Source organism: Phragmites australis, chromosome 14 (genome assembly GCF_958298935.1).
Source record: "Phragmites australis chromosome 14, lpPhrAust1.1, whole genome shotgun sequence".
NCBI classification, from domain to species: Eukaryota; Viridiplantae; Streptophyta; class Magnoliopsida; order Poales; family Poaceae; genus Phragmites; species Phragmites australis.
In genome coordinates, this window is record NC_084934.1 from 4,332,571 (window position 1) to 4,404,088 (window position 71,518).

Genomic DNA, 71,518 nt, shown 5'->3' on the forward strand with positions numbered 1-71,518 from the left:
TCATCACCTCGTGGTGAATACTTCGAAGTTCAATTTCCCTTCTATTTTTGCTATTCAAAACAGTGATGTTCTGTTGCTCTAAAAATTTTATACGTGTTTTATAATTTATGTGCAACCTATTTTAATTGAATTCACCTAAAAATCTAGTGTAGAATTTAAACTAAAATTCTTCAAAAAAAAAAAGACTACTTTTATAACTTCTAGCAATTGTTAGGGTTTCAAATAAATTTCTAAAAATCTTATAAAATTCACTAATATTCTTTTTATGTGATGTGATAATTTCTTTGTAATGTAATTTTTTTCACGAGGAATCTATTTATTTAAAATTTTAATCGAAAAAATAAAAAAATAAAAAACTCATCTATTGCTAGGTGCAGTCCATTTAATTAATCGAGCGATAGGAGTAGATTGGGCCGGGCTGGGTCGCCTGCTCAGTTTTGCAATACATGAAACCAAGGAAGAAGTCCGTATATCGACTCTCAACTCTTAGCACAGTCTAATTTTCAATCCTCGACTCTGAAACCTCTGAAATACAAGACCCTAAACTAGGACCCAAAACTGTACATTATTTCTATACTCTTCTCTTCCTAAACGATACAAGGATCCATAGCTAAAAAAGCTAGGACCTGAGTGTACTCCCCGTTGCTGAGGAGGAGACAGATCCAGCAAGCCCTCATCACCTCGTGGTCGTGGACGAACGTGATGCAGCAGAGTGCTGTTCGTTCTAGGATCTTAGTAGCGACGGATCCAGAGTAAAATTTAGGAGAGGCTCGACCTCCTCTGTACCCGGGAGCCGGTGGATCCGCCCATGTACCTTAGTGAAAGTGAAGGCGATGTTCGGTATGTTTTCTGCTCTGATATCATGTGCTATTGTCTATTGACAAAAAACAACATAAAAAGATGTATCGTTTTTGGATACCATGCATTCTGATCTGCGTCCAAATTAGCTATGTTTATTTTGAGACGATACAGATCAACAGTCAGCGAACATCGTGTGTGCGTGTGTGTCTATCTATCTATATATATATATAGAGATGTATTTATATATAACTAGCTATAGAATATCCTATTCTATGGTCGGACTCAACTCACGCATCCGATCCGACCCGAATGATCTGATCCAACCCATCTGCTCAAATTGTGAGTTTTTTTTTTCTATTTTGATCTCCAGTTTTGGGGTTCACGTCATGGACAATGACGTGGATATTGTAGCGCGAACACGATCAACATCCGCGTTATTGTCCATAGCGCGGACTCGCTCCGTCATCTCCAGTTTCGAGCTCTGGGATCCGCGCCATGAATAATGATGCGGATATTGTAGCGCGAACACGGTCAACACCCGCACCATTGTCCATGGCGTGGACCCGCGCCATGACCCGACCCAACCCAACTCATCTATTTTGATCTCCAGTTTCGACTCGTGGGGTCCGCGCCATGGATAATAGCGCGGATATTGTAGCGCGGACACGACCAACATCCGCGCCATTTTCCATGGTGCGGACCCCAGGGGATCATGGGCATATGGGAGGGATCGACTAGGGACGCGAGAAGGGTCGGTCGGGTGCCCTAACTATAGAATAACCTATATTATAGCTAGCTATATATTATACTTTCCTATATATATATATATATCCTTAATTACCATACGCATACTCCCTCCATTTAAAAATAATAGATACGTTTTTTAAAAAAAATTAAATTTTATGTATTTTAACTAATATTTAATTAAATTATAAGAATATCTAATGTATAAAAAATTTATAACTAGGTATACATTTTAAAATGATTTTATATTATATAGATTTTGTAGCTATAAATAATATATTTTGTGAGAGAACTTTAATTAAAATCTAACTTTAAAAATTGAACTAAAAAAATATGTCTATTTCTAAATAGAGGAGGAAGTAGTACTTACAGCCCAAGCTCCAGCCAGCAAGAATGCGATCGAGCTGTCTACACATTCGAGTTTGGCATTACGGCCAGATCAGAGACAATAATGCATGTATAAATGCACACCAAGAAGACGAACAATTAGCTTAGGTTGCCAAATAATCTACGTTAATTATCTCCGATTAACGTCGCAAAGAAAACCGCGCGATCAGCCGTGTTAATTTGCTCTCTCCGCCGCACGAGGGAGGGAAACCAAACCTTATCGATCTCCTCCGTCGCAATGCCGACCCTGGACAGGAGGCTGCTCGCGTGGAGCGACGACTCCGACACGGAGGATGGCGGGCAGACGCCGACGAGCTGGGACCTCGACGACGACGGCTCGTACGACCGGTGCGGCGGCGCGACCACCTTTGTCGACGACGTGCTCGTCCCGGCGGGGGCGAACGGCCGCGCCGGGAGGACGCTCCTCCCCGCAGACGACGACGGCCCCCGTGACAGCGGCGGCGTCTGCGCTAGGCCGCCGTCGTCCGGCACGCGCAAGGTGAGTGAGTACGACGTTGAGCACGTGCTTGTGTGCGTTTTGGAACCAGCTAGCTAGCTGTTGCGCAGAAATTTACACGTGGCAATTTATCGATCCGTCCCTGTAAAATGCATGCAGGCTTGCGCGGCGGCAGGGCTCGTCGCCGTCGGCTGCGTCTGCGCCTATCTGGCCTGGCGGTGTGGCACCGGCAGGCCGCTTGTTTCCTCTTGATTCCATCCACAGGTTTAATTTCCTGGATTATATATTTTACAATGTTTCCTATTTGGACAATTCTATCCATTAAACTAAACATACTATAGAATTTATCTTCTATTGTTTTCTTTATTTCATTCATTCACTTTGGTGAAATTTGGCGGATGGCTTTCTACGAATTATTGCGATGAGCTATTTACTTATTTAGTGATTAGAGAAGATTGCTCTATCTCATTTGGATGGGTGCACGAAGTGTTGGAATAATTTCAGTGAACCATAGCCGAATGGTTTCAGGTAAAGAGAGACGAGTGTAAATAGGAGGATCAATCTCTCGTGCCATTGACTTTTTGCAAAGTGATCGCAGTCGAAGCCCCTATAGTCGAAGTAGACGGGGGCGAAGTTATCGTGGCCAAAACCCCTTTATCGACATCAAAGTCGATGAAGGCGAAGACTGATAGAGTCTCATCGACATAGTTGGAGACAAAGGCGATAATGACCCTCTCCAGGTCAATACCGATGACGAAGGTGATGATGACTCCATCTTGAGAGTCTTGTCAACGTAGTCAAAGCCAAAGGTGATGACGACCCTGTCTGGATCGAAGTTGATAGCGAAGGCGACAACGGCCCTCTCCAGGTCAATGCTGAAGTTGAAGGCGAGGAACGACTCCCTCTGAGTCAATGCCGATGCTGAAGGTGACGACAACTCCATCCTGAATCAATGTCGAAGGTGCCGATGTAGCCGAAGTAGTAGCCATTGCTGACAAAGGTGGTCGGCAATGTACCATGTACGAAGGGACCTTCGGCTCCACGGAGCGCAAAGGGTCATGTCTTTAAGACTTACGGTCCGAGGTATAAGTGGAGCATTGCCTTTACCTGAAGCTGAGTGGCACCTCGGTCCTTTTTGGTGGGCCCGTGTTTGCATTTTAGGTCGATTGGTGCACTTCCTTTACCTAAGGACCAGCAACACCTCAACTTCCTTCCCTGCAGAACAATAGGTGCTTCTCATCCTTTCCTGGAACAAAAACATGTTAACCCTTTGGAACACTGAGTCCATGCTTGAGGATAAACTCTTTGGCATGTGGAAAAAGATTTCTACGTGACAAAGAGTTAATTCTTCGGCATCAATGCCGTGCATATGTGTGAGTAGCCTATACTTTGGAGTATGAGTAAACTTTGTTACATATATAAAGATCAAATATTCTGGCGCTCCATCTATCATAATAGGTGGACATTTTAGCATGATAACCGATGCATGCTTTGGCATATGCACATGAAGAATAAACGCTTTAGTGCATTGATATAATGCATGTGTGCAGGAAGTAAAATGCTTCGACACATGCATATGGAGAATAGTCGTTTTGATGTATTCATGTAATGTAATACATGGAAAGTGCAAGTATTTGACACTTCAATTTGTTCTTTCAGCAGGGGTGCATTGCCTTTGGCGAGGATGAGCAACACCTCGATTTTTTTCCTACGAAGGTGCATTGCCTATGCAAGCTTGAGCAACACTTTGACTTTTTCCTTTTTGAAGGTCTATTTTGATTTTGGTACAGGGTTGTCGCTCTTAGCTCCCGTCTTGTTTATGATCCGAAGAATTGATTAATCTTCAAAGTGAGAGCAAGCACACTTAGCCCTCGTCTTCTGTAATTTGATGGCTGGAACTGCCTTCGGTGCGGGGGAAGACACACTTAGCCTTAGTCTTCTGTAAGTGTGTGAAATAGATGCACACATGGTGCAATCGGAGAGCATATACTTTAGCATAAGAATATATGCGGTAGCAAAAGATAAAAACCTTTGGTACATGAGGGATGAGCCCCCATCCTACGAAGATTATAAATTGCTGAATATGGGAAATAAGAGCTTTCTCATGCGAAGACCCAAAACATGTGTATGAGGAATAAATATTCCCTCGTACGGAGGGTAAGATTCCTGCATATGTAAACAATAGGTGCTTCGATGCATATAAGTAATGCCAACGCAAAGAGTACTTTGGCAATTATGCAAAGAACAAATGCTTTTGATGCATATATCATGTGAGCATATGAATAATGAACATACACGGAGAATAAATATCTTGATGCACTTATGCAATATAAAACATGCGGAGTGTACGGATTTTTGAGTGATAATGCTATGCACATATAAGAAGAGTATGCGCTTCATCGCAAATGAGTAATAATGGTATTCACTCATTCGATGTGTGTATATGTGTGAAGTATGCATCTATGCAAGTGCGCAAAATAAACACTTTGGCATATATATGTGATATATGAGACATATTTGCTTCGGTACAATGATGTAGTTTATGCATGAAAAAATGAGACGCTTCAGCATGCATGTGAGGAGCCAAGTACTTCAGTACATGCATGTAGGTATCCTTCGGCACAAGAATACATAACACTAAAGAATGTTTCGTCACATCGAAGAATAAATACTCCCTTTTGCAAGGGACAAGTACATGCATGTGAGGAATGAACTCTCAAGCGAAGGGCCAAAACCTGCAAGTGAGGAATGAAGTCCCTCAAGCGAAGGGTTAGTCAATACGTGTGGTGAATTAGAATCCCTTAAACGAAGACTTATAAACTGCCTAGGAGTAAGGAATAGATTCATGAGGGATAAAGACTTGCATATAAGTAATAAATACTTTGCGGAAAGCTTCGTATACGTATTCAGAAGGGTAAATGCTTCGACACAAATGCAAGCACACAACAAAATAGCCAATTTAGTAATGAGCAAGAATAAGTAGGACATCACATATGTATTGAAAGTATGCAAAGAGTAAATACTTTAATATGTAATAGTGAGCTATCTTATGTGAAGGGGAAAAAGCTACATGATGGTAGGAACAAATACACCCTCAAGCTGAATATAAAAACCTGCATGTACTTGCAAAGGGTAAAAGCAAGTACTTCAACTCATTTATGCTATACAAACACACATAAGGTAAATACTTCGGCGTTCATGCGAAGAATACGTGCTTCGATGCGCGTGAAAAATAAACACTTCAACATACAAGCGAAGGGTAAATAGTTTGATGCAGTTGTAATGCAGACGCGTGAAGAGCAAATGCTTCGGTGCATGCATGTGATGCACGCATGAGTGGATGCTTTGGCCAACATATGAAAAATAAATACTTTGGCATGCAGATACAACACACACATATATGAATATTTTGACTTGTGATGTGATACATATATAGGTGAATGCATTGGGTGCACATGAAGAATGACTATTTTGGCGTGTTAATGTGATGCACGTGTGCGAGAACTAAACTCTGGCACGCATGAGTACCTCGGTGTATCACAATGATGCATAACTGCAAATATATAACAAATAAAGATGATTAAATAAGAATCAACAAGTATTCATAACATAAATATTTTGTAGCATAGAGAATACGATAAAATGCTATGTGCTACCTGCTGCTTCCACCACGCAAGAGTGGGAAAAATGCTCCCTAGTGCATGTTATGAAAAGAACATCCCCTAACCAAAGAATTCCCACCAACATAAACAAAGGTGATGCGCATATTTAGGCCTCTAATGCATGCCTGCAAGGTCCAACGAGACATCTAAACTAGGAATCGGATGGGGCGCTGCGCCACCAACACATGCACATAAGCATGCTTTTGAAACTAAAGTCAAAATGGAAAAATGTGCCTAGCAAGACACAAAAAGAACAGGGTGACCAGGGTAATGACCAGGGTTTGAATCTCAGCTGACGCGTAGCTTCTTTTTTGTGTGTGCAGATTTAGCATAAAATAGCTGGTGGGATAGGTATGCGGGCTTACCTCATGGGCCATGCCCTTCGCCAGCTGCCGAAGGTGGGCCGCACCCCCTCGCCAGCCGAGGTCCAACCAGGCCTTCGCTCACCGAAGGCCACTCTTCAAAGGTCGGATGGGCCTCCTTCCTAAGGCCATCTGGGCCTTTATGCATTGAAGGCCGAATGGGTCACACCAACGAAGGCCGGATGGGTCTCGCCAGCAGAAAGCCTCCCTTCGCCAGCGGATCTCCTTTACCTTTCTCGTGGCTCAAGCGCCCGATGCGAAGCCCACCTGGTCTGAAGGCTTGGTTCGAAGGTCCATGAGCGTGCTCTAGAGCGAGGTCCGAAGGTCTACGTGCGCTCCACCTGGTCTGAAGGCCTAGCTTAAAGCCTTTCGATCCGCAAAGGTGGGTTACGAAGCCTTGTTGTCTACCGGGTCCGAAGGCCCGCGTACGCGGTGCAAAGCCCACCTGAACCTAAGGCCCTCGAGTGCGCGCTCAAGCGTGCGGTGTGAAGCCTGCTTGGTCCAAAGGCCCGCGTACACGGTGCGAAGTCCATCTGGTCCGAAGGCCCTCGTACGCGCTCAAGCACGAGGTGTGAAGGTCTGCGCATGCTCCGCCTAGTTTGAAGGTCTGGTCTGAAGGCCCTCGCACACGCAGTGCGTAGCCCGCCAGGTCCGATGACCTCCTCACTCTTTGAAATTGGATCCTCATGAACGAAGCTAACTGTTGAAAAAAATTTCGTGAACAATAACCCATTGGACTATAGCCTTTGGTGGGGTATAAATATTATAAGAAGTCCAAACTTTTACATGGGCTAGGGCCTTTCTCCCAACATGAAGATTTGCACTAGCAAGGTGCCTTCCAAGTGTAGGTGGTCTAATTCGATGAAGAAAGAGCGAATCTCATAAAAAAATCAAATTATTTTGACATAATACTCATCGAAACGCAACCTTTTGCCCTATTTCATAGAACTAAAATTATGTGGCTATCCTTCTCACAAAACTACAACTTCCCCCACCAAATGTTACTGACACAACTAGTCACACTCGCATGCACTGTTTGGAGATTTGGAGAGAAAAAAAAAATCCCATTTCCCATAAAACCCTAAATAGTTGCCCTTAGCCTTAAATCCTGCATGTATCGTCGAAAAAATTCTACATAATAATTTCATTCCCTAATCCCGAAAAACATGGTGTGACAAAGAAACATGGTGTGCCAAAGTACAAGGCCATGGTCCATATGAGCATGATTGTTGGGCCCATGAGTCAATAATATGCGACAAAGTTGTAGTTCTATGCTAAGGATTGCAAAATAATTATAATTCTGTCATGATAGGACTTAAAACTTATAGTTCTGTGGGTATTACGTCGAAATAGCTATAGTTTTGTGAAATTTACTCACAAATGTTAGGTTGGCCTACCCGTAGGCTGGCCCTGAGGCAGGGCAACCGTACCTTGCCATCCCGTCATCATCGGTCGCCGCCACTGTTGTGCCACCTCCTTGTCGTCGCGCCGCCCCTCCCCACCTTGTCGTCGATGCTCCTGTGCAGCCGTGTCGTGCCTCCAGTCACGTCATGTTGCCGCCCTCAGCAACGTGCAGCGTCGTGCTTCCTGTCGTGCTGCCGCGCCGCCGTGCTGCCCCTCAGCTATCGTCGTAGCCCTCCATACACACCGTCGTCCTCGGCTATGTGCGCGCCGCCTCACCAGCCCATCGCCGTGCATCCTCACTTCCCTACTGCTCGCCACTGTCCCCCCCCCCCGGCTCGCTGCCGGCCATCACTGACCTCCGTGCCACCCTTATCCACCATGCCTCCTCCCCTGCCTGCTCTCTCTCTCTCTCTCTCTCTCTCTCTCTCTCTCTCTTTGTGCTAACCGAGAGACCGGGGGAGAGACCGAAGGGGCAAGGAGCTTAGGAGCAGAAGAAAGAAATAGAGAAGAAAGGAAAGGAGAGGAAAGAAAAGAAAAGAGAGGAAAGAAAAGAAAGGAAAGAAAGAAAGGAGGAGGAGGAGAAGGAGAAGGAGGGAAGAAAAGGAGAAAAGTTGAAAATTTCCCTAATTTTACTGAATTCCTGGTCAATCCTTCGAAGGTGATTCCTAAGTAATCCCTAGGCATTTGTGAATGAATTGAATCAATCAATTCTTATCGAACATGTGATCGATAATCCAATTCGTTTGCAATAGTCGTTGTTGGGATGAACATGCGACGTCTGAAGTGAAATGTCTTTTTTTTAATTAAGTAAGGTCTAATTAGTAAGAGAAGTCTAATTCGACCTTGAGGTGGAGGCATCACATCAGTTCGTGGTTTATAAGTATTTCTGTTTTGGCATGTTTTGAAGTAACAACGCATATGCGACGTTTTCGGGCGTAGGGAGAACGCTTTCATATTATATGTGTTTCCAATGTGCTTTAGTACTAAAATATTCATGTGTAGGTGGTAGTGCTTCCGAACGTGCCTAAGCGAGGTTCTTTCACCGCCTTCGGTAAAAGACAAGTAACATGGGGGTGTATTTCAATGCTATGCTTATATTCATATCTTACTCCCTTTACAAATGAATTGAAGTATTTGCCATTTTCTAATTATTCAAATCATGTATGATATTACATTTTGATGAATTAAATCCATGTCATTTCTATTGATTTTGACTATGTCATTGGTGCCATGAATCAGTGGTGATGTTATTTATTATAAGTCATCAAAAGAAAATTTTAAGAATTGATGTCAATTCACATGTATACATTTGCATTTATGCACTTCATATGGTGATAAAGGCCGATCACTGCCATCATGTGTGACTTGTACCGGTACATAGAGTTGCATGAGAGGTTGACATCATCCAGCGCAAAACTCTCAAATGGAGTTATATCATAGCATTCATCCATTGATATAATATTTGAAGAATACGGAATCCTGGAGATTAAATGCCATGATATGTGGGAGACCACGTTGGGGATTATCATTTTTGTTCTCTTGACAAATACTTTATCATGTGGAAAGATACTCTCTTTAAACTCATAAGTTCTGGATTTTCATCGTAAGAAAAACAGTTATTTCTAAAATACTCTTTAAATAAGTGAGATATGTCTATATTCATAGTCGTTATTTGCTGAGCTTATCTCACCCCTGGTTACTCTCTTACAGGTACACTTAGGTTGTTGACGTGCATCATAGGTATACGACTTAGTAGCTGCACGCACTTCTTCGCCACAACGTTAATAACCGAACTCGCATTCTGAAACTTTGTTTCTGCTAGTATGTCGTTTGCGTCATAATAAGTTTTGCTTGAAGGAGAATCAATTTTTGTACCTGCTATAAAGAACTGTATAATGTGGTTGTGTCATGAGAAATTTTCATATACTGTTTATATCTTATATCTTTTTGCATGTAATTGTGATGCCAATTGTATCGCAATTACAGAGAAGATGCTGCCCAAAATCTAAATTTTTGGCTGATATATGTTTAGTGGAAAGTAGGGTGCTACACGCGGGGGTCCAATCGAACACCCCCTGCACGTCGGCCAAGCGGCCCGCACAGAGGTATGAGCACATGACAGCGTTCGCAACCCGGGCACCGCCTAAAGCACCGGACTTGACCGCCACCGCATGCACCACGCGGGGGTCACCGTCGGCGGCTGCGACCTCATGGAGGGGGATGGCATGGGTCAGAGGCGAAGAAGGCAGCGGAGTGGGAAGGAGAGGAGGGAAGGGGGAGCGGATGAGGAAGGGAGGGGGATGAGGCGGAGATGGCCATTCATTTCACTCCGAGATGCGCGAAGCTGAGGAGGCATGGTTGAGAATCTTTTTATTTTTATATTTCTTAAATCAAAAATTATAAAAATAGATGTTTATTTTAAAATTTTTATATCTAGACTATTACCGTTCGTCGGAAAGGCTACACTATCGAAATTAAAAAAATTATACGTACTATTACTTTAAAATTCCAAACACTATCAAAATAATTATAAAGAAATCTAAAAAATGTATAGTATAGAAGATGCTATAATCTAGCTCTTAAAAAATGTAACAGCCGTTAGTAGTCTAGATGTTCCATTTTTTTAAAAAAAACACCTATTTTTGAAATTTTCGATTTAAGAAATATATAAAAAAAAATCAGGCGTTGCTCGCTTTGGATTGCCGGTGCTCGCGCAGCCGCCGTGCTCGGATGGACGGCGCTCGAACGAAGCAGACCAGAGCAAGTTCGGCCCGGTGGAGTTGACCCAAGGCCAGGTTAGTCTGGGTCTGGGCCCAATGGACTTTGTTCGGCCCATAAGTCTACTATTTTTATCTTTAGGAAATGTTTTTCTTCCTCTAAATAAAGGAAATGTTTTTTGTTTTCCTTGAATTTTTTTCTTATTTTTCGAAGATTACTTCTGAACTAATGTTCTGTGTATTAGCTCCTGAATTACAGGCATCGTAAAATATCGTCTTACATGTATTTATTACTTTTTGAATGGAAATGTGGGCGCAATATGAAATTATGTACTAGGTCTAGGTGGGAGGAAACTTGTAGTCCTTTCTGAAGAAGGGTTAGGTTCAGGATATCATTCATTGTGTGTGTTAAGAGCATGCCTAAGACCGCTCAAGATAGAGCTTTGAGACAATACTTTATTTGTCTCTCTTTAATTGCCTACGCCTTTACTCTGTCAAGCATAGTACTTAGGGGTCGTTTGGTAGAGCTCTGATTCTGTGGTGAGAGTGATTTTCTGTGGTGCAAGTAGGGTATGAGTGATTCTGTGGTGGAAGTGATTCTGTTTGTAAAATCGTTTGGTATGCTAGTGGTAGAAGTGATTTCTGAGAGGATATTGTGTTGAAATTGAGGAGAATCAGTCGGAAATCAGGTGAAATCTAGTTTTTTTAGCTCCCACCTCGCTATACAAAATGGGAAGTGATTCCCACGCGAAATCACTCCCCGACCAACCCGTTTGGCAGCGCTGGGAGCGATTCCGAGCGATTCTGGAGCGGAATCAGCTCCCAGAGCTCTACCAAACGGGGCCTTACTCCATTGAGCATAGTACTTAGATAATCCTTAAGAGGGTCTCTTCACGAGAATCTTTTTTTGAGGAATTTTTTATTCCTTTAGCATTCTAACAATTTTTTTTCACGGTTCTTATCATGGTATTTCTAAACTTAGTTCTTAGTAGCCTACCTACTTATATGACATACTTCTTCTAAATCTCACGCAGAGTTCTAAACAAGATAGATTATTTTCTATCACAGTTTTATTGGCAAAGCAACAACTAAAAAAAAAGTACCACCAGACAAAATTAAAAATCCTATGTAAACCCAAAGACCTAGGTAGATTATGAATAAATAAACTGGATATCTAAAACACCTCTCTCTTATTCAAGTGACTATACAAGTTACTTACGGAAAAGGGGACTTGGCAAGATCTACTTCAAAACAAACACATAGGGACAAAAATAATTTTACAAGTTGAAGAAAAATCAGGTAACTCGCATTTCTAGGATGGTCTAATGAAAGCGAAATAAAGTCTTGGTAGCTAAGGCAACAGAGTCATTCCCCATGAATCTCTTTCCGACGGGACCTGATTGGCTCGAAATTGGTTGTGTGGAGTGTATTGTAAACCAATCTAGAAGGTTTACGATTAGTTCCCTGTAGAGTGTATTGTAAACCAATCTAGAAGGTTTACGATTAGTTCCCTATACAGAGTTTTGGTGTAAGGAGATGAAATAATCTAGAATAGTCAATTGTGAAAACTAAAAATACCATTAAAGATTAATATTTTTCTTTGGTATATGCGGAAAGGTGTTCTATTAACAAAGGATAACTAAGTAAAAGACAATGGTCGAAAGGTATTATATAACAAAAAGTAACCTAAGTAAAAGACAATGACATGATGATAAGAATTGTTGCTTTTATCACAAACCTAAGACAATTAATCACCTCTTTTTTTATTGCCACTTCGCACGTTCTACATGGCTAATAGTCCAGGTAGCATCAAACCTTTACCAACCACGAAATGTTCAAAACATGTTTGAGAATTGATTTCGAGATCTTAGTAAAAACTTGAAAAGCTACGTACTGACAGCGGATGCCATAATTTATTGGTCTCTATAACTATGTATGAATGACATTATCTTTAACAAGAAATATTTTTCTCTCCTTTACATGTTATTTTTACTTGTACATATCGGCTCCGTACATAGTTGTACTACACCGGTAGAAGCATCGTGAGAAAGTTACCACAACATGTACTCAACTGAAGCGGGCAACTAGGGAGCTTTTTACCTAGTTTTGTTAGCAGTCTAGACTCTGCATACAAGCCTAAGCAGAATAACCTGAGCTAAGGAGATGTAATTACATCTTGTTAGACTTTTGCTTTATGGGTGTTTTATGTACCGAGTTGATGTTTGTTAGATTATGATTGTGTGCATCTTAGTTATGTAGAAATCAGAGGTAAATTTTTATGTGATTGTATTAGCTTGATGTAATGATAAAAGTTAAACCTATTTTCCAAAAAATAAATTATCACCGTCAGCAGGAGATGCCCTTGCCAACAAGTACTGATGTCATTATGTGAGATCATCTACACAACAATGGATGCATCTAGGTAAGATGCATGACAAGCTAACTCCACATGTGATTATGTGGACCACTGTAACCCGATGAGCATGGACTGCGCTGATCCTATTTGAGTATTTGAGTAACGTGAAAACTCCTGCAGAAAGAAATCGGCATGATTCTTGTTGAAAAAAAAATTGAAACTTGATAACACTGGAATTCTTGTCCAGGAGAGGAAGCGCGATCAGGGGGAGAGGGGCAGGATCAGCGGGATTGAGAGACGGAATCCGCGCTGTCGATAGGGAGTCATCGGGAGAGGGAGCGGGATGAAGAGGCGGGCGAAGGATCCGAGAAGGATCAGCCGTTGGATGCAACAGCATGACATCAAATGAATACGATCTGTTATATGTAATCGATCAAAGGGTGTTGGTTGCTGTGTGTAGTGTACAAGTGTTGGTTGCTGTGTGTAGTGTGTACACTAAACGGGCACATGCGACTCCAAAGGTGTCTCTGCTTTCTGGTGTAATCTCGCCGAACACCTGTCTCTGGCTACCTCTCTGGCATCAGACTATAGGGGTTTTAGCGGATCTACGCCAGGCGTAGCCCGTAGGGTAGGAAAAGTTCGTTTAGGTATAGTTGATAGTTTCTAGTGGTGCCTTATTGATCGTTCATAGACCCTGTCCAGCGTATTCTTGCAGGGGTGCGCCATGCATGGGTGGAGCTTGTATACGACACCGTTCTTGCTCGGGTCTTGCAGCCTCAGGCACGGCGGGGTGCAGATGGTCAACTTCTTGCCCGTCACGTCCTCGTGCCCCTCTAGTGCTACAGGCACCGCTGGTGCTGCTGATGGGGCTACTGATGAGGTTAGAGTAAGTCTTTTGCTCTCCCTCACTCTGCTCTTCGTGTTCATCCTCAGTGTTGGTGGCGAGTTCAAAGAGCGTCGCTGTGGGAGGAAAGTGTGGTTTGTATGTAGACTGCTTGCGTTTGGGGGGAGGGGGAGATGCTCTAGGTCCCTCTTGGTGTTTGTTGTCTTTGGCTCACCGGGGGGAGCTCCAGCGAAGGCCGACTTGTTTTTGGGTAGTTGGATCTCACTTCGACGGCGGCCGATTTGTTTTCCTCGACCAATTTCGGCGACGATGCAGTCGTCGATATTCGTTCAGCGTGTCAGATGTGTCCTGACAGTCATTCCGGGGCATTGGCTCTTACGGCATCTTCCAAGGTTTGGGGCTCGTTGCTAAGGTTGGCTGGAGAGTGGAGCTTCTGCGTCGGCGGCTTCTTCGTTGCGTCCGTGAGGCAGATTGTTGTGGCAGTGGACTTGGATGCTCCTTGGAGAAGGTTGCCTTGGGTGTACTCTCTTATTATTTCTTTTTCTTCTAGGGACTTAGTTGTAAGTTGAGGATGTATTGTGCTTCCAATTTTAATATAAATCTCATCCCACACGGAAAAAAAAGGGGAGTGGGTCTAGAAAAGAATGAACACGTGATTTTTATATTAGTATAGATAAGAAGCAAAATAATACTATGTTGTTGCTCCCTGTTGCATCCTAATGAGTATCTCTTGGGAAAAAACTGGTTTGGTGGTGTTAATTCACTAATTCTTCAAGTAAAGTAATTCTAATTGGACAAAAGTTCACTTATATCTTGACTAGACACGAACAGTTCATATTCTAAAAAAACGAAATTAACCTCGAGCTTCTCCAGCGAGAACTTCAAAGTAAACACGTCAGAATGGCCCAGATACTCCCTGGCTAGAACAAAGGTATAGCGTGCAATCAACTTTGGTAGGAGTAGGATGCATGGTGTTCTTCTTTTCTTCAGTGCTTTCTCACTTTCTGATTCTTTATTAGAAGGCAAAAGTATGTGCGGTTTAGTTTAAGGATTGCAAGTCAGCCCCGCATTTAGTCATACTTACCTCGTCCAGGACAAGGGAAAAAAGGGTCGGTCTGTTCTCTTTCTTTTTAAAGTATGAGCAAAGCAACAAGTCATCACTTCCTAAACCAGTAACAAATCATGGGTCAAACAAAGTCCTCGCTATGTAAACATAGTCATACATTCATAATTTCAGATTAGTGTGACTTCATCACTATGTAAACATAGTCATCAAAGTCCTCGCATCTATACTCCATGAAAAAGAAAGATGCATTGCTTCTGCACATGAATTCGACTGCAATTTCGCAGGGGAACATCATAGCTTGGGGGAGGGAGGAGGAAGAAGAAAGAGATAAAGAAGAAGAAGAGGGGTTTGGAGGAGTAAGAAGAGGAGATGAGCCCCTAGTTTTACTTTCTTGGTTCATCACTGATTGTGTAGAACTCAGAACTAACCTCATGGTGCGTTAAGGTCAATAACAACTTGTTTAAAAGAAGGCCAATGACCAACTGGAGGCCGAAATGAGCTGTAGTTGCGCATCTCGAGGCTGAACACAAGGTGCTGAATCTATCGCCACAGTGACGAGGCTGACTACTGACGAGAGCGGAAGAGGAAGCTGTTCACAGGTCTGAGCCTGCGATCGAGGAAATATTAGAAGTAAATTCTATAGAATAAAGATCTTCATAAGATTATGATCTAGTCACATATTTTCTAATCTAACAGTTAGATTAAAAAGAAAATAAAATAAAAAGACATACATCATTACAGAAAAAAATATGTTTCATAGAACCAACCTTAGAATTTACTAAAACATTCGGCCACACGCTGCCGATAAGGCGAAAGAGACAAGTCCGCCCAGCCCAGCCCAGCTTTGGCCTCTGTTTCTGTTCACCATGGGAGCGAGAACCAAGCATCTGATTTTCTGCATCCAGTCTGCTGCCTACCGTACTTTTCCATCGCCATGCCTAGCTTGGAATATCAGGCATGTCCAGGTATTCTCTTGGTACAACAGATTATCCCATTAAAATATGCACAAAGAACTAAAACGTGGTGTGTAAATCGGTTTATGTTTTGGCAAATACGGTGTTGCTGATTTACGATATATAATCTCAGAGAGTCAGTTGTGATGAAGGCTTTGCAAGGTTATTCCGACGTTTACGATATAAAATGTTGGTGGGCGATCTGGTTAGCATATAGGATAGTGATGCTCAAGTATCATGCACCTTATTATACAACTAGCTCAATGTCTATGTGTTATGATAAAATATAAATATAAGATATGTTAACATCAAATATAAATTTAAAATGTAGAAATGTGGATGCATCATAAGCCGTCAATAGAATACGTCGAGAACGATATCGTAGTTTGATTTTAGATGAGATTAAAAAAGATTATATGCTATTTTTTCTCATAATTTTATTTATTTATTTGTATTAATAAAGTAGATCATATATCTGTAGCTGGTAACGATATAGAAATTGAAGAACGAGAGTGGATGATAAAATGGATAAATTGTTATAATTTTTTTAAAAAAATATCATATAAGAGGAAAATAGAGGAAGAAGAGATGTAAGAACTAATTTGTATTTTATATAGTAGAGATTGGAGTAGTGGGTTACTGTCTAGGCCAAAATACCAACAGAATATTTGCTCGTTCAGATAGCCTTCACATCCAATGGCGCAATTCGTTATTGCCAAGGCAATCCACATGGTTCATCTAAATAAATTGAATTCGTATCCTCTTTGATTAGTTCTAAGTCATGCCTAGTTGTTCCGTAGTATCTTTCGACAGGTCTATTTTCATGTAATCGAACGCGGATGCAAAAGAAAATGCTCTAGCGGGTTTTTCTGGCTGAATATAAAACATGTCTTATTTTGCAAAGGCAATGTCAAGCGGGTATAAAAAGAAAAAAAAAATGCTCCGGTAGGTTTCGGAGCTGTCCCTAAAATATGCTTTGTTTTGTAAAGACAATATATGAAAAATGGCAAATTTATAGGACACTAATAAAATATGGCTTTGATTACAGGATAATTTTATAGTTGATATTAGCTCTAGGACGCTACCAACTTATGGTATCGTTTGTAGGACACTAGAGGAGAGAGGAGGAGACGAAAATGTATATTGTTTTAAACTTCTCTACTATTTTCTAAATGTACACTGTTCTAGGACTTGAATGTAACTTTGCTCTATTTGTTCTAGTGTTGCCCTTCATCAATTCCATTGATGTTTGAGTCATTTTCTTGGGAACTCCATAGTCATAAAGCAATACTACTCCTCTATATATTGGTGTAGTGTATGTGAGAAACGAGAGAAATATTTCACAAAATTAATTACACACTTTTACATGAGAGATTGAGGGTAGCACAGTCATTTCACCTACCACAATTCAGGTGCTTAACTCTACGATAACAAATATTTAGAATCAGAGGGAGTAGATTATAATCCATCTGAATTTTTGCAGAGTGGTGCAATGCTCTGTTCTCTATCCGTGTGATTTTTTTAGAACTTTCCACGGAAATTTTGCATGAAACAGAAGGCATAATGGTGTTTTACTCTCCTCCCTCCTCCATTGTCTTACAAACAATACCACAATTTGGTAGTGTCTAGAGCTAAACACTGTGCAAGTATTGTGCTTGCATCTAAGCTATGCCTTGTTTTTGTAAAGATAGTATCAAATCTGGATGCATAAGAAAAACGCTCTGACAAGTGTAGCGTCTTCATCTAAAATATTTCTTGCTTTTCAAAGACAATATCAAATGCGGATAGAAAATAAAACACTGATATGTTTTGTGGTTGTATCTAAAATATGTCTTGTGTTCTGAAGACAATATCAAACGCGGATATAGAAGAAAATGCTTAGGCAAGTATGGCGGCTGCATCTAAAACATGTCTTTTAAAAAAAATCAAATGCACATACAAAATAAAACACGATGACAAGTTTTGCGGTTGCAACAAAAACATACCTTATTATGCAGAGACAATAATAAACGCAAATTTAAAAAATGCTGCAGTGAGTTTCCGTAGGGATTAGAATACGACTTGTTTCGTAAAGATAGTAATGAATGCAGATTATAAAAGATACTCCTGCGAGTTTTCCAGATACTCCTAAAATACAAATTATTTTGTAAATAAAGTATCGGCGTTATTATAGAAAGGGTCATTCTTGCCCCCCTCTTTACTGACGATTCAAAAATAACTGGCAATGATAAGTATTACTGCCAGTTTATAAGCTAAATCAGTAGATATAACCGTGAACCATTAAGAATCGGTAGTGATAGTTGATATCACTACTGAATCTAGCTATGAACTGACAATGATAATTTTTATCACTATCGATTTATAAGTTCACCGACAAAGTAATAATTGAGTCAATACGAACTGACAATGATAATACTTATCTCTATCAGCTCATATTCTAAACCGGCTCGTATCATTATCGGTTCATAAGCTCATCTACAGAGTAATAATTGAGTAAATACGAATCGATGGTGATAATCATTATCTCTGCCAGTCTGTATTTTAAAATGATAGTGATAATCCTTCTATAAATCTCGACCTCGTCTCCCTCAGTCCGCTTCTTGTCTCACTTCGCTCCCAATCTCCAGAAATCAATCCCAAGGGGTAGTAGCGGTTGAAGTGGTGCGATAGGCACCGTCGGCACTTTGACCGTCTCTACCTCTCGGACCTGTCTTCCACACCTCCGAGCCCGTCGTTGACCTCGTGGCCACCCTCGCCTCCCCGATCTCGAGCCATCTCCCGAGCCCATCGTCGGCCTTGTTGTCTATCGAGCCCAGTGCCGACCTCGCGGCTGCCCTCGTCATCTACCAAGCTCATCTCCGACCTCATCATCTACTGAGCCCGTCGCTACCTCGCCATCTCCCGAGCCCGTCGCCCTATTTCCCCAAGCTCGAGCCATCTACCTATTTCCCAACCCTGTCGCCTCGTGTCCTGAGCTCGTCGCCCTATCTCCACGTCTCCATCTTCCCAACTAAGCAAATGGTAAGTTCAGTGTTCAAGATTGTAACAATAGGCAGATCTAAATGAGTGACATAAAATACATTTTGCTTCAATACGATTATATTTTTGTCATTCATTTAGATGTACTATTGTCACTCGAGGATAGCCTACTATAGGGCATACTGATCCTAATACTGATTGAGATTCTGTTGTGAATTTAAATTTAGATGTAAAATACTCTAACACGAATATTTTAGTATAAGATATCAGTTTTAAGTATTTGAGATAGATCTCTATACTGAAAAATTTATGGTTGAGTATTTTGTATATATAGATGAATTATCATTGCTGGTTCAAAACGAGAACCAACAATGATAATTTACGTATCAATATCGATTCTAGTTTTGAATTGACAATGATACTACTATCACCGTTGGTCCATAAACCGGTAGAGATTTTCACTGACAGTAATAACATGTTCTATAATAGTGTAAGTGCGGCGAAAAAACAAACGCATTATCAGGTTTTGCATCTAAAATATACTCGTTTCGTAAAGACACTATTAAGTGCGAATAAGAAACCGCTCCATGAGTTTTGCAGATTCATTTAAAATACAACTTGTTTCACATTGATAGTAATGAATGCAGATGATAAAAAGCACTCCCACGAGTTTTCCCGATACTCCTAAAATATAAATTGTTTTGCAAAGTATCAAATGCGGCTAAAAAACCAAACGCTTTGATGAGTTTTGCATCTAAAATACTCCTTGTTTTGCAAACACACTATTAAGTTCGGATAAGAAACCGCTTAGTGAGTTTTGCGGATGTATCTAAAATACGACTTGTTTCACAGAGATAGTAATGAATGCAGATTATAAAAAACACTCAAGCCAGTTTTCTGAATACTCCTAAAATACAAATTGTCGGCTAAAAAAAACAAAACGCTTTGACGAGTTTTGCAACAAAATACATCTTGTTTTTCAAAGACACTGTTAAGTGCGGATAAGAAACTGCTTGACGAGTTTTGCAGATACATCTAAAATACAACTTGTTTTCACAAAGACAGTGCTAAAAACTCTAGCTGAAATTTACGGATGCATCTAAAATACGATTTGTTTCGCAGAGACAGTGCTAAAACACGACAGTGCTCGATAATTCTTGCAAGTTGTATATGTAGCAAGTTGTGGAACCAAAATATAGCGATCAAAGGCCACCACAAACTCACATACAGAGAAAATGGTCGCAGGGAATCCTGACTGCCACGGAATTACCGAAAGCACAGGCGCGGGGGGGGGGGGGTGTCTTTGGTTTTTAGGAATTACAGCAGTGGAAAACTGAGGAGCTTGGGTAGGTGACAGTAAGGTAGCGTTTGTATCGTGTTGATTTATTTTATTTTTAGCTGTTTAGGTATGGAGCAGTGATATGGAATGTTTCAGAATCAGGAAATATTTTCTAAAATTCGGGATGTAATCGTTAAAAAAATGGTAGAACGTAATCATCATATTTTAAACGTGACACTGACGGTAGACCTGAATACTAAAATAGTTTTATTTCATTCCACCCACAAAACAAACATTTATATATAAATAAAATCATCACCTCTTCAAATATACGAATGAAATAATTCTATCCTACCTCGTCTCCAACTAAAGACTAGCTAAATGATCAAATCAAAATTTGGTTATATTAAAAATTTTAACTCTCATTTACTTTTTGGATAAAATTTAATTAGGCTAAGAAAATTTTGATCTGCCCAACACATTCCTTCGCCGGAGCCAGACTGAGGGCCATGCCATGCTTCATGCTGACGTGGCAGCACAAGAGAGGCGGGGTGCTTTGCATTAATTGTTAGATGAAAACCATCCAACGGTCATATCTCTTAGATGTGGTTCCGTTTCTTAATCTGTTTAAACTAAAATACTCCGTATAATTAAATCTACCCATCAAGATCCCATGTTTAGTGTTCAAAATTTAGTTGTTATTTAGAGCCCACGTATCATACAAACAACGCCATATTTTAGCACAGCTTCAATCCAAATATATTTTACTTTACCAAATATTTAGTTATACCCTAATTTTAGTCACAACCAAAATTTAGCTTGACGCTATAGAGTCGTAAACCAAACAGCCCCGACGCCCAAAAAAACGAAAGGCACTTGACCGAAACACAACAAAATCCACGTTCTTTTCTCTCGGCACTTGTCTTCTTCCACTGGAACAAATGGAGTTGCTACCACTCCTAGACCGCCACAATTATGCATTTCCACTTCTAACTTCTAAGACCACCACTAGTTTTTATCCTTTGCTTCCACTTGATCTCTTCCGCCTGCAGAAGCGTTTCTTCCGTGAGATTTGTGCGATTTTGTTTTGGCTGGGTTTCTTGTGGGGCAGGCGGCGAGCCTGCGAGGCAAGGCAAAGCAGGGCAGCAAAAGTTCGATCTTTATCGGCTGGATTCCTCTCCTCTCCTCTCTCTCTCTCTCCCCGCTTCCGTTGTGCCTCGTTGTTGAGACCCACTTCCCTTTCTTTCTCTCTCATCCCCCTTCCAACTCCTCCTGGTCCCTGGAAAAAGGAGATCTTTTGGTGCAAGATTCGATCTGCTGTTACCGCCTTGCTGCGCAGATATTTGCTCCTTTCTTGGTCTGTTTCTTGGTTGGTTCTTGGCTGGTGTGGGCAGTTCTTGATTCAGGCTCTGATTGAGGTGGTGAATGATTGTTCCAAGGTCGAGGTTGCTGTTTCTGGGGTGATCCTTGGTGGCGGTGGCCTCCGTTAATCCGTTCATCTGGGAGGTTTTGGTTGATGTGGTGTGTTTTCCCGGAGCTCAGTTCCCCAATCCGCCATTTTGATGAGGAGTTCTTCCCACTGTGAGAGCAACTGCGCTCCCCCCTTGTGCTACCTCCCCTGCCTCCCCAAATCCAAAGATGATGCAGGCAGCGATCCGGTGTCCGAGTCTCCAAGCCCGGCCGCTGTCACCGAGGACAAGCCGCCTCTGGTCCAGAAGATTGAGGCGGCTGCGGCGGCGACGGCCGGCGATGATGAGGAGGGTTGTTGTAAGGAGGTGGCGGTGGCTCCGAAGAGTAGCCTGAAGAAGGCTAACTGTGTGGACAACAAGAATGTGGTGAAAGGCAATGTGAAGTGGATGGATTTGCTGGGGAAGGATCTCACACATGTCAAAGAATTCGAGCCGAGGTACATGTTGTGTTCTTGCCATGTTTCCTTACTAGTACTATCTAGTTAAAATTGTTGGTGAATTGGTGTGGTGTGTAGTCAAATTGGAGAATGTTTGCCATGTGATGTGCGTGTTCATCATTTTAGGTAGAGGTCAATTCTTCTAGTGGACATGTGGCATGTCTCTGATCTCTAGAGGAATGTTCTGGTTTTAGGTCTTCGCAAGACGCATTTGCTTATATGTCATGATCACTTGCAGTTGTGTTGACAACTTGACATTATGAAAACACTATAATGGAAAAGTCAACGGTCGTCATGTGCCTCATGTCCCTTGGTAATGGTGGACATTTTTTCTTGTTCCAAGGTGGTGGTGCATAAGATAAGAATGGGACAGGTCATCGAGTATTATAATTTATACATTCTACTATATTTTGACCTTGGTTGCAGCGTGTAAATATTGATGTGGCTGCGATGAGCTTGCTGTCCATCTGTTCACTATCTGATTGAGATCGTGCTCTAAATATGCAAAGATAATTTGCTGATTAGTCAGATTGAGTTGGTAATTTACTGATTAGTCAGGATGAGTTGGTAGTAATGAAACCCAATTCCTTGTGTCTGGGTGAAGCTATAGAACAAACCATCCACTCTCCAATTGGATCGCTTTCCAAGCATCCTAACAGGGATCTGCTTTTTTTTCAGTGTGTCCTGACAGTTTTTCCTCAATGCACAAGGAAGTGTAATCAAACAATTAATCTAGTTTTGTCGCTATCTAGATTAGGTTAGACTGTCAGACCACTTGAGTAACTTGAAGCCTTGTCACCTTGCTTGCTTACTTTGCTTAAGAAAGTTTGCTAGTAACTCTGAGCTTGTGTATGTGCTAGCCTGCTGGGTATGTAGAATGTAAACATAAAGCTTCTTTCAGCTAGATATGTTTGTGCACTATTCATAGTTAGATTATAAGGTGTTGTGTGGCATGATCTTTGTAAATATGGGTCAAGTCCATTCAGCAGTGAAATGTCCTGTGTGTGTTTCTGAAGTAATCAATAGTATTTGGTGCGTCCACCCAGCTAGTTATTTTCGGAAATTGCATGTCAAACTGTATTTGACAGCAGCATGTTTTTATGTTAAGCCACAATCCTTTTTGTTTATTCTTGTTGTTTCCATGTCTAGAAAAGGTTTTGTTGATGATCTCTTCAATAAATCTGCAGCGTGCCATGTGGCTGATTGAATATGAGCTTGTAATAATCCTTTTCAAAAGCAAATAAAATACGTGCTGCAGACCAATCAAAGTTTCAATCCAAGTCAGCATGTATTTTTAAAAAGAAATGAAATCGCAATCAGGTACTTGAGCCTTCATTTCAGCAGGTCATTTTGCTACGAGTTGCTTCCAGCTGCTTTATAGTAGCAATCCCATCACTCATTTAAACCTAGTAATGGTGCATAGGCACAGCATTACTAACATCATTTTCGTTTTTCTGCTATGATGCTTACAGTACCATATCATATTCTTTAGACATTTTCGTTGTCATTACCGTACAGAAATATTTTTCCATTCTTGTGTTAACTTCGATCCTTTTCAGAGGTGTGTTTGTTTCAAGATTTTTCCACTCTAGTGTAGTGTATCTTGACTGCTCATGCTCAACCTCTGACTAAAATTATATGGTCTTGAATCTTGATGCTTAGACAATCTTTTCTTCCATGCAGCGAATCTGGAGACTCGGACGACGAAGACGGCAATGTCTGCACCTGTGTCATCCAATGAGCCCAGAGTTCTCCACTGTAAATTCTGTGAAGAAAAAGAAAAAAGAAAAAGAAAACATAATTGTCCGAGTCAGCCATTAGTCCTTGTCAGTAGAGACTAGAGAGACCCATTGTTGCGTGTGTTGGTATCCGGATGCCATCAATGGTTTGTGTTGTGTTTTATCAGCAGCTTCAACTGTAAAATGTTGTTACAAATGCATACCTTTAGAAGATTCCTGCCAAATCAGTCATTTTCCTATCTGAATTTTGTCCTGGTTGCTTGGGATTGATTGTGTTGGCTGGTCCTTGTTCGGTCAACGGGCTGGGCTGGACTTAGCGTGGTCCAATCTGACGACACCGACTGGGCTGGGCTGGGCAATTTGGGCCGAGTGCAATTTTGTCTCTTTTTTTGCTTTACTCTATGCGCAACAACATTATGGTCACAGGACTCGCAAAAGAATTCTACTGATCAGAGGGTAGTGAGGACTGAGGGAGAGGGACTGTCTGCGTGGGTGGGTCCACTGATGCTCTAATCCCGATTTTTATATATATAAACTAGTCTTCAGCTCAATCCATAGTTTATCCCGTTATAACTGATATGTATATACTATTTTATAATATATATATATATATATATTGTTTTTTAAGATGTATATACATCTTTCTAAATACTTATTAGAGAGGGAGTTCTATGTTGAGAGAATCAGATTGCTCGGTTATGTTCTATGTTGAGATAATGATATTCATATATTGTGCATGGTTATGTTCTTATGGTTATAATAGGATAGTTTAAGTGTTAAGTTAGGTAGGTGCTCACATGTTAAGTTATAGTTTTAATTGTCTTTTGCATAATTTAATTTAATCTTATGGTATATTTCTTGCTAATTCATCCAAATGTATTATCCTTAGAGTCAGGGATATATACATGGTTAGCATGGCGTTGTCATATCGTCGCCATAACGACATATCGGTGCCACGGCGCCGGCGTCTATGGCGTCCTCCATATAGGCATGGCGTCGTCGTGGCATCGATATGTCGTCGTGTGGCGTCCGTTTTCGTGTGGCGGACGCCATACCGATTGGGCAGAGGGGATTAGAAGGGGAGGAGAGATCGAGTGGGTCACAGAGGAGCGCCTCACATTTACCCACTAGCAACTGGTTCAGTGGTCCTCATTGATCCCTGCCACCGTCGCCGAGACAGCTCCTCGCCAACGCGCCGCCCTCAGATGCAGTCGTCGTCCCTGCACTTGTTGTATCCACCGGCCGCCCTATATCCTGCTCGTCTCCGGCCACCATCCACCGGTTGGAAGTCCGCCGCCCCCATAGCTCGAGCCGGCCTCCCCCGTCGCCTGAGCCAGCCGCCTCCCCTGCCTGGAAGTCCGCCACCCCCGCCGCCTGGAAGTCCGCCACCCGAGCTGGATGCCTACATTGCCCGAGTCGGAGGCGTCGGTGTGTATGGCGTCGCCACACCACGCGCCATGTCGATGTAAAGTTGTGAAGGTGGTAGGTCGCCGCACCTCGCCACACCGCCGTAACAACCATGGATATATATACCTATATGTGTAAGTCTTGCGAGTACCTTCGTACTCACCATGCTTTGTTAATTATTTTGCACGTGAAGTTAGCTCACTATACTACTACTAATCTCGGTTGATTGCCTTGTAGGCAAATGGTGCCACCGGTCTTTATTCTATTTTAGATGTTTATTCCGCTGCGAGTTATGTATATTTACGCTAGATAATACCGTATCATTTGTTTAATTTATCAACTTGTAATTATTTGAACCATTGTTTAATCAGGATGTGATTTATATGTTAGTAGAGATATGTATTGGATAATAGCTCCTATGGGAATTATTCAAATGCATATATCGGGACTGTCAGGATTAGATTCGGATTAATTATTGTTGGTTATTGTAGCAAATATGGTATGTTTAGGGCATGTATGTGATTTTAGTGATTAATGATAACATAGTCAATGAGACTAATATGTGTGTCAAATATATACTTTAGTAGGTCTCATAGATACAACCAAAGAAAAAATCACCAAAGTCAGGGCAAAGAGAGGAATAAATTGGATTTATCATATGAATTTGTAGATGATCAAATAGGATGAATTTATGTACAATCATATAGAGCTCTTCACAAGTTTTTCATATAGTCCAAGATTATCAAAATCGGAGTTCGGAGCAAAAAATTATGCCCAAAATACGAAAGTGATAGTCCGCTGAAAAATAAACTCGGAGGATTATCTGGTGTTCACAAAAATGAACTCAGAGGACCATCCGATGTTCACAAAAATAAACTCGAAGGACCATCCGGCGTTCACAAGAAGTATACATCAAACTATTTTCCAGAGGGACTCCAAAATAGCTCGGTTGCCACCATATGCTCATTGGATGATCTAGTGTTTACAAAAATGAACTCGGAGGATCATCCGGCATTAAAAAAAAAAAGAAAGTGGAGTTCCAACGGTTAGTTTTCAGACAGTACACGCTGGATGGTCCGACGCTTATAATATTGCACACGCCGGATCATCCAATGAGTACAACAAAATATGACCGTTAGAGCAATTGTTAGTTCATAGGGTTGAGGCTATAAATACCCATCCACTCAACTATTTGAGTGTGCTGGAGTCCAGAGAAGCTCATATACACTTGAGAAGACATTCAAGCTACCAAAGTGCTAAAAATGATCATCTAAGATAATTAAGCACAAGATTATGGAGTGATTAATGCTATTAGGCCTAGAGAGAGTTATCGCTAGGTATTGCTGACTAGAGAGGAAATCAATGAGTGATCCTACATTGTACCAAGTGGTATGCCGGCATCTTGGAGTCTTGGTGACTCGTCGATACCGTGAGCCTTAATGGCTCATACTTGTTGACCCTCCGACTTGGTGTGGAGCAACGGTAAAACTTTTGTACAAGGATGTAGAGACCCTTACCTTGGTGGCTCAATATAAGGACCCGTCCAAACAGTATTTAAATTAATCATCAGGCGGATCATTATTCATAATCCAATCTCGACGATTAACCCGAATACCATTCCGGCAATCCCGGCACGTGTTTTGTGCCCAAAGATCGGAACACATGCCTCCAACATAGTGCATCACAACATAGCTTAATAAAGAGCAAGTAATAAACATTTATATTACAAATATTAAGCATGCAATAAGTTATCACAATTACAACAAAAAAGAGCTAGGAGGAGACTAAAACCTGCTCAACTCCTAACTAGCAAAATAACTAAGCAGCGGAAGACTAAAAGCTATACAACAAAAGGATATAGAGCCACATGCTCTTAGGCTCCATACCAAAACACTGAGTTCGGAGTAGAGTGTGCTACTCCTGCCCGCCACCCTGATCAGCAGGCACAAAGTAGTCAACGACAGGAGTACCTAAAAGCGCAGGCATGAGTACGAAGGTACTCGCAAGACTTAAACCATATAGAGCACATATACATAGCTCGACTTCAAGGATTATGCATTGATCATTAGCAAGGATGAACCACAGGTTAAGTAAAACATATGCACTAAGCATCCTAGACATATGTCTGAGCGACTGAAACTTAACCAAAACATATGAAAACTATCCTGCAACTAACAACTGAACAAGTGTATCTGTAAACAACATGTATATCAACAAGTAACAAGTGCCCACAATCACCATCTCCTACATACCAAACCACAAACCATACTCGAAACTCTACGACCGGGTGCAAATAAAACAATAGCATGCTCATGACCGAGAGCGCGGCAATTTGAACTGTTTATACACCCTGCAGGGGGATACTCCTGGACCCACACGACACGAGGACCATACGGCTTGTGCCACCCGCTAAAGTGCACACAAGGGGGTACCCGTGACAACCTTTCCCAACTAGACCCAACTGTGTGCGACATGCAACGCTCGGCGTGGCGGTACCAGAACTACTCCCAGAGCAAACTAGTACCGCTTACAAGCCCGTCCGCTCACGCCGTCGTTGTTCAGGCCCCACAAAGCCATAACTGCGAAGGTATTCGGCTCGCCTTACCATTAGATCGGCATGTGGTGAGTAAGGTAAGTGCTAAAGCTAACTACCCCGACGATCGACCTTAAATAATGCAAGCGATCTACGGTGTTCGGTCTTTCTCTACCGGCCTACCCAGGGGAACTCCACATCGGGGCAGGACAAAACACCATCCTAGCACTGTCCACATCTCGTCTCATACTCACCACTCATACAACCATCCCAACCTCAAACAAGTGTGCATAACCATAAGAAGGTCCTATGCTCGTGAACAACGGGATGAGCCATCGTTCGACTTCTACCGAATGACCTAAGCATGGCTAAGCATATAAGTCGAACTCGTGTCTAAACATTTACAACACCTCACGGCTACAAGGAATGTAAATACACAAGTATTCGAGGTAGAAGAATGCAATCGGCATAGGTTCTACCCATTGATACCCGATACTGACTCACTAAACATGCATACATACATAAGCATAATTTATCAAATTTTGACTTATCCAATTACACAAGAGGGATCAATATGCTTAGTTGCTTGCCTTGCTGTTCAGGTGGATCTCCTTCGCTCTCCTGGAAAATCGGCTCGACGTTCTTAAAAAGAATAACGCGTGCAATGCCATGAGTATGGATGAAATGCAACAATGCATGCCATATGATGAGTAAAACATGTTAAAAGTACAAACATGCGAATTAGAACAAAATTGGGACTCAAACCCATTTGAAAAGTTACTGAAAGTGCGAAACCTCCGGAGAAATCTCCGGAACCTCCAGACATATGCGGACTATCTGCAAAATTCTGCGGAACATTCGGACATTTGCGCAACTTAGGCGAACTCCAGACTATCAGGAGAATTCTCTGGATACTCCGGACATGTGCGGACCCTCTGGACTTTGTTCGGACACTCCGGACATTGACAGAAAATGTGTTTTCGCCGATTCGTTGATCGATTCAATTTGAACACTAGACACACTTTACCTAAACATGGTCATACACTATATAAGGGGTTTAGATCCAATTAATTATGCAATGTTAAATATTGAAACAATTTCAATGACTCATTAAACCTTAGCGCGTATTTCATTAACTAACGGAATTCAAACACTCATCTCATGGCTCATAGTATTTTTAATGTGTAGAGCATGTTAATACAAGTCTAACAAAAGTGGTTTCATAATTTTAGGACATGGCAACAATTAACCGTGACCCAAACAAGCCGAAACACATTTAATTAACTCATTAATTCTCAAAAATATTTTCTGTAGTTCCAACATTTTTAACATGTAGTTTATACTCATACAAAGCTAACGCAACTGGTCTCACATCATTTGGAGTTCGGATGAATTAATTATAAATTTTACCCTGATGAATAGTAAGTGCGGACCCTCCGCACTTTTCTGCGGAACCTCCGCACTTTTCTGCGGAGGTTCCGGACTGCGGAACCTCCGGACAATTTTCCGGAGGTTCCGGACTTTCCAGAACTGCTCCCATTTGAGGGTAAACTTTGCCAAATCAATTTACGATCTTTTTCACTCCAAATGGGGATATGTTTGGGGGAGTTTAGAAAGTCTAGAACTCAATTAACCACCTAGCAACTCAATTCCTAAATCAAATCTCATTTAAATCCTCATTTTGGTCCAAAACCTCAAAAACTCATGAACTTTGCTAAAACTCGAAATCGATCAACCAAATCACGAATTCTTGCCATGGGGAGCCTAAGAGACTTACTCAAGTTGCTTGTGGAGTTGGGTGACCGTCAGGAAGTGGAGGAAATGCTCGGGAAATGAAGAATTCTGATGTTCTTCTTGTTTTAACCCTAAACACCAAAATTAGCCAAGAACGACTCAAATCCTCTGGGAATTCGAAAATGAATTGGATGGATGAGTAGCTTATGAGCTCTAGAATGCAATGGTACCACATGCTTACCTCCAATCCTTCTCTAGAGCTCGGATTTTGGAAGAAAAGAGAGAGGGAGTGAGAGGGAGAGTGAGGGGGAGCTCCCTTGCTTCCTTGGCCGGTGGGGAGCACGGGAGTGGAGAGAGAGGGGCAGGTGGGGCTGCCCAAGAGAGAGGGAGAGTGGTTGGAGAGTGGGTGAGGTGTGGGCCGGGTGGGTCCCACATGTTAGTGAGAAAGATGTCCAATTTCGCTGCAAAATCAATTCTTTTCTCTCCCGTATTTCTTTCTCTCATCCAAATGATTTCATACGAATGCATTAACATTCCTAATTATAATTACGCAAAAAATTAAACATAATGCTTCAAAAGTATGAATATGCTTAATCGCGTGATTAAGAATTTGGGGACGTGACACTCAAGCTCCAAAGTGAATACGATAGTAAGTGACCGAAAGAGGGACTTATGATAAGGCATTGTCTTGGTGGCTTGGTTACCTACTTGAGGCCTAGGTGGATCAAGGGTAGTGACATGGTGCCGTTTGGGAGTTATAGCCTAGGTGATTGCTCCAACGTAGATTAGAGGTGGCGTTTATGCTATCGATACCATGGGATAAAATTCTCTTGTGTCGAGTTTGCTCTCTTTGCCTTAATTACATTTCTGTATTTACATACTTGCAACTTACCTTTGCGTGTTTACCTTCATAGAGTAGTTTGTTAGGATTAGCTATATGTTGCAAACCTTTTTGAATGGTAGAGTAGACACACTATATAAACTTAGAGTGCATTTAGAAAGAAATTGATATAGGTTTATGTTATGAAGTTTTTAGAGCCAATTAGTTTTAGATATCATAATTCACCCCCCTGTTAGGACATTACTAATCTCTACAGTTACTATTGTAGTGATGAGATGTGGGTTAGTACGTGGTCTATCGAGAGACGAGCGTGTGCCAACCCTCATCTTATTAAGTGATCACCCTAATGATTAATTCAAATATAATTTAGACGGATCCCCATAGCATGATATCAGAACATGGTTGACCATAGGTTAGAGTAGTATGGTGTTTTAAGTAAAATATGTCAACTTCACTAAATAACTCATTAACGTTGAATTTCACACTCTAAGTATGTGCTCCATTTTATTCCTTACATTTTTTTAGAGTTATCTCTTGTCTTGTGCTTGTTAATATGATTTAACTTGTTCTCTAACTCACCTTATTCTCTCATACGTTACGAGAAAGTTAGAAACATTTTCAGTTCCAGTATTTAATTGAGGACATATGACTTATCTAACTCTTGATTTATGATCTGTTGTACCTCACTTTACCATTGGTCTCCTCTCTCATATTCATGATTTCTCACTAATGATGCAGCGGCAGGAGCTACCAATAAGGAGAATGCGTGATGGAGATGTACTAGGAACATTTCGTCTATGTCAAGGTATTAGGCTAAACAAGCCAGTAGGAACCAGAGCTAATTAACTAAAGGTTAGTTGAACTTAAGTAACGTGAAGTTAGGGCGTAGCTTCTTATTTGCAGACAATAGGATGGTTAATTATATTATTGCCCCTAAGTGTAATGTAATCATTGATGTTGGATCATTTTTTGTTTTTGTTGCTAAAGCGTGTGGCGTGTGTGTTCCACGGGTGGAAAGGTTACTGTTTGGTGATAGACCTCCCAGCGGTTTGACTGCCACTACAGTGGTTTGATACCTGATGCTAGTGGTTTGACTGCTGACTTTTGTGTAGAATACATTTGTGAGCAGTGAGCTAGGCTATGCGAATGCCTATGAAGCACCTTATCTTTGAACATGCATTCTCTCCTATTGTAGGATGATCGTAGTTACATCATCTTGACATTTGGGAATTTCCCCAAAGAACATGCTTAGAAAAATCTCAGCCGGAGGAAAAGCGCCTTCTTGACGGTCCAACTGTGCCCTTGCTGGTCTGACCACCCAGCTCATGGTCTGACCATGAGAGTCCACCAGAGCCAAATCCCCTTTGTCCAAATGGCAGTCTAACCGCCATGACTATGGTCCAACTGTCGCTATGCCACTGTCTGACTATGCCTAGTCACGGTCTGACCGCTAGTGCATAGAAGGTCCATATTGATAGCTTTCTTGCTCGCGATGATCGAGAGGCACGATGATTCTTATTTTTCCACTTACGGAAAAATCATTTCACTTCATGGCGTTGTTTAACCCGTCGACCTCACCCTTGAGTTTGCCAAATCTCAGGACGAGATTCTTTTTAGGAGGGGTTGTCACACCCTAGAAACCCCAACCTAGTCATGCCATTAGGACTTCTTGCTACCAAAAGTGCCTATCTCTCACTTCATGGCGATGTTTAACCCATCGACCTCTCCCTTGAGTTTGCCAAATCTTAGGACGAGATTCTTTTTAGGGGGGGGGGGGGGGGTTGTCACACCCTAGAAACCCCAACCTAGTCATTAAACATGTATATGCATCATGACATCGTAATTTATGTTTTTGGTTTTGTTTTATGTGTTCCAAAATCTTTTTGAAAATGTTACATTGTTAATCATCTCGTTTTTTCCACCTATGTTATGAGTGGGAATTTTTTGAAGGTGGTTAGATAGCCTAAAACCATTTAGGAAGGAAAGGGAGAAGAATTGATAAAAAAGGGAAAAAGGAGGGAAAACTTTTAACACGTGGGTCAGCCCGCGGTCTGACCGGGCCTCCCCGCGTTCTACCAAGACTCAGAGAGGTCACTTAAGACCCCATCGACCACCTCTCACTCCATCACTTGTTCTTTCCTTCTCCCACCCGAGAGAGAGAAGGAGGGAACCATCACCATTCCTTCACCTCGAGCTCCATGGAAGTTGAAGATCAAAGGAGAAGGTCACCCATGAGTCACCTACGCCGTCCTTGAGCTCATCCCCATGTATCCCCTAGCAAAGCAAATCCCAAGCTCTTCTTCCACTTCTAGGCTGGTTGAAGCACCCTAGAGTCAATCTCCACATCGGAGCTTATCCGGAGTCAACCAACCCTCAAGAAAGCTTTCTCACACAAAGGTAAAGCTCCCTAACCCATTTCCTCTCATTGTTCCCACACCCCATAGCTATATAATCGAGCTCCACCTAGCCATGGACGTCGATTCATGGGGCCCAAGCTTTTGGCCCCAAGAATGTCGCTCAAACCACAAAAATAGATCCCTCTAGTTACATAGAGAGTTTAGGTGTCACCGGAATCATCGTCGACAAGCTCACCAATGCCACCGACTGAGCACAGCGATCTGGTCGTTGTTCTAGGAGTTCGACCGCCCCTCAGGCCAGTTTGACTGTCGGGTATCAAACTAACATACTTCCCAGGAATCTGACCACCCTTCTCCACCGTACGACTGCCACTCCCAGTGGTATGAACACCCATATTGGTGGTTTGACGCCCATATTGGAGGTCTGACCGCAGTCAACTCAGACAGACCCGTTTTAGTGTAGTTTACTATTTTGCTAAAACTTGTAAAATTCACAATAAATTCTTTATAACTCCAAAAATTGTGAAACCAATTTTGTTGATTTCATAATAATGTTCTCTACCTATTAAAAATATTCGCATCATGAAATAATCAATTAATTTTCTAAGATAAATTAATCATGTTAAAGCTTCTTTAATTCACCATTAATTTATTACAAGTCCAAAATTGGTGATATGTACTAACTAGGAAAAATATTTTTATGACATGTCGCATTACATCTTGTTCATGATCATGCATCATGAAGTTTATTTCATGGTATTTCATCATGCTTATTGCGATGCATTTTTTTCTTTGAGTGATCGACGAACTAGAGAGTGACATATTTTCTTGAAAAGATTTTGTGGTTGATCTTGATTTAAAGCAGAGCACCAAGGCAAATATCTATCATATTTCTCTTATATTTTGGTGTTGTTGGTCAATTTGTTAGATATTGCTATGCGTCATGTATGCATGTTTAGCTAGTCGATGTCAGAAATCGGGTAGAACCATCTTGTTGCATTTTTTCCTATCTTGTTATTGTTGATCCCAATTCTTGTAACATGGGGATAACTATGTTAATGTATAAATTAAAATTTATCCAAAATGCTTAGCAATGCATATATCACCGATAGAAGTCGAGCAGTGGAACATTCCATCGTTCGCTAGCTAATGATGCTTGGATGAAGAGTTAGTGAGAATGAGACGAGGTGTGGGCGGTACTAGGGATAGGTCGGGAGAGGAACCCGGATGCCATAGACCTCTAGCATTTTTTAAGCACCATTCGTTGGTACTATTGACTTAAGCACCTTTCCATACTACCATATATCCGAATAGAGTAAGGATGAGCTAAGTATCATAAGTCGCCGCGTTCATTTGACTCATGCTCCCGTGATATGAGTGAGAGGGCTTGTAAAGGCACCTGAGATTGCTCCGGGAGTAGATCTAGGTGGCCTCTGCATACTCGGGCATGGGAACATATGTTTGGGGTGGGTATGTGAACGGTTGTCATGTGAATCATCGCTTGCAACCGATGAGTTATATGGAGGGTGGTCTCGTATCGTGTAGGTAAAGATGTACTCCCCTGTAGTGTATAAAATCAATTCGAATGGATGCGCTCTCGGTTATGAGTAAGCTTAATGTTCATTATACGTCACCGTAGAGCCTCATTTGGTATTAGTGGTGTGGAGGTTATGTGGGATGAGACAAGATTGCTCTATTATGTTATATGTTGAAATAATTATATTCACCTATTATATATAGTTATGTTTTTATGGTCATGATATGATAATTTAAATGTTAAGTTAGGTAGGTGCTCATATGTTTAGTCATAAGTTGAATTACCTTTTACATAATTCAATTTAATACTATGGCATATTCTTTGCTAATTTATTCAAATGCATCATCCTTGAAGTCGGGGATATATATACACATATGTAAGTCTTATAAGTACCTTCGTACTCACCGTGCTTTGTTGATTATTTTGCAGCTGAAGTTAGGTGCCGGCTACTTATACTCCATCGAGAGTGGTATGGTGACGAGTAGTCATTATACTACTACTAACCCCGGTCGGTTGCCTTGTGGGCAAATGGTGCCACCAATCTTAATTTTCTTTTAGATGTTTATTCGTTGCGAGTTATGTATATTTACACTAGATAATACTGTGTTATTTGTTTAATTTATCAATATTTAATCATTTGAACCTTGGTTTAATCATGATAGTGTGATGTATATATTGGTAGAGATATGTGTTGGATAATAGCTCTCTTAGGAATTATCCAAATGCACATATCGGGACTGCCGGGATTGGATTCGAGTTAATCATTGGTGGTTACGATTGTTGTGATGAGATGTGAGTTAGTACGTGGCACGTCGAGAGATGGATATGTGCTAGCTCTCATCTTATTAAGTGATCACCATAATAATTAATTCAAATACAATTTGGATGGGTCCCCACAAAAGGTGTTGCCCTTCCAATGAGTGATAGGAGCGTCTACGCACACCCGGGTCTACTGGAAAAGGTATCACCCGTTGGATGGGCGACACCTTTTCCTATATAACAGCGTCACGCGGTGCCACGGCTTCACACCCCAGTCATTTGTGCCATACGCTAGCAGAGATAATAGAGAAAGAGAGAGCAGAGAGGAGAAAGAGAAGGAAGAGAGATGAGGGGAGGGGAGGGGATGGATTTGGAAGCGGCGTTCATATGAGGTAGATTCTTGACAACACAACTTTTCTTTTACTACCAATTTATCTTAAAAAAAGTTGTCTAATCCAATCAAACTTTTATTCGCAAAGGGACATACTAAACCGGATTGGGGTCAAGACACAGACAATTGGCGGGCGGTTGGACAGTGGCCTAGACATTCCTAGGAGTGAGTTAAGCATGGTGTTCGACCGGATCTTTCGGAAGGTCCAGAAGGTCCTCAGGATTGCAAGTTGTAGGTCCTTCACGGACGTTTCGACAGGACCTCGCACGCCGCCTCCTCTGCCGCCACGCCCCTCTGCCATATTCACTGTCCCACCTTAGCCATCGGTATATCCGACGTATGCCGCTGAGCCCTCGAGGTTCTTCATGTGTCCAAACTACGAGTACAAACCACCCCAAGACAACATCCATGGTGGCTACCACTGCTAGGTAAATACTTCAGGCCAAACTACTCCAAATACAATTGAGATTTACCATTGAAAATTTTGGTCTTTGTTGCAGTCTCCGTCACCACTACATGAATTCGTCAGTGGCTAGATACTGAGCAATCACCAGTAGATGTGTTCATCCTACACGAGCAGCACTGGGTCACTTAGAGACGATTCCATAAAACGGAAACTAACGAGAGGAGGGAGGCTGAGTGCAAATGCATTCAGGAGGAGCATAACCGCAAGGAGTTGGCCTGTGAGGTAGAGAGGGGAGGGGAAGCGCGAGAGGGTATGCCAGGTGCGTGAGGCAGGATCGAAAGCTGTGAGAAAAGGAAAATATTCATGTTGCACTCAATAGAGTTGATGTTGTAATCATATTGTTTATATTTTCTAAGACATATTATGTTTATAATTAGTACATGAATATGTTAGAATGATCGTGTATATTGCAGCACCGATTAAAATCGTCGTGTTCAACCATCTTTTTTTTGATAATTTCACATATAAAAACATCAAATACGATGAACTTTTAAATAATTCGAAAACACCTAATGGCGACACTAACTCTACCACAAACAAGAACACGTTGAAACCCTAAAATCAGCATTTAACAAACCTAGGAAGATGTCGCCTCTTGGTTGATAGTGTCTATCTAATGGGCACCATGCTAACCAATCATATTAAGGTATTGTCTATTGAATGAGCGATATCTTATTATTACACTTATAACGGATGATAGTAGGGTAAAAATAAACATATAATTTTACAAATATTAAAAAATATATAAAAGGTTCCTCTAATCCCATCGCAGCTCGACAGCCCCAACAACGCGCGGGAGCGAGCGAGCGAGCGAGAGAGCGCGCGGGTGGGCCCACTATGGCAGTGGACGAGAGAGATATCAGGCAGATATTACCGCTTCGCTTCGCTGCTCTGCATCAAATCTGGCGTCCCACTTCTTCGGCCCCGTGCTTTGCGTTCCCCGTCTCCGCCGCGTCCCTCCAACCGGCCTCGCCGGAGACTGCGAGGTCGCGCGAGATGGCCTCAGGTAGCTCGGCCGGCCGCGGCCCCTACGACGAGGAGGCCGCCGTCCGCCACCCCCTCGAGCTCGACGACCGTGGCGCCGCCTCTGCCTCCTCGTCCTCCGAGCACCGGCCTGGTGAGCTCGAGGTTCTCTCAGTGGGGCTAGGAATCGCTTACTTGCGAGGGATCTGGTGGGGATAGCTGCTGCGTGCAGCTTGGATGGGTAAATTAGAGCTACTGAGCATTTCTGATGCATCTCTACAGGGTTTCTGGTCGCTGTGATGCCCAATGTGTTGCAAGGGGCACAACTATAAAATGTGCTGGAAAGTGAAGGCCAGTTTGTGGTTGCTGTATTACACTATGGAGTCTAATTGGTTTGGGAAATTTTTACTCATGTTTGTAGGAGCTGTTAGCCTACGTTTTCAGGCTATGTTGTTTTGTTTAAATGGCTGGCCGTATGCGTTTGTTCCACCCCCCGAATCAGGATCATCTCAAATGCTCATTCCTGTCATGGTACCTATTGTAGGAAATGCCATCCCTAGATATCAAGCAGGCTCAGCGAAGGGTGATACAAGTAATAGATACTCTGAGGAGTGGCAGCAGCCCAGTACAGATGATGTGGGCAAGAGTAAGCCCGGGTCGAGATACTTCACGGCATTTGGGGTGGATCTGTCCCCTGATAATATGGCCGTTGCCATTGTATATTTTGTGCAAGGGGTTTTAGGTCTCGCCCGACTTGCTGTGAGTTTTTACTTAAAAGATGATCTTCGTCTCGATCCAGCTGAGGCATGTGATTCTCATTCTTTTTCTGTCCTCCATGTATTGTCTTTATGCTCTTCATATTTAGAGATTTGCTCTTATTCAATGCATGCAATAATTTATGTTTTGGACACTAGGTAGTGTTAAGTGACTAAGATGGTTTCTCTTATATAGACTGCAGTTATATCTGGTTTCTCATCCTTGCCATGGTTGATCAAGCCCCTCTATGGATTTATCAGGTCTCATTAAAGCTCCCACATACATTTCTTTCTCATGTATACGCACTTCTGTACACTTGATTATGATTCTTTGCTCTCCCCTTTCAGTGATTCCATTCCACTCTTTGGATATCGACGAAGGTCATACCTTATTCTGTCAGGGTTCCTTGGAGCACTTTCATGGAGTCTGATGTCCACAGTAGTGAACAGTAAATATGGTGTGGCATTCTCTATTCTTCTTGGGTCACTTTCTGTTGCCTTCTCTGATGTTGTAAGTATGAACTGAATATTGTACTTTCAGGCTATCTTTGATCTTTTGTGAATCCTTTATATTGATCATCAACGATATTAAATGTTGATATTTCGTTTGTTCAAGCTTTAGCAATTAGCATTTATTAAAGTGGTGATGTACTCCAGTTCCTGATATTTTTCTTGTTCTTTTAATAGTCATATTTGATGCTAAATTCTTAAACTAGTTTGCATGATAATAAACATGCTTCTGAATGTGGCAAGCTGATTTCCTTGTATGTTGGGTTCTAAATCCTATTTTATGTAGTCCAAGTAAGAAAAACTGTGATAATTTTATATAGAAAAGGACTGTCAATTTGCATTGAGGATGTAAGGTATCTAACAACTCAATGCGACTTTACAGATTAATACAGGCATGAGAAAAGTTTAACAAGTATGAAAAATTAAAAGAATACACAACGATTATATCTACAAAAAGAACTGATACTCCACAAGTGAGTTTTGAATCATCATCCTTGCATTGGTTTCTATAAATGTTATCTCTTAAATTTCTGCATTGTGCTTTCCTGCCTGCTTCATGCAAATCCTTACCCTTATGCAATATTGAGTACAAAAATAAGATCAGCTGTTTAGGAATCAGTATTTCTGCATATTGAAAAGTTTTTTGCCCCCTTGATTCCAAATTCTGTACATACAGACCTTATCTCCTTACATGATACAGCTTACAATTGCATCCTTCAAGCTCTTGACAACAATCCACTCTTATATTCTGTAAACTTTAGTTATTAGCATCCTTCTATTGAGAAACTGGGTAACTGTGATAACTAGATTGCCTTGATTATCAGGCTCTGGTCCTTTCTTAGATTATTTCCTGCTTGCTTAATCCGAAACACACTGCTGCCTTTATATAGGCGATTGCATTTATTTATGGAAGGAGATAAGTAAGGGAACCTTCAAGCTAAACAAGGAAATAACTAACCAAATCTTCTCCAACTAAACATGGAAGTAATAACTAATGAAGCTACTAATTTAATTCCAAACCTAGCTAATCTGTTGATTGTGTTCCATAACACCTTCAGTCAAATGTTTCTTTTAATTTGTAAGCATCCAAATATATCAATGTACAGGCCAACCAAGGGACCAGTGGCCACTGTCCTCAAGAATCGCAACTATTACAGAAACCCAAACTCCCATTTATGTTCCTCGTCATGAAACCATTAGCAAATTTTCCATGGATTGTTACAAAGTGGAGGCACATCGGCTACTTTTGAATTTAGCTTGAATTGTTTGATTTGATTTTCTTGCAAAATGTAGAATTTCTAGGCTTTTATTTCACCAGTTTGCATACTAATAATGCAAAATGTAGATATATTTTAATACCATTTTTGTTCAAGAAGATATTGGATATTACTACTCACCACAACTATATTTCCATTTCCAGATTAAGTTTGCACTGTATGGTTGACAATTTGTGTTTATATTTGCTATGCAATTCAAACTGATCAAATCATCGCGGGTTTTGTCGGGAACTAAAATTCAAAACATCTAGTCAGGCATGCCATTCTGATTAAATATGTATCCAAATTAATACTTTTTATATAAAAAAATGTCATATCATTCATCACATGTTGGAGCTGTGCGCTTCATGAATCGGTACAAGGGAATAACAAGTTTTATAAGTATTATTGCTTCAAGATTTGTCACAATAGACCAAGTGGGAACACTGCAGGTGGTGGATTCTATGGTTGTTGAGAGAGCTCGTGGCGAATCGCAAAGTACATCTGGATCTCTCCAGTCACTGTGTTGGGGATCTTCTGCCTTTGGAGGAATTGTGAGTGCGTACTTCAGCGGTTCACTTGTGGAAATTTATGGAGTAAGGTTTGGCCCATACTATCACTGCAGCCACGTTGTGCCCTATTGTTTTGTAGTGCTGTCTACTGATGAAAGTATTCCTGTAAACGCAGATTTGTGTTTGGTGTTACAGCATTCTTACCCCTGATGACATCTGCTGTTGCAGTACTTGTAAATGAACAGAGTATACCTTCTGGAGAACATAATAACTTACTCTCTGGTTTAGGATTCGTTGAGAACTCTAAGCAGCACATTAGGCAGCTTTGGACTTCAGTAAAGCAACCTAACATTTTCTTGCCCACATTGTTTATATTCCTCTGGCAAGCAACACCTCAGTCAGACTCCGCTATGTTTTTCTTCATGTATGTACTAAAATTTCTTTACAATATCATCTGCAATGATTGCTTCTGATTGTTGAACTGGAGTTAGTTGTAAATCCAATACAACAGCTTTCATGGCCTAGAAGAAAGGTCTTAATTATAGAAGTTGCTGAATGTTTCCTCTAGCTCATCTTTATTTGGAGCACTTTCACTACCATAGGGTGTAAAGCATACACAATAGCCAAGCAAGATTCGGATTTGACAAAATACAAGATGGTGATTTTGGGTAACTAAATTTCGAACATCATTTTATACATGCCAGCAAAGTGGTGGTATTCATTAGTTCCATCCCTTCTTCAGTATTAGTTTATTAAAGTTTGAAGCTATATAAAGCTATGATCTCATATTTTTTAATGCTAATTAAGCAAGTATGGCAGATTATTGGTGTACGTGTTTTGCATTTTAAATCATCTATAATTTATGCACAACTAGTCATACGAGTTAGATGGGTCAGAGTTACCTTTGGATTTGTTTCCTTTTCTGGTTTGGAATCCTCTTGGACACTATATAGACCCTTTTAGCCACACATGATAGAATGGATTAACATGACATCCCTTCCTTGTAACTCTTCTCATATAGTGGATCTTTGCCTCTGTGCGCTTGTGGTTTTGGGTTTTGCACGTTAGATCTAGGTCTCTTATGTGATCGATTTTTCCTTTGTTCATTGTGCTTTTTACAATAAATATACATGATTAACCTGTTAAATGTATGGTGTTTAAAATGATTGATTTTTTGTGTCCTTATTCAGCACAAATAAGCTTGGATTTACTCCAGAATTTCTAGGGCGTGTAAAGCTTGTTACCTCTATTGCATCCCTCCTCGGTGTTGGGCTCTACAATTATTTTCTGAAGGAAGTTCCCCTAAGGAAAATATTTCTCGTGACAACCATCATAGGCTCAGCCCTTGGAATGACACAGGTGCTCTTTGTGCTACTTATTTGATTGATACTGCAATCATTTTCCATCATTAAAACAGACTTGTGTTTTATATATCCAGGTTCTTCTTGTAACTGGGCTTAATCGCCAGTTTGGGATCAGTGATGAGTGGTTCTCCGTTGGTGATTCATTAATCATCACAGTCCTTGGTCAAGTATGCAACACTGCTGCAATTGCTTATTGATTAGTAAACTCTTTTACATAACTGGGGTGCATGGGGAAAAAAAAGAATGCCTTTGCCATTCATGTGCCTATTCCGACATAATGACCATGAAACCTAGTACCTTTATATGCTCATAACCGAGGCTGACCAGTCCAGGCTCAGCATCAATACCTATTTCGAGGAGTATATTGGCCACTTTTGAGGAGAGCATTCTCATGTGGCAATGGTTCCACAATTGTAGCATCATTTAGTTATCATCATATCTGGCTTAGATCTATGCTTCAAGATTTCCTCCTGCCTTCAATTACTTGTATGCAATCTTATGTCGCCTGAATCTTGTTGTAGGCTTCATTTATGCCGGTCTTGGTGTTAGCTGCCAAATTGTGTCCCCCAGGAATGGAAGCGACTCTGTTTGCAACTCTGATGTCTATTTCTAATGCTGGAAGTGTTACTGGTGGCCTGATTGGTGCTGGTCTAACTCGGGTTTTTGGGGTCACTAGGGACACCTTTGGGAATCTACCTCTCTTGATTGTCGTCTGCAATCTTAGTTCACTGCTGCCCCTACCTCTGTTAGGTCTCCTTCCAGAGGAATCAGGCGATACAGATAACAAACAAACAAAGCATAAGTGATTGAGGTTTTGTCTCCATATGTTCTGGCTTCCAAGTATTGCATTTGCATACTGCAGACCCCAGCTCATGATATGGCCCATCCAGTAGGAGTCAAGCAGATCAGCTGGGAAACACAGGACAGGCTGCATATAATTTCAGTTGGTCACTGTTGTCATCACTCAATTCAATCTACTATGACCATTTACTTGTGTGATGGAAAAGTGATTCATGATCATCTGAAAATGAACTATGCTACAGCATACAGGTACTTCCCTTTTTTTTTAGTTTCTAATTTAACTTGTATGCTGGGACAAGGTTTTATTGCTTGTTAGCTAATGTAACCCACACGAGAAGTAGAAAAGGGGTTGAAGATAGTAGTTGAATAATGATTCCCTTACTAATTTGAATGTATCATGCCAAAAAGCGACTATTGATTCCCTTGGGGAATCTGAATTATGGACATGTGAAGAAAGAAATACTTGTGCATTATTTGACTTGTGATACATTATCAGGTTCTGCTTGCATTTCGTTGTAAGTGATCCAAAGCATTTGTTTACACCCAAAACAAAGTGGCATCACAGAGGCACTTATGGAATACTACAGGCATAACAGAAGTGTAACATCCATTACAACTCACTGAATTTTTCTCTGTCAATAGACAGTGCACGTGAAACTGTATCCCTTCCCTTCCACGAATATTTTGAGGTCAACATGAAATATGGTTCCAATTTATTGTCAAGTTGAATCACAAATAGAGCTATGATTCTAATCAGGGGAGTGTGAAAGACAACCTGAAATATTGAGGACATGGTGTATTTGTTTCTTTTTACTTTTAGAGCACGGTGTGCTTCAACGACTGATAGAAATTTCCAATGAACGAGCATCGGTTTAATTATATTGTGTGTGCTAGTCATCTTCGTTACTTCCCTTCAGGAAAAAAAACTAACTTTTTGTCTTCTCCATTATTGATCTCTGTTCTAAATTACAACTCTAGATCGGTTCAAAACCAGGTATAAATCGCAAGGTACGTCTGAATATTCGGTCTGAGTTGCTCTTGTAGACCTGACTCGTCAGAAGGTGAGCAATACGATTTGCTTGTAGCATTCAGGTTTCTGTCAGCATCACCTTTACATCATTATCTTGCATCAGTTTATCTCCTAGATTTTTTTATTGGCACAGGGTCCATGTCGGCATATCCATCGTGTCAGCATTCCAGTGTTTGTTTCCGTATTTTAAGTGCTCATCTAATCAGCATAGTTGGATTATTCTGTCACATGAAGCATTCTGACCGACTTCTACTTTCATCGCATTTGTGGGGTCAACTGTGAACTGCATCGTTGTTTTTCTGATAAAAAGGCAGGAGATCGTATTCGGATCCGATTTCTGGGATCAGATCCAGCCTTTCTGACCTCCGGTTCCATTCACAAGCATCTTGAGATGCTTCATATGATTGTAATAGTCTAGACTCTCATCATGAACGAAATTACGAATTTGAGTACAAATTGTAGTTGTACTTGCAGTACTTGTTTTGTTCGTATGGACGCCGCCATCCAAGTCCAGATGGTAACAAGTGGCGGATCAAGCCTATCCATTATATACACCTTTTTAAACAATACATGAGTTTTTTTTAAATAAAGGTTTAGGATATCATTATTATTACCCTGTTCCGTACGAAAGTGTGTTAGGCCAGATCTGCACAAGTTTGGCTACGCAGTTTACAACCTCAACTACCTAGTGATAACTCGCAAGCAACTAGAATTTGAGGTTCTGGTTACTTGCCAGTTTGCTCCGGCCAAAGTTTGACAAATAGGCTCATGACTCTGGCATGGCAAGTTTTGTGCTGATTTTACTCGCTACATCTGGATATACATTACATCTTTAGAACACAAGGATTGTGCAGGAAATTAACTCGGTTCCAATATCCCGTTTGGAACGTAGGATTCTCGAAACGCATAAATAGGAGAAACACACAATTGGAGTTGCCTAGCATTTGAATCCTAAAGGAATGAAAAACCATAGGAATTACTCACATGAAGCGTTTGTATGCTTCATACGATGATACGAAAAGTACATGAATTTGGGAGTTATATTTTCATTAGCAAGAGAGAGAAAGAGAAGATGCATCGGAACTTTCAAAGGAATTGAAACAAATGAGGTTAGAGCTCATGCTAGAATTCCTCTAACTCGGTTCTAAAATTACAGAGGAGGTGCTTAAGAGGTTATACTACGGTTGCGATTTGCAATCACAATAAATAAACAAATATATATATATATATATATATATATATATATAGAAAATAAGTGCTATTGTATACTAGGGAGTAGAATAGTTTTTCTCGTAATTCTACGCCCACGCCCACGCCCAATACAGCCTTGGCCAATCCCATCCCACACCCACGCTCCAGAACGACCCGTCCCGCGCCAGCACGTGCCCAGTCGCACGCCCCCGCGCACATATGCCCACCGTGTGTTGCTCGTTGCTGTCTGCTCAATAGCTGTTCAGTAGTTGTTATTTAGCAATTTTTTAAGTAGTTGTTTAATAGTTGTTATTCAGTAATTTTTTAGTAATTTTTAAGTAATTTTACTATTAGTTGGATGCTTTCAAGTATAAATTTACTATGACTCAGATAATTCAGTAGTTGTCAGTAATGCGAGAATTTATTGTGACTTGAATTCTTCAGTAATTTTGCTATGAGTTAGATGAAGTGTGAAAAATTATAACGTGTTGGAAATTAAATTTACTACAAGTTGAAAATTTATAGTTTTTAAATAGAAATATAAAAATTTACTATGATTCAGATGCTTCAGTAGTTATCAGTAGTTTTATTTAGTAGTTATGTTAGTAGATATCTATTAGTTTTAAGTCATAGAAAAAATATTTAGTAGCTTCAGTAGTTATCAATAGTTTAATATTCAGTAGTTTTAAATTATAGTAAAATTATTTAGTAATTTATGTCAGTAATTTTAAGTCATAGTATATTTGTTTGGTAGTTTATGTTAATAGTATCAGTAGTTGTCAATAGTTATCAGTAGTATCAGTAGTTTTTATCACTAATTTTATTTAGTAGTATCAATAATTTTATTCAGTAATATTAATAGTTTGTTTGGTAGTGATAACTGTTAAAACTACTTAATAATAATTACTAATAAAATACTAACACTACTGACGTGGCTCGCTGCCGGTTCCATGCCATGTGGCACGCACGAGTTGCGCGGGGCGGCTGGGCTGGCGGCTTGCTATGGCACGAGTGGACTAGATTGGTTGTGGTATAGAATAACTAATTTACACGTTGAGTATAGAATAACACTACCTTTTATATATATATGGCCTTCACATGAGACGTTCTTTGTAATTGTGTTTTTCTTTCTCTTGAAGTGACTGGACGGTCCATTTTAAATCCTGGATTATACTGTGGATGGAAACTTTTCTGGTAATATTGTTGACTAGACCTCTGGCATGTAGGGTCCATGCTGCTGTGGCCCCCCGCCACTTGGAAGAGTGTGATGTGCGAGGACAGTGCAAATGGGGCACACGTCACATCGTAACTTATGCGCTTTCTTATCCTGCAATCCTATCTCTTTTGACATCATCACCTCCCTTTGTTTGTTCTCCTCTTTGCCCTTTTCATTTCATTGCATGTAACCTTTTTTTTTATCTCTAAACTTTTTCTTTTTTTGCGAGTGAAGATCTTCTAAACTTGCTACGCTGATATTTGAAATCATGCCTTTTAGTCTCATGTTAAGTCATTTGGATCTTTTTAGTATTTTTGTTTATTATCATCTTTTTAGTTAGATCTTGTGTTTTATCAAGAGTCCACTCTAACTTAAATAGGACAAAGGATTCATTGATGTTGTTAAGTCATTTGAATTAAGCTTTGTTTGTTAAAATCTATCCAACTAGTTTAAGATCTCAACTACTGAACTCAGTCTTCGGACTTGTATTAGCGAGAATTTCTTATTTGCATTAGAATATAAGTGATTTTCTATTTATTATTTCATAAAATGAAATTTTTTATTTGTCATTGTTTCTATTTTTTATTTTTTCTCACGACTTTTATACACTTTATCTATAAAAAAGTCATATTTACCCCAGGGAGCTAAGTTATTAGAATGTGATGTACTATAAAGGTGTAATTTTTTTTACAACTTTAATATTCACTATAAAAATTAATTCTAACTTTTGAATATGAGATTTAGGAATAGTTGCAACGCAGATAAAATTAAAATGACACCGCCCGATGGCTTGGCCACTACCGCTTCCTTTGCTCCTCTTCCTCCCCAATTCTCCAGCGCAGCGCAGAGACACGGAGGAGCTCCGCACCCGGAGCGCGAATTTGAAAGAGCCCCTCCGATTCACCCTCTCCGCCTATCGCGGTCTCTAGGGTTAGTGTTTCGTGCCCTTTTCCGCCTCCCGACGCGGCCGCATCCAGCGCCCGCCATGAGGGTCCACCCGGCCCCGCGGAAGCGCACCATCGCCGTGCAGCGCTGCGCGGCCGCGGCTGGCGGGAAGAAGCTGCGGCGCCTGCCGCACATATTCGCGAAGGTGCTCGAGCTCCCCTTCGCGGCCGACGCGGACGTCTCCATCGAGGAGGACGCCGCGGCGCTGCGCTTCGTGGTGGCCGCCGTCGACGGGTTCTCCCCCGCCGGCGCCCGCGCCCACGCCGTCGAGATCCACCCGGGGGTCACCACGGTCGTCGTCCGGGACGTCTCCGTCGGGGCCGGCGGCGACGACGGCGCCGCCGCGTTCGAGCTCGACCGATGGCGCTTCCGCCTCCCGCCCTGCACCCGACCCGCTATGGCCACCGCGACCTACGCCGAGGGCGAGCTCGTCGTCACCGTCCCCAAGGGCGCTGTCCCTGATGATGCGGACGGCGACGGAGCCGCCGTCCTTGTCGGCGCCGGCGCCGATGCCGAGAGCGTCCTCGTGCTTGTATAGTAAATTTATGCCAGAACTCGACTATTTTGCTGATTCGCCTGTTTCTACTAATATTTAATATTTATATATCATGCGAGATGATGATGATATGCTACTAACAGAGCAGTAAGAGTAAGAAATAATGTACGTGAATCACCATTGCTCTGAGTTTTCTGTGGGTACATCTGATCTGCTCATGCAGTAGTCATGTGCCAGTTCTTACAGAACATCTGTGCTATATAACTATAAAATTGAGTCGATTAGGTGGGTTAGATTAAGCATGAAGTGGCATTCCGGCATATGCTGCAGTTACATTAGCTTGGTAAAATTGAAGCATCAAATGGTTTGGATTGGAAGTTGGGATCTGTCAATCTGGTTTGATCAGAAATAGGGAAGCTGCTTGATGAGATGGTTTCAATTGAGATGAAGAGTCACCTTTGTAGCTAGTGATTTTTTTCCAGTAAGTTAGTGGCGACTGGAAGACTGAAGAGTGACTCTATAGTTTGCTTGATGCTGGAGCATTTTGAGCGATTTTTTAATCTCATGGCATCTGATATGTACAGATGATTTTAATGTCTCTAGTCATCGTTGTCTTGCAAGTTTAGTTATGTATGTGCATCTGCTGTGCTAAATTGATGGAAATGATTGGGTTGCAATTTGGAAATTAAGGGGTCACGGGTCCATTCAGTCGAGTTTTTCTTTTTCCTATCCGTTTGTCTATATCTTAAACCCGAGCGCTCGGGTCACAATGTTTGTGTTTGTTTGTTTGTTTTCTTTCCCTCAATTTTTCGGATTGGTGATGCCTATCAATCAATCACCAATCCATTCAAAGGACATATCTAGTTTGTTTTACATGCACCATAACAGAAATTTGCTTGTGTTCCATACAAACGTGCAATAAGTAATAATTTCATCGTTAGAGCGATAGAGCCTATCCCATCAGCTACTGAGCATATAGTGGCTTAGATTTCCTTGTCAACTTTATTCTAGTTTTGTTCAATGTATTCACTCCCTTTTTATCACATCTTTTGCCTCCAGAAGATGCTTGACTTGCTTGTCAAACTAGCCAACTTCTAATTGAGTCCTGTCTCCACCTCAATTTCTTTCATGTCAGCGATTGGAGGATGCATGTTAATCAAATTTCTTGTAAAACTGCTAGGCTCCCTGGCACTCCAAAAGTATTTAGCTGCTTTGAGCAACCCCTTTCCCGAGTTCCTTTCTGTGTATTTGTTCAAGTAAGATGAGTAATCTTTACCAGTCACATGTCTTCGATTTTGCTATAGCTGTACTATGGTGATAGTATTTAGATAAGGCTTGTTGAAGCTATCGTTTCTCTGAACTGGTCGGCATTTTCCATTTTCTTCCCATTCCCCGTTAACTGTTTACTGCGTGGAAGTTACTTGATCTTCGCTGTATACATTATTTCTGTTTCCCTTTCTCTCCCGCTCTTACCTCGTTGGCACGGTGCATCCTCCAGCACAGATGCTGAAGTATTTGCGAAGGCGTTGAAATATTGGCTTTCTTCATTTCTTGTAAAGACTTGAGAAATTTCACCCTTTTTCCCTGCAAACTTCGGAGTGGAGTGGAAGCAACAAAAATTGAGAGAAACATCCAGCATCTTTACCCCTCCTGTTCCTGTTCATACAACTTTTTTTTTTTTTGACTCTCTGTTCATACAACTTTTGGCACGAAACGTTGAGATATTTTTCAGTTGCGTTGCAAAACTGAAAGGTAAGGTTAGATAATACTGTGCCCTTTTCTGGGAGGAAAGTGATGGAATTTCGCTTTTCTAGTCATCGTGGAAGCTGAAAAGAATCTTGCTTTACCTGGACTAGAATGTCTGATTTACATTGGAGTAAAATTCAGGCGTCTCGCATCCGACAGAAGGAGATTCTCACCGAGAAATGATGACTTCATGTTGGTTGGCTTGCTTCTGAGTTTCTATCTAATTTTTTTGACGGTATGAGCAGAGCACCAGGCTGGCAGCGCATGACTGGACTCGATCGACAGAGCAAGGCGCGGTGAACACTTGGAAAGGATAGCATGTGTTGGGGAAATGATGAACCAAAGCATCTAGCTCCTGCCATGCCATTATTGTTTATGAACAAAATCGTTTTTGATCAAACGCCTGTAGTCCTACACAAATGGTGTTAACGCCTGTTAAAAATGCTCATCTGCAGCACAATAGGATCAGATTGACCAGCAACAGCACAGCGTTCTCAATCTCTCGTCAAATGTTCCTAAAAAATGTCTCAACAAATGAAATGCTTCCAGCTCTAGCAAAAGAAGAAGCAAGGTAAAAAAAGAACTATGGGTGGAGCATGCATGCATCTGCTAGCCTGCCTGCTAATGCCACTACACTGGTACCAAATCAGACAGGCAATGCCATGTGACCACACCCCACACCATTATGATCTAACATGAGCATCACCTTCACTCATTATCCTTACAGCTGACTACAACAGCTAACATGAGACAAACAAACAATGAATATGCACCTTTCATAAAACAAAATTGAATATGCACACCAAACACAATTGAAAAACAATCATGATAACACAGCATAGCTAAACTAGAAAAGGCCTTTAATAAGTCCATGGTACATCAAGTACTTAAGGATTACATGCTGATTTTTTTGGGGGCGGTTTCATAGTTCTGAATAGAATTACATAAGGTGACGAGGGTCTCAAGGATAGCATACATAATTACATCCAGGTTCCTTAGTAGTAGTAAAAAGTAGTGGTCTAGCATGAGATGAGAGCTAACACAAGGCGTCTAGTAGTTGTGGTAAGAACATATGAGATGGCATACCCAACCTACCGTTGTAGTCAGTCACTACAAAATAGGGCCATTGCGCGATTTTGAGTCGTTGGCATCATCAGTTGTCATGTCATTCATCAGCGACTTTTTTTTTGACTGAACCTACCGGTAGTAAGCCTGGTGGAAGGCAGGAGCCATTCCGTTGTTGTAAGCTCCCATCCCATTGCCATATCCGCCATAGGGGGCAGGGTAGCTCATGGGAGGGGCGGAGTATGGCATGCCAATGCCGACATTAGCTACCTCCTTGGCTGGGTAGACATATGGCTCTCTAATCGCCGGTGGGCTCTGGTTGCAGTAGAGGCCATGTCCAGCCGGCCTATCATAAGGATAGGGAGAGGCCGTGGCATATGATGTGTGGGAAGGGGAGGCTGTGGCGTATGATGCATAGGAAGGGGAGGGCGTGGTGTATGATGTGTGGGAAGGGGAGGGCGTGGCGTATGATGTGTGGGAAGGGGAGGTTGTGGCGTATGATGTGTGGGAGGGAGAGCGGGCAAATGTGGCGGGAGCTGGGAAAGAAGACACACAAGCGTTGCTAGTGAGACGACCTGCCTTAGCAGGAGGCATTGGGCCTCCATTGCTTGCACGGATGCGCTTGTTGGCAGGGCCACTGCTACCACCACTGGAAGAGCTTGATGCTGCCTTTTTCTTCTCGGTCTTGGCCTTCTCCAGTTCTTCAAGCTGCTTCCGAAGATCCTCCAGTGGAAACTTGGCTTCCAGTTTACGGTCCTCGACACACTTTATAACAGCTCGCAGTGCAGACTGCTCTTTCTTGTTCACATTGCTCTGCAAAATACATAGCATCAGATTCTATTAGGCTCCATACAACAAACAGACACAAAAACTGAATTCACCCAAACAGGGAGGTGATAAAAAACTGAAATTAGAAGTAGCATATGGAGGATAAATAGCACTATGCACATCAACACATACTAACATTGTTAACATGTCAGTTAACACTTGAGATACGTATATCGTACCCCAGATTGGCCACTGCTAGCGCTCGAAGTATCTGAAGCAGTGGATGATGCCTTCTTAGAGTCTTCCAGATAGGACTTCAAAAGAGGAACTGGAGCGAACTTCTCCTGAAGACCAGCCTCATATGCGAAATTCACAGCATCAAGCTGCTGCCTCTTAGCAATTAGTTCCTCGATGATATCTGCAAAAAAGACATATTAATAGTGTGGAGTCACTGGTCTACTTAAGTCTGAACGAGAGCAGAACTGATTATCTGTCATAAAAGAAAACACACCAATCTTTTAACAAGAAAATAGAAAATAATCCATACATAAGCATCAGGCATGCAACAGTGAATATAATATGAAGGCAAAACAAAACTGTGAGCACCATGAATTTGGCAGCAAACTCAATGGTAATAACAGACATATTTAGATACAGCAGAGTAGAGACCAGAGATAATTGGTGTTGCAGCAGCATGACTTAATACTCCCTCCATTTCTTTTTATAAGGCGCACACACATTTCAATATCTAAACTGTCTTTGACTAACAATTAGTCTAAAAATATGTAGGTTTGCTACACAAAAATGGTAAACCTTGATTTATATTTGGAAGTATTTTCCTATGATTATGATTTTGTTCTTGTGAACAATATAATATAAGTGAAGTAAGCAGTCAAAGTTTAGTTTTGGAAACCAAACCTTGTATTTGAAATGGAGGAAAGTAGAATGTAGTAGTATGCGTTGGAAGTTGGAACAGAAAAGAAGGCTGTCAAGCACTTTCTGGTGCTGCAGTAAGATGTGTGGAATTGGCACAGTCCAGAAACTTGTTCTTAACGATACTGCAAGACGGGACTGCCTTTCACTCTAAGGAAACAGCACTGTAGGCACAAGAATCTGACGACATCTAAAGGCCAAAGCAATGGCCCCAAGACAAGCGCCACTAAGAATGATGGCGATCAGGTACAGAAGACACAGTTATCCTTACCACTTGATAAACACTAGAGGCTAGACAAACTTTTTCTAGCACATGGCTATGACAGAGACCACCCATCCCAGCAAAAGACATGGCTTACTCTAAAAAGAAATACCCATTCTAGTCATAGTACTACTATCATACCCTTACACAGTGGAGTACTCAGCAGTGTAACACTAGTTGGGGATTTTTTTTTTCTTGATTTTTTGCCGGGGTGATTTTATACCTTCATTCCAAAGACTATTGATGTGCTGATTACACTGTGGTCTTCAATTACTGGTGCCAACCAATTAATCCTATTGACAATTCAATGCTAGATCTAGACCAATTTACACCACTGCAAACTTGATCATCCACAAATCAACCATCTGAATCATTAAGGTCCACCATTTCAGCAGTTGGCATACACAAACCTAAGGAACTAGCAACAAAATTTGTGTAGCAAAATGGAACAAGAATGCTCGCAGGAAGCAAGATACAAGCATATATACCAGCCATTTCTTCCTCAAGGCCGAGGGTGATCGCGAGGCGGGGCATCTGTCGGCGCCAGGAGAAGCTCACCACGATCTTGCGGTAGAGCGGCCGGTCCTCCCTCTCCGCCACGGCGAACGTCGCCACGTGCTGCAGGAAGGCGTGCGCGTCGGACGGCTTGGCCCCTTCCACCCCGCCCTTCTTCTCGACCGCCTCCTTCCACTCCCTCGCCATGCCCCGTGCGCGCTCCCGCGCGGCCCGCGGCACCAGGGGCCGCGCCGCCCCGATCTCCGGGTCCGGGTCGGCCAGCGCCGGCACGGCCGCCTCAAGGATGAGCACGCACGCCCAGGCCAGGTCGGCCGGGTTCTTCACCTCGCGGCGGTCCACCGGGAACACGTCGGCGACCGCGTCCATGACGAACTTGGCCGGATCCACGCAGCACTTGAGCGCCGGCGGCATCTCGGCGCGCAGCGCGTCCGCCTCCTTCCGCCGGGCGACCACGAACCCGAGGAACGCCGCGGAGTCCATCCTGACGCAGAGCGCGCGCAGGTTCTCGGCGAGTCCGGCCGCATCGGCGTCGGAGGGAACCCCCTTGTCCCCGCCGGAGGAGGCGGCGGCGGCGGAGAGGGAGTCGAGGTGGTCTAGCGCGCGGGAGACGGAGACGTCGATGGAGGCCTCCCGGCGGTGCAAGGCGTCGAGCGCGCGGTGGGTGCGCGCGTCAAAGGCGCAGCGGCGGGTGCGGAGCGCGTCGGAGCGGGCCGCAAGCCCGCGCTCCAGCGAACCGAAGTGATCCGCGAGCTGCTGGTACAGGTGCGTGCAGGTCGCCAGCAGCTGCTGCTGCCGCTCCAGCTCCGCGAACCCCGCGCTCACCATCGCGCCCGTCACCGCCTCCCCTGCCCCCTCCACCTCCTTCCCCACCGCCGCCGCCTCCACCGGCGAGGCCATGGGGGCCGGCTCTCCAAACCCTACTCTCTCTCTCTCGATCCACGAAACCCTAGCGCGAAATCCCTCTCGCGATTTGTCCCCGAGGCGTCGAGTGGAGGTGGGGAAAGGGAAAGGGAAAGGGAGAGGTGGGAATGAATAAAGAGGTGGGTGTGGGGAGCGGAGCGGAGCCAGCCAATGGGAGCCCGACGCGTGGCGGTTGCGGTACTGTAAAGTGGTCGCGGGAAAGAGAGTGCTGGCCATATCCTGCGTTACGCTGGGAGCAGATAGTGTGTTTCCAGTACAGGTGGGGCAGGGTTGGTGTGGGGCCGTGGTGTAAGTGAGTATGATCAGATGCGTTCACGTGAGGGCAAAAATGGCGGGGAAAGCTGGCGGCGTGGTGCCATATCCTGCGTTACGCGGGGAGGAGACAGTGTGTGTGCAGAACCGGTGGGGCAGGGTTGGTGTGGGGCCGGGGTGTAAGTGCGTATGGTCAGATGCGTTCACGTGAGGGTAAAAATGGCGGGGAAAGCTGGCGGCGTGGAGCCATATCCTGCGTTACGCGGGGAGGAGACAGTGTGTGTCTAGTACCGGTGGGGCAGGGTTGGTGTGGGGCCAGGATGTAAGTGAGTACGGTCAGATGCGTTCACGTGAGGGTAAAAATGGCGGGGAAAGCTGGCGGCGTGGTGGCGGGCAGTGTGGGAGATGGCGCGAACGGGCGCGTGCAGAGTGCACCCGAGAACGTACACACCGCCGGCGACCGTGTCCGCCACCGTGGATGGCTGCCCGGCTGCCGACGCTGGCAACCACACACAAGGCAGCAGACAATACTAAGCAATTAGTACTAGCACTAGTGAGCAGTGTCCAGATCCGTAGCGGACCACCACCGTACCCTACACAATCCTAGTGTCCCATGATCCCATCTTCCGGAAATCCTGTTCCCGGGCGCGCTAGCAGTTTAAGTTGTGCGTCCTAGAGAGACGGCTGATAGAGCTTACTAGTGTTTTGATATAAAGAATTTCTAGTTAATATTTTCTCCAAACTTTTTTTTTAACTTTATCTTCAAAAGTTTTGAGCTAATCTTTTCTTAAAAAGTTTTCTCGAGGTAAACTTTTTCTTAAAAAGTTTTCTCAAAAGTTTTGAAAAAACGTTTTCTAGAAAAGTTTTTGAAAATAAAAAGAGGTGAGGGAAAAAAAAATCAAAAATGAAAGGAGAAGGTTGTCGGAAAAGGCATGAGTTTAACAGCTCACGCGCATGAATTAGCAGCATGTCTTCGGTGACATAGCGCTAGAGGAAGGAAATGAGCTAACTATTCGGTCCGAAGCACAAACAGTTCACTTTCTCGATCTGAGAAGTGCAACTAAGTCAATTATTAGTGGACCTCACGTGTGAGCGATGATGTCACAAAGTGACAAAACATGTGACAATTTATTAGAGGATACATTTCCATAGACACAAGGATTGTCTTCTTCCTCCGTCTCCACTTATTTTTCTCTTTTTCTTCGTTTTTTCCTCCTTCCTCCTCCTCCCCAACAAAGTTTCAGCCAGTAGAAAGCAGCCCCTTGTAGATCCGCTCCTACCCACCATCAGTGATCAATCCATCGTCACAGATGGCATGATAATATAGAAGAAAGACTAAGTTGCGAGGAATAAGATCTCAAAGGCCTAGTGTCAAGTTAGAATGAACTCTCATGGCATGCCTTGGCTCGTCTGTGCTCTCCAAAACCCGTTGATAAAATGAAATATCAATACATGGCATGTTAGTATTTAACTTCAAAAGCATACGCATCTCCTTGGGCGAGGGGTAGCCACTGTTGGTCGGAGCTCGCCCCCAAATTTGTCGCAAATTTGAGTTCCAAATATGTTTTTGTTGGGGCCGTTCCGAAGTTGCCTCAAATTTGAGCACGTTTGCAGCTGTCGGTATGCCGCCTGAGTGATCTGTACGTTCGTAGATATGTACCAGTTGGCAGTACTGGTCTTTTGCATGCATGATTATATAGTACGTACAATTTTAAATTTGTGTTCCAATGCACAGGGCCAAATTTAACAATTACAATAATCCTCTCGACCTTGCACAGCTAGTATGATTCTGGAGGGCTGTCGAATCAACTAGTTTCTGAAGGAACTTTCGGGGAACGATCCAGGATCGAGCTCTCATGTTTCTTGTATAGCTCCTGTCCAGCTGTGTAAGTACGAGCCTTCTCTTTGAGAAAAAAGCATGATTCTGACAAAAGGAGTACACAAGCTAGGCCCCAACCACCATGTCCGTCTAGCTTTCAACCATTCCTAGCTACTTCACAAATCAAAACTAGCAGCGATATGATATTATGATGCCGATTGAACTGTATATGTTTAAAATAATCGTTCCTTGCTAACGAATATATATAATGATGGGAGCTAATGTTTGCTTTTCGAATAATTTCTAGGCCTTTTTTGGTGGCCCAGCTAGGAGTTCATTTTTTATGTTTTAGAAGCTAGCTAGCTTTGGAAGAATTAAGTTGGCTTTAGACAAAGCATCACCCCTTGTTTTGATAGCTATACGTTATATTATGTGATGCTTAACAAGGCGATAAAATGGACTGGTCTATCTCAAATATAATGGCCTAGGAACCTCCAATCAATTTCCAAGCGTGTCTTAAACGTGTACGTGTGTGGTGACGTGAGTGTGATATATGCATGTCATATGCATATGCCTAAAAGAGAATCTATTATGGCCCTTTAAATTGTGGATAATGTTGTTAGAGTTTGTAGTATTATTTAAGCCCAATCTCAAAGAAAGACACTTGGCGCAGCTTACTGGAACCCTTTCGTCTTCTAATCCTGATTCTAACCCAATTCTTTCTATCACATGGTACGGCAAAATGGATTTGTTGGATTTTTGTAATGGATTTATTGGATCTTTTTGTTTTAAGGATCCAGAATCAATGGATCGATGTGCATGGGAGCATGAACAAACCTTGATAGATCGACCTCGAAAGCCTGCATCCAGTTAGTCTTTAAAAAAAAAAAAAAAGGGAAAGCCTGCATCCAACTGAAAAGGGCCTTGGGTCATTAGCCCAAGATTGCTCTTCTTGGCCTACTGCGCTTCCCAAATATTGTAGCACATGAGTGTTATTAGCACGTGCTTCTAATTGGTTCCCTCAATAAAACGTGCTTCTGATTGGGGTCGACGTCGCCATAAACAGAAAATTAGTCATATTCCTCCACTAACGCGAAGAATATGAAACGTGCTCCTGATTAAAAAAAATACTAGCTACTTGTAACGAAAATATAAATATTAAGTATAAACTCAGGTATGGAGATGTAGATATATAATGAGAGTGTTCCGAACGAGTATGTCAGAAGGGATGCCGTTGTTTGATCTCTGATGGGATTTGAAAAAGAAGTAGGAGATTATCCTCTAATTTTTCTCGTAATCTCTTTATTTATTTTTATTAGTAAAATAAGTCTTATATCTATAGCCGGTAACAATCGAGGGGGCTGAAGGATGAGGGTGGATAACAAAATGAGTAAATTGTTTAAATTTTAAATATTTTTATTAGATAAAAGAAGAATAAGAGAAGATGTGATATAGAAACTAACTCAGATTTTATATAATAGATATATAATAGGCATATTGTTCTCTCTCGTTGTAGGATCGAGGAGGCCAACTAGAAGGGGAGTGAATAGACGGTTCTAAAATTTGTAGCAAGATATAACCGATAAAGATGCGAAATTAAAATGATCGATTACAACACATATAAAACCCCTAAACTCTATGTCTCAAAAAAATGATAAATTCTATGTCTATATCAAGGTTTGCAACTTAGAGTGACATGTAAGTAATTATGATTCTAGAAATATAAATTGCATAAGGTAAATTGCATGAAAGTAAATATCACAACATAGAAGTAAATAGCACGAGAGATGACACCCGAAGTTTATCCCGTGGTATCGGTGATTTGCCGATCACCCCTAATCCACGTTGAGGTGGGTTCAAGCCTTTAACTGTTCTATTAAGTATGCAATTCTCATCACGAGAAGAGGCTCTCCACGAGCAACTTGATCTTGACCCGATTAATCCAATAAATCACTCACTACCTCAATTTCACTAGAGTTACACTTTACCTCTCCAGCAAGACGTGCACAAAGCCTCTCACAATCACCGCCATGTCTCCTTTACAATCTTCTTTGAATGGCTCAACAGCGCAACAACCTCCATGCCATCTAGGAGGCAGTGACCTCCAAGAGTAATAAGCCAAGACGAACTCGACTCTCACCAAGTGACTAAAGCTCAATCTCTAATACAAATGCACTTGACTCTTGCTTCACAACCCTCTCTTTATGCAACACATGCACAAATATGTGGGGAGAACTTTTCTTAGCTCAAGTATGCTCAATAGGGACAAAAGCAGCCCTACAAGCTGCTGGACATGGAGTATATATGCCACAACCTGAAATATAGTCGTTGCCAAAAGGCTGACTTCTCTGCGCATCTGGCGGTCAGATCACAGTTCACCTGGCGGTCGGACCGCCACTAGACCAACGACTCTAAAACTAGCCATTGCAACATTTTCACCTTTCCAGCGGTCATACCGACCCTCTTTGCAGTCAAACCGCCACCTTGGCGGTCGGACCGCCATCATCTCCAGAAAAACGAAGGTTCTCTGCAAGCTCCGACGGTCAGACTGGCCTCCTTGGCGATCGAACCGCCACACGATCCAGAGAGATGAGAGTTCTCTGTTAGTTCCAGGAGTCAGACCGCCCATCTTAGCGGTAAGACCGCCACCTTGATGGTCAGACTGGAATTCTTGGCGGTTGGACCGCCACTCCCAGAACAGCACTGCTGACACTCAAAGAAACGGCGATACCTTTCTAACCCGATGTTCGATTTAGGTGATCTTGGACTCTACAGAAAACTTATTCAGAGGGATACACATCCCAACTGATTGTTTGGCCTCAAACCCATTGGATCAAACCTAAAACATAGTCCAAAGATCCACCATAATAAAAACTACATGAACCTTAAACTTTTGCAAAACAATTTTGCAACCTAAAGGTTGCATGCGACCAAGGGTTAATGCATTCACTATGTCAACTTGCAAACCACCTTTGCAAACTTAGTGCCATGCCACACGGAGTAGGAATATGAACTTGAGCTATTTGCAAAACCCATTTGCAAACAATAGCATCCTACCAAAGAGAGTATGTACATGCAAGATTAAGCTTATTAATACATGTTAAAACTCAAGCAATCGTCAAGAACCCACTTAATAGTACGACATTTATCCTATCAATCCGGCCATTCCTCTTCTCTAATCACTATTGAACGGTAAAGAAAATACCCTACATTTTATACCTTTGCCTTGAGCTAGCCATCCCGTTGGACTTGACGAACATATCATCCGAGTCCCGATGTTTTTTCTAGGTTGTCATCAACTCTTCACTTAAGCTTGATGTCGATGTTCATCCTTACTTCCCATCTCGATCATCTCTTGATCTTTCGGAAGCTTGATGAAGTTCACTTGATTTCTTCCTATGCACCAAGCATGAAAGACTTTTTTCACATTATCTTCATCTGGTTCACCACCAAAGTATGAACCGTAAGCATTAAGCACACAAGTTATTCACTAAGCTTATCTTGATCTTGCTCTTCCAACTCGACGCATTGGATATCTCAATTCAATATTTGCCTTCATATAGAACATTTAGTTACTTGATCTCCACAAGCAACTTTGGTCTTCATGCTTATTGTCAATATTCTTAAGATCATCCTCAAACTCCAAGGTCTCTTTCTCTCTAGCTTCTTCTTTGTCACATGAGCATCACTTAGAGCTCAATGACCTCGATGCACATCGTTTGATCTCATGTCATTCCTCAATGAATCCATACTTTTATCACTTTATGCATATCCTATGAAATATCCTACAAATAATTCTTAACATAATTGTTAGTCCATAGGTATTACTATAACTTACCCGAGCATTACCTAGAGCTTATTTATCTTGATGCATTTCTCTTGATCACATGACATTTCTCAATAAATCTATGCTTAATCCTCCATGCATCACATATGAAAATAACCTACTAAGAATTTTCAACATAATTGTTAGTCCATAAGTATTGTCATTAATTAACAAAACCACATTTAGAGGCTAGATATACTTCACTCATGTCGCAAAAGAGCCTCGTTTTTGGTTTTACCTGAAATGGAAAAGACTTGGACAATTGTTTTTGGTTTTAAACCTATTGAACCTTCCAAGAAACAAAATATCAAGTCAGTAAATCTCTTGATTATCAATGGCATTGGTCTTCTAAAGAAGAGGTTGCTGCCAACGGGCGCAGTCGATGGACAGACCAATGCCATGCTAGGTCGCAATTCCAAACTCTTCTAAGATTGATTTCTCTATTTCTGTTGTTAATAGTATTGTAATGCTGTTTTTTTTATCTTGTAATGTTGTAGTTTCGCATCTCAGCAATGCTCATTTGTTCATGCAGCGAATGCTATTGGATCTGATAAGACGGATGCTCAAATGTTTGGTGAAGCAAGTGGATCCGTAACACCTGTTCATATTTCTCGTGAAATTGATGTTGCTGATGATGCTGATACTAAGTATCATGAGAATCCCTGCCCTTTAATTGGAAACTCTACAGGTGAAGAAAATGAAATAAAAAGAACTCTAGAAAGGACATCTCCAGTATCCGTAGGTGATGTTCAGTCTCATACTCTTCCAGGAGTTGATTTTGGAGATAACATGCAGATCAAGGCTGAAGCAGACAACATTCAAGTAGGGAAATACACAGAAATAAATGGGAAATTGATTGCTGAGAACATTGTTGCAGAATAGAAGTGTGAATATATATCTAATTCCAGTCATGCAAATTCACTTGCTACTCCAGTGACAGTGGATCCATGTTCTTGTTTATCTAATGAAATTGGGAAAGGTGAAAATTGTGAACCTTCGGTTGAGGTTGCTCCCATGACAATCAAAACTGAATCTAATCTGAGATCCAATTCTCCATCTGTCCACTGTGCCAATCAAGAGGATGAGAAATCTTGTGCTGCTCCTTTTGACACTATCATACCTTTTGTCACTATGGATGAAAAGTGTGATAACCATGAGTTGAAAACTATGGTTGCTGATGGTTATATTCAAAGCTCAATAGAAGCTAAAGGTTTGGAAGATATAACTAATGTAGCAAATGGGACATCAATAGATGCGTATAGAGATAAAGATACTAGTGATAATCACAGTGCTTCTGCAGTTGACTGTGGAGTATCCATGATGGGATCTGTTCAGCAGAAGGAGGTTATCAAGGTCAAAATTGGCACGCCTTCACCAAATTTGAAACCTTCTTCTATTGGTAAAGATATGCTAGAGAAATTAAATGAGGCAAAGTCAATTGAAAGTTATAAAGTCGAAATGAATGATACAACTATTAAGATGGGAATGGCAGTTGAGAGCTCCAATGATGCAGGAATAACAGCACCCATGCTCGACATATCAAACGATGTTTGTGGTGAAGTTATGGCTAAGTGAACTCAAACTTGTGGGGAGGGTCAACTTCATGGAGAGGATGGCATATACAATAATAGCATGGAAGATGACCTAGCTTCTAGAGAACCTGTTAATGCATGTTTTGTATTTTCTGCTACAAAAGGTATTCATCTAGAGAAGGCAATCAATTTAGCATAAATCTTATTCTTATCTAAGAAATTCTTCCCTACATTTCTCTTTCCACTGTCACTGAGAATATTTTTGATGGCACGGTTTTCTTGACAAAATACACTTATGGATGCATATATGGTAGTTTCAGACTATTATACCGATGAGATAGATATTTTGAGTATTTCAAAAGATGTTTTAGAGCTTCAAATAGAACGATATTTTATCCTTGGAAGTGCATTCCAACTTCTTGTTTGACATAGGTTAATGACTTGAGTGCATCTTGGCTGTGGTTGCTGTAATATAGATGCTTCTATTGCGGAAACAACCTCTGAGATGCATGCTTCTGGTGTAGTTATAAAACTCTTAGCTATGAGTTGATGTGGTTATTGTTATGTCAAGTTTCTTGTGAAGCAAGGTATTAGTCATGAAGATGTCCTTTGTCACAGTTGGGATCCAGCATTGTTGTGGAAATCGGATAGATGATACTTATTGAAATGTGGCTGCAGCTTTGGTATCTTAGTTCTATTTTAGACAAACATTTTGTGCATTTACATGTACTTGCACCTTTCTCATTTTTGTATGCTTACTTGATTTATAACTTTTTGCTTTACTTGAATACATAGGTGATGAGGAGTATACATAAAGCTGGTAGCTTTTGATTCTAGGAGTTATTCAGTTAGTATAGACAATCAAGTTGCTAGTTATAAAGGATTTTTTTTGCTGGGCATTTGTTGTTAATATTGTGGATACCAACGCTTCCTGCAGGAGAGATGCTTGGGCTGATGCGAATGAATTGTTTTGGTAAGATATATTATTGATCACAAATATGCTTGTTCATGCTCCTGATCTTACGTATGCTCGGCAAGACTTGCGAATCATCATGTACCACATGTAGCACCTACACGGTATCTGATTTCTTGTTGCATATCTCAGCCAAATATTATCTGGTGTGGTTTGATGTCCATCAATGAATTTGTGCCATCTTTTTTAAAACCAAAGAAATAATCTCTGAACCAAGTTTGTGAAAAATTCTAATTTCTTATTCGTTAGTCATATAGTGTTACACTTACAAACTTAGAGGAACTGCCGGTTCACGACACTGACGTTCCTAGGCAGCATCTCTTCCATTCCACTTTCACTACCGCTCTGCGGCTCTGAGCCCTGAAACTGACATACTGAGTTGCATTTCTTTATGATCAACGCTTATTCACTGCCAGTTATTCTAATTTTTATGGATGTCTTCATCGGTAACCTCATGCTTGCTAGAAGACAAGAACTAACAAGTTCTTGTTAGAAAGTTCTTTTCCTAGTTATTGTTTGTCCTTGCCATGGGCAAGAACATGCGAAGAGCAGAAGATGATAGTAGTGTGATTTATTCCAGCAGTTTTTAGTTTTTATGGCCTGAACTTATATGTAAATGTTTTTCTTTTCGTGTTGCTACTTAGACACTCTTTAGGTAATGCCATGATGGCTAATGCAAAACTGTTAAAGATCAATGCTATTTGTTACTTCAGTAAGCAGGGTATGACTTTAATTAGTTGGAAAACAAAATTAGCTCGATGACATTAGCAGTTTAAATCTCTGTAGAAGCACATCAAACCCTTCAATGATCTGGCGTGATTCTAGTTTAAATTCTGTGCTAATCTTATTGCGATCCTTTCACACTCAATTGTTTGTTCCTTATGATCCCTGAACTTAAAAGGTCTCGTCTTATTTTCTGTACTGATAGTGGGTGAACAAATGGGGGACTGGTTTCCTGCGAGAAGCATGTCTCAGTTTGTTCTCACTTCTCAACAGCTATAGCTGAAGCAATTGGACTAATTGCATTTTGTAGCTTTGGCTTGTCCATTTTTCAGGACTTTTGGTTGTTTCGCTGATCATGAAGCCTCTTAGAGTAGTAGGCGTAAGCAGATTGCACTATATGACCCGCAAACTGGGTCAATATTTTGTTGTACATACATATGTGGGAGTTTTCTGTTCTCTTTCTGATCCACCTGAACTCTCTCTGAAGATGGTTGGTATGCATGTTAAGGATGTAGACATGGACATATGAACTTTTGTTATGTACCCTGTACAGAAATTAAAAAGTCCCATCCTTTTTATATGGTTCTCTTGTTGATCTGGGCACCACTGTAAAATTTAGCGTCGTTGCAGGTATGCAATTGTTCTGCTGCTATATAGGAAATGAGAATATCCCGGTGGCTATGTAGCAGCTTAAGCTATACTTGTTTGATGGAAAATGCAAAACCGCCTGTATATGTACTGTCTTCAGCCCTCTAAAGTAGCAAAGCGCCTCAAGATTCGTGTGACCAACATTGCAAAGGATTTGCAGATGGAATGCTGGTTTTGAGTTCTAAATGTTTGTATCACATTCCATGACGGTGACCGTACATGTGTGATGTGTGTTGCAGGATGCAGCACCGACTAGTATGTGGTCCGGTCATCACATCTGATCTAAGCCATCCATTCACCTATTTTGCATTCTGGTCCTACCACACCGTCACCCATTTTATACTTCGAGAGAACCTACTTTATGCCACTGATAAGTGTATGCTATACAATATACCATTGTTTGGTGAGAATGCCATGTGGGTCTAGAACCCACATATTAGTGAGCCATTAGTGGCATACTGTGGATATACGGGCGTATTCGATGGCTAATTTTAACGATAGGTTTACTTGACGATTGGTCGGAACCGTGCGTGGTAGGTTGTTGCGGGGATGTGGGTTGCTGCATTAGCCTTTAGGCTATAGTTAGGATAGCAACACGTACAATACTCACGGGCAGAAGCTAAACAAATCTGTATCCGTGAGCTAATTTTTAAACCCGTGCCTATACCTATTACCGGCCATAAGTAAACACTAACACCTGCACTCGCCACCTATGGGTATCACATATCCGCGGGCACGTCCGTATACCCATCAATATAGTAAATATTTCATAAATACATTGAACATAAGATCAAGTATGTACTAATAATATCATCAAATTAAATATGCATCTCAAATAAGATGATGTATACACAAAAATCGTATCCCTGGCTGCAATATAATGCATGCACAAAAATCATATTAGGAATGATGTATACTTATTATAGAGTTATAGTTGATCCCACAAAAGAAGAAATCAAAACTCCTGCAGACAACAATGGTGTAATGCATTGGTCATTCCGGCAATGCAAAGGGCATGCTAGTTTCTGAATGCTACAAGTGTACTTATAGAGTTATAGTTCCTGAATGCAAAACAGATCACTGAGATAACAATGGTGTATGATCAAAACTACAGACCGTTTGAACTAGAGAACTGTATGCATTGGCCCTAGTAGAATGTTTGCTAATGCTCCTAAACTGCTTCTGTAACTAGAAAGGTGAAAGAAGTCTAGAGCTTATATATTAAAAATGAAGTGGGCTCACATGTCAGACATGTAGAGCGGGTATACAGGTGAAGCGGTCACAAGTAGACTTATTTCATACCCATCTCTCTATACCCCTTGGGTTTAACTTCAAATCTACACCCATAACTATAGGTAAAATTTGAAATCCAAACTCACGCTCATTAGGGTTTTTACCCGCAGGCACATGGGTAAAATGTGTCCATCGCCAGTACTGCCACAGTGTGGTGCATGAGTTTTTATACTACTCTGTTGAATTATTTTGAATGATCATATCTCTCATTCAATGTGCATTTTTAATTCCATTTACTCCGTGTGTTCTTTACGATGAACACAACAAAGTATGATACATATTGCATATGTTTTGAACATATTTTATGTGCACTAGCAAGTTATATGTAACAGTGCTAGCAATTTACGTGCAAAATTTCTAATGAATTATCAATATATATTGCTACAACTTTTTAATTGAAGTGTGATACCTCATACGAATTATCAATATATATTGCTACAACATTGTATCCACATAAGTTGCTGTAAAAACTATATCTTTACATTGAGTTATTACACAGTCTTTATATAAGTTGCTATGAAAATATATGCCTACATTGTGTTGATACCAAATATTCACTAAAGTTGCTACTCAATATTTCGTAAAAGTTGATACTTAACTTTCACTGAATAAGTTGGTACCCGATATTTCTCAAAAGTTGCTACCTAATTTCATCACTGAGTTTGCTACCATGTTCCGCAGAAGTTGTTACCTTAACTTTTCATTAAAGTTGTGGAACTAAATTTTTACCAAAGTTGCTACCTACTTTTCATAAAGTTCCTATATAACATTTACTAAATTTTATATAACTTTCTAACAAACATATATGTACCCAAAACATATACAATTGAGACCTCGTTTTGTAAAGCTCGTTAAATAATATAATTATGCAAACAGAACTCAAAACAACACTCGATGAAATAGTAGACCATCTCCAACCATATTCTCTTTATTTCGTTCCCTTCCTGACTCCCTTTCCCGTTCTCATTCCCTTTATTTTTCTCATCTCCAACAGCTTCCCTTTGAGTAGAATCGTGAAGGGAAAAGAGAGAGAATCCCGTTCTGAAGGGAATGACCTTGGGAATCCCTTCATGATGGAAACCGTGAAGGAAAACTGTTGGAACGTTGAAGAAAATGAAAATCCCTTCGACGGGATTTTCGTCCCCGAAGAGAAGCCGTTGGCCATGACCTTAGACCATGGCCAAAGGCTTACTTTCAGGGCCCATATTCCCATCGTGAAGGTATTTTCGTTCCCTTTAGCGCTCTAACAGTTTCCCTTCATGGTTCCCGTCATGAAGTGATTCTCAAGGTCATTCTCTTCAGAACGGGATTCTCTCTCCTTTCCTTTCGCGATTCCCTTCGAAGAGAAGCTGTTGGAGGTGAGAGAAAATGAAGAGAATGGAAACGGAGAAGGGAATCAAAAAAGGAACAAAATGAAAGAAATATGGTTGGAGATGATCTTATAGCCACTCAAAAGAACCAAACAATCACTAGTATGCTGACATGGTCATGAAAGCTCCATCCGATTTTCTGTCCATTCGATGCAACTCAAGTTGGTGGCATGATGATGCAGGCACCAAGTTGATGGCTCACAAAGGGTCGTGAGCTACTAGAAAAAGAAAAAAGGGGGTCGTGCTCTCACCCATAGCGCGACTCCCTTTTTTAAAACATAGCCGCCATACATTCAACCTTCAAAATGTTTTTTTTTTCATAGCAATACCTAGATGACGCAGGCACCAAGCAAAATATGACAACAACTGGTCTCCAACTCTGCTAAAAAAAAGAAAAAAGAAAGAAAAAAGAAACAAGAATCTTTGGTGCAAACTAGTTGTCACGTCTCGATTTTTTAATCACGCATTTAAGTAAAATTATGCCTCTTAAGCATTATGCTTAAATTTTACGTAATGGTAATCTGGAGCGCTAATACACTTCATTAATAATCATTTGGATAAGAGAGAAAGTTGGGGGAGGAAACAATGAAAAATACATTGAAAATACCTATTCTCTCTAACATGTGGGCCCCACATGTGGCCTCACTCCTCATCCACTCCCTCTCTCAAGTGGGCAGCAGCTCACCTGCCCTCTCTCTCTCCTCTACTCACTGCCCACGTTTTCCCCCAGCTGTTGCAGTAGCAGCTCCTCCTCTCCCCGTCTCACTCAAGCTCAAGCACTCACACTCTCTTTTCCTCCAAAATTCGAGCTCAAGTGGAGGATTCAAGGTATGCATGTTGTCGGTGACATGGGAACCAGGGGTCCCCGAGTCCCGAGGCCAGGACAGCAGAATGCCATGTGACGCCTTCCCTCGAGGATTATCTCCCTGAGGTCCGAGAAGACCCAGTTTCGGGAGGGGTGCTCGGGGCCATGAATAGTGGTCCCCGAGTGCCCGAGTTCCCCGAGGACCCGAAAAGGCAGTTCCGGGAGAGGGCGCTCGGGGCTATGAACAGTAGTACCTGAGTTCCCCGAGGACCTGAGAAGACACAGTTCCGGGAGAGGGCGCTCGGGGCCATGAACAGTGGTCCCTGAGCACCCGAGTACCCTGAGGATCCGAGAAGTCATATCCGGGAGAGGGCGCTCGGGGCTATGAACAGTAGTCCCCAAGCACCCAGAATTCCCTGAGGACCTGAGAGGCCCCTTGCCGGTGGACCCCACAAGGGCTCAGCGGTGAGGTGTCAATTGGTGAGAGGCCCGATGCTATATTTAAGAGGGAGCATGGCCTATCACTTCCAACCACTCCCCCTACGCCTGCTATTAGTCCCTGCCACCGCCTGGCAGGGAGGCGTGGGGACAATTAATGCGACGGATCCCATCGCGCGTCATCCGGCGTGGCTTGGAGATATCGTCGATGGGCTCGAGGCATATTGCCCACCGCCCTGCTGTGTCAGGCTTGCTCTGACCGGGTGGGCACACGGGGTTGCTCGGTGGACCCCCCTGCTGCACCCGCTAAAAAGTGGCATGATGACGACAGGACCGGTCGGGGACGCATTTTCAACCCCTGTAACATCAAGCTGCAGCCCATGATGGTTGCTTTTCATTTATGGCTTATAGGGACTCGTGCCCTCCTTTCTGGGCACGCCAGGCCTCCTCGACGGTATAAGAAGGGGGTGGACACCCCGGGGGAGAGACAAGTTGAAGAAGTTCAACAGACTTAGACAAGCTAACGAAGACATGACACACGAAGCTCGAAGCCGAGCAGAGGTTCTCCAAGACCGAAGCTCTAGACTTAGACAAAAATCCTTGTAACACAAAAGATCCACAGAGAGTCATTCCCAGAGCATTTATAGCATACGCACAGGAGTAGGGTATAATGCTCCGTGCGGCCCGAACCTGTCTAAAAATCTCTCGAGCATTTACTCTCACTAGCATCCAATCATCCGTCCCGCCTACATCTCCCATATACTCGCATTTAATTCACGTACGAGGTAGATTCAGAACCATCCCCCCAGCCGAATCTCAAAGGGGTCCCTCCGGATCCCCGCTTGAGGAGTTCATTCTCCGACACATGTGGTACCATTGCATTCTCTAGCTCATAAGCTACTCATCCATCCAAACTATTTTTGTTTTCGTGGAGGAATCGAGTAGTTCTTGGTATTCTTGAGCTTTTTGGAACAAAAATGGAGTTTTAGTTGAATCTGAGCTCTAGAGTTACGTTGGTAGTTGATGAACAAGTTCTAGTATCCTTAGACTATCTCTAACATGTTCCCTTTAGGCTTGGAAAAGATTGCAACTCGAATCGACAAAAAATCCACTCGAGAACAGCTTTTCTGTATAGCTCGGATACTCCAGACTCACCCGGATACTCCGGGTTCAGCAGATTTTGTCTGATGAATTGTGTTCAAAATTGGTTAGGGTTTAGGGTGCGAGTTTGATTTAGGATCCTTTGGATAGGGCTTGTACACGTTTGTGTAGCACAGATTTGTAAAATGAGTCAAAACACCCAAGTGAAAAAATCGTAAAGAAATCAAGTCTGTATAGCCCGGATTATCTGGACAAGCTCAGAGACTCCGGGTAGTTATGTGATCACGTAGCCGAGAGCTCCGCTCAGAACCTCACTCGGAGTTTCCGGTATATCCTGGATAGTCCAAACAAACCGGAGTTTCCGAGTCAAATTAAAATAATGCTAACCAAAAGTTTTTTCCGGAGGATGGCCCGGATACTCCGGGCCAATAAAATAAATAAAAAGCAGTAACAGAGCGCCTCTCCCGGAGGGTCACTCGGAGGGTCACCTGGAGGGTCTGAGTCCGGATACTCCGGATGGCTGTTATTTTCCGGGTTTCGTTTAGATCGTTTAGTATTGCATTGATTCGTATATCTTATACTTCTAGTTGGCATGTATTATTGCATTTTATTCATACTTATGGCATTGCACGTGTTATTCTTTTTAGAGGACATCGAGCCGGGGATCCAGGAGGGCGAGGGAAACTTTGGGCAGCCACCTGAACAGCAAGTCAAGCAACTAAGCATATTGATCTATCTTGTGTAATTGGATAAGTCTAAAATTGATGAACTATGCTTACGTACGTATGCATGTTTAGTGAGTCAGTGTCGGGTACCAATGGGTAGAACCTATGCCGATTGCATTCTTCTACTTTGAATACTTCTATATTTACATTCCTTGTAGCCTTGAGATGTTGTCAATATCTAGGTATGTAGGGTGTACACAACCATGCTTAGGTCATTCGGTAGAAATCGAACGACGGCGTATTCCGTTGTTCGCGAGTATAGGACCTTCTTACGATTACATACACTTGTTGAGGTTGAGATGGTTGTATGAGTTGTGAGTATGAGACGAGGTGTAGGCGGTGCTAGGATAGTGTTTTGTCCTGTCCGGATATGGAGTTTCCCTGGGTAGGTCGGTAGAGAAAACCGGATAATGTAGACCGCTTTGCGTCGGTTAAGCACCGATCATCGGTGTTGTTGGATTTAGCACTTACCTTACTCACCACATGTCGATCTAATGATAAGGAGAGCCGAATACCTTCGTAGCTGTGGCTTTTTGGGCTTGGACATCGACGATGTGAGCGGACGGGCTTGTAGCGGTACTAGTTTGCTCTGTGAGTAGTTCTAGTACCGTCGCACCGAGCGATGCATGATCCAAATGGTTGGGGCTGGTTGGGAAAGGTTGTCACGAGGACCCCCTTGTGTGCACTTTGGCCAGTGGCACAAGTCGTATGGTTCTCGTGTCGTGTGGGTCCAGGAGTATCCCCTGTAGGGTGTATAAACAGTTCGAACTGCTGCGCTCTCGGTCATGAGCATGCTTCTATCCATCTGCATCGGTCGTAGAGTTTCGAGTATGGTTTGTAGTTCAGTATGTGGGAGATAGTGATGTTGGTACTTGTTACTTATTAATATACATGTTGTTTACAGTTACTTTTGTTCAATTGTTAGTTGCAGGGTAGTTTTCATATGTTTAGATAAAGTTTCAGTCGCTTACACATATGTTTAGGATGCTTAGTGCATATGATTTACCTAACCTGTGGTTTATCCTTGCTAATAATAAATGCATAATCCTTGAAGTTGAGCTATGTATATGTGCTCTATATGGTTTAAGTCTTGCGAGTACCTTCGTACTCATGCATGTGTTTTCAGGTACTCCTGCTGCTGAGGAAGAGGCTATTTTTGGTTACTTTGTGCCTGCCGATCATGGTGGCGGGCAGGAGTAGTGCATCCTACTCTGAAGCTCGATCTTTTAAGTGGAGTCTAAGGGTATGTGGCTCCATTCTCTTTTGTTGTCTAGTTTATTCTTTCCGCTGCGTAGATCTTTGGATAGTTAGGAGTTGATGGGTTTTTGTCTCCTCCAACCTCGCTTTTGTTGTAAATTATTAAAATCATTTGCATGCTTAATACTTGTAATATAAATGTTTATTACTCGTTTTTTATTAAGCTATGTTGTGATGTACATGTTGGAAGACATGTGTTTCGATCCTTAGGCACAAGACACGTGCCAGGACTACCAGGATGATATTTTGATTAATCATCGAGGATGTGATTATGAATAATGATCCTCCTGGTGATTAATTAGAATATTATTTGGACGGTTCCTCACACTAGTAATTTGTGCAATCTTGTAAATAGCGAATGCCGTCGATTCTACTAGTGAATGAGTTATTTCGCGATATTTCATAGACATACAGAGATTTTCTATAAATCAACTCATCGACCAGTGGGATGATAAAATCAACCACATCGAATAGACGTCATTCGCTATTTTGCACTTGCACATTTGCACCATTTACTTGTTTGAACTAAAGATTTTTTTCTAGTTGGACAGGCTACTTACATAAATCCCAGCTCTCTCTCTATATATATTCTGGCCCATTTGGGCCCAAATTAACAGCAATTCACCCATACATAAAGCCCACTAAATCCATTCCCCTCGATCCCGCCCCAAATCAATCCTAGCCGTCGATTCGCAGCCACCAGGGTTACTTCCACTCCGCACACCCCCAACTATTTAGACGCTACTCACAGCGCCGCCTCTCCGAGAGAAGAAACCCTACCCCGCGCCGCCGCCGCTTCTTCCTCCGCCGGCGTGAGCCCAAGCCCCACCCAGCGCCGACGCCATGGTAAGCTCCGCTTTCCTCCAGCTCCCATTGGGTTCGTCACGGGTCGGGAGGTCTGATGCGCGGTTGGTTGTTTCGCTGTTGCAGTCGCTGATTGCGGGGGAGGACTTCCAGCACATCCTGCGTCTGCTCAACACCAACGTGGACGGCAAGCAGAAGATCATGTTCGCGCTCACCGCCATCAAGGGTGTCGGGCGCCGCTTCTCCAACATCGTCTGCAAGAAGGCCGACATCGACATGAACAAGCGGTGAGCGTTATTGTGGCTTCCTTGCGCTGTTGGTTCACCTAATGCCGCTGGATCATTAGAGGTAGGGGTGTTGTGGGTGATTAGAAGTGTGATTTGTGGTTGGTTCGTGGGATATTGGGGGAAGAGTGCTTCATTCGTGCATTGATTCGAGAGGGCTTGGGGAGCAGCTTCAGCTTCGTAGGTTGGGAGGAACAGTATTTTGGGTTATAATTTAAATTTGAGAGGCTAGTCTGTCTACTTTTTTTTTTCTTCTGAAGTTAGGCCTCTGAATGTATGGTTGGCTAGATCCTGTTTAATGAGTAATGAATGAGGGATGAAACAAGGGATGATTAACTCAGGGTAATGATTTGGTGGTGAATGATAATTTCCCTTTTCGTGCTTGGCCTCATTGAGGTTATGTGTAGGTTCTTAGTTTAGTACAACTAATTTTGACAAACTAACGTCTGTGCTTGGAAAAGTATGTCTTTGTAGAGTCATTGTGATAGAAATTTATGGCCAACTTGGGCAGGGATTCAAACAACCACTGAATTGTCAGAAGTGTGGTTATACATGCATCAGCAATGCTTTCTTGTTGGAACTGAAATTCGTTCTTCATGCTCTAGCTGTAGAATTCTTTAAATAAGCTGATTGGCTTAGTTAATCAAAGAGATTGTATGCCAGATGATGGGCCGATGTTGTTTTCACCAGGTGCAAGTTTGGCAGCTGGGAGACACTGTAGCTACTGATTGTTCATT

The 71,518-nt window shown here is 42.0% G+C and overlaps 5 protein-coding genes across 9 annotated transcripts in view; 4 read left to right on the forward strand and 1 right to left on the reverse strand.

Annotated features, from left to right (window-relative positions):
- The first annotated feature begins 20,895 nt into the window (after positions 1-20,895).
- LOC133891490 (uncharacterized) lies at positions 20,896-23,901 on the forward strand. The gene is made up of 2 exons (XM_062332210.1): positions 20,896-21,917; positions 23,601-23,901. The coding sequence occupies exons 1-2, from the start codon at positions 21,574-21,576 to the stop codon at positions 23,656-23,658; spliced, it is 402 nt and encodes a 133-aa protein (XP_062188194.1). The 5' UTR covers positions 20,896-21,573; the 3' UTR covers positions 23,659-23,901.
- A 12,658-nt stretch (positions 23,902-36,559) lies between these two features.
- Positions 36,560-43,348, forward strand: LOC133890581 (folate-biopterin transporter 1, chloroplastic-like). 4 transcript variants are annotated; one of them, XR_009904076.1, is made up of 11 exons: positions 36,641-36,798; positions 36,927-37,448; positions 37,596-37,660; positions 37,748-37,910; positions 39,618-39,766; positions 39,853-40,101; positions 40,868-41,036; positions 41,116-41,208; positions 41,563-42,091; positions 42,821-42,903; positions 43,006-43,348. XR_009904076.1 is itself a non-coding variant. In XM_062331023.1 (9 exons), the coding sequence occupies exons 1-9, from the start codon at positions 36,678-36,680 to the stop codon at positions 41,845-41,847; spliced, it is 1,554 nt and encodes a 517-aa protein (XP_062187007.1). In that variant the 5' UTR covers positions 36,560-36,677; the 3' UTR covers positions 41,848-42,315. The 4 variants fall into 4 exon arrangements, 2 of the variants coding, with proteins under 2 accessions (XP_062187007.1, XP_062187006.1); XR_009904077.1 differs by having other exon boundaries at positions 42,837-42,903; XM_062331023.1 differs by lacking the exons at positions 42,821-42,903; positions 43,006-43,348 and having other exon boundaries at positions 36,560-36,798; positions 37,189-37,448; positions 41,563-42,315.
- A 2,713-nt stretch (positions 43,349-46,061) lies between these two features.
- Positions 46,062-46,856, forward strand: LOC133891398 (uncharacterized). The gene has a single exon (XM_062332115.1). The coding sequence runs from the start codon at positions 46,265-46,267 to the stop codon at positions 46,760-46,762; it is 498 nt and encodes a 165-aa protein (XP_062188099.1). The 5' UTR covers positions 46,062-46,264; the 3' UTR covers positions 46,763-46,856.
- Positions 46,857-49,309: 2,453 nt separating this feature from the next.
- LOC133891397 (FRIGIDA-like protein 4a) lies at positions 49,310-53,020 on the reverse strand. Of its 2 annotated transcripts, XM_062332114.1 has the most exons (4): positions 52,903-53,008; positions 51,983-52,572; positions 50,539-50,717; positions 49,310-50,344 (listed from the first exon to the last, which is right to left on the reverse strand). In XM_062332114.1, exons 1-4 carry the CDS (start codon positions 52,905-52,907, stop codon positions 49,664-49,666), a joined length of 1,455 nt encoding a protein of 484 aa, XP_062188098.1. In that variant the 5' UTR covers positions 52,908-53,008; the 3' UTR covers positions 49,310-49,663. The 2 variants fall into 2 exon arrangements, with proteins under 2 accessions (XP_062188098.1, XP_062188097.1); XM_062332113.1 differs by having other exon boundaries at positions 51,983-53,020.
- Positions 53,021-70,397: 17,377 nt separating this feature from the next.
- The window catches only part of LOC133891694 (small ribosomal subunit protein uS13z/uS13y/uS13x-like), a 2,319-nt gene continuing 1,198 nt past the window's right edge, over positions 70,398-71,518 (forward strand). The window contains exons 1-2 of the mRNA XM_062332429.1: positions 70,398-70,539; positions 70,624-70,784. Coding sequence (XP_062188413.1) covers positions 70,537-70,539; positions 70,624-70,784 — 164 coding nt within the window. The 5' untranslated portion in view covers positions 70,398-70,536. The remainder of the gene's footprint in view (positions 70,540-70,623; positions 70,785-71,518) is intronic.

Excerpts from the sequence above, each read along its gene's own strand:
- LOC133891397 (XM_062332113.1), bottom strand. The coding sequence starts at position 52,907 with ATGGCCTCGCCGGTGGAGGCGGCGGCGGTGGGGAAGGAGGTGGAGGGG. Across the intron at positions 50,718-51,982 it reads CCTTGAGGAAGAAATGGCTG|ATATCATCGAGGAACTAATT; the intron begins GTATATATGCTT and ends TCTTTTTTGCAG. Across the intron at positions 50,345-50,538 it reads CTAGCAGTGGCCAATCTGGG|AGCAATGTGAACAAGAAAGA; the intron begins GTACGATATACG and ends TGTATTTTGCAG.
- LOC133890581 (XM_062331022.1), top strand. The coding sequence starts at position 36,951 with ATGTGTTGCAAGGGGCACAACTATAAAATGTGCTGGAAAGTGAAGGCC. Across the intron at positions 37,661-37,747 it reads CCCCTCTATGGATTTATCAG|TGATTCCATTCCACTCTTTG; the intron begins GTCTCATTAAAG and ends CTCCCCTTTCAG. Across the intron at positions 37,911-39,617 it reads CTGTTGCCTTCTCTGATGTT|GTGGTGGATTCTATGGTTGT; the intron begins GTAAGTATGAAC and ends GGAACACTGCAG.
- LOC133891398 (XM_062332115.1), top strand. The coding sequence starts at position 46,265 with ATGAGGGTCCACCCGGCCCCGCGGAAGCGCACCATCGCCGTGCAGCGC.
- LOC133891490 (XM_062332210.1), top strand. The coding sequence starts at position 21,574 with ATGAGGAGTTCTTCCCACTGTGAGAGCAACTGCGCTCCCCCCTTGTGC. Across the intron at positions 21,918-23,600 it reads GTCAAAGAATTCGAGCCGAG|CGAATCTGGAGACTCGGACG; the intron begins GTACATGTTGTG and ends TCTTCCATGCAG.